The sequence below is a fragment of the Ceratotherium simum genome, chromosome 6 (genome assembly GCF_057802395.1).
Source record: "Ceratotherium simum simum isolate JZ-2026a chromosome 6, ASM5780239v1, whole genome shotgun sequence".
Taxonomy (NCBI): Eukaryota; Metazoa; Chordata; class Mammalia; order Perissodactyla; family Rhinocerotidae; genus Ceratotherium; species Ceratotherium simum.
In genome coordinates, this window is record NC_141905.1 from 10,883,988 (window position 1) to 10,956,076 (window position 72,089).

Sequence of the window (72,089 nt, forward strand, 5' to 3'; positions counted from 1 at the left end):
AGGCAGTGGGAAAGGGAAGGTGAGCGCAGAACTTTCCACAAGCATGATTGGAGCCAGAACCTACAAGAGAATTACAAAAATAAAAAAGTAATCCTTCTGGCAACCTAATTAGGTGGAGGATTTCTCAGCAGTGGAATGGAGGTGGGGCATGTGCCCTGCCATTACCTCACTGCTGCCCTGCAGCCCTTTCCAGACACCTGCCAGATGCTAATTAGTCGAATCCTCTAGAGCTGGGATACAGGTTGGGGGGCAGGGAGCAGAGGTCATTTCCCCCAAGACTTTTGCAACAAATCAGAGTTCAATGTCTGGTCCTCCCAACCAAGCACAGATTTTGTTTCCTACATGCGCAAGGGGATCAATAATTGTCACAGCCACTGACTCAGTCCCTAAATCTGTCACGCCAGTTGTTATAGAGACCTCATTGACAGCTTGATATTCAACTGTATCAAGCACCTAGACATGCTGGCACTCGGCTAGGCTGTGGGGATCCGGCAGGGACAAGACGGACCAAGCCTATGCCTCGTGGTGCTGACTTTCCACTGTGGGACACTGAAGCCGCTAAAGACAAGGTGGTCTGCTCCTCATTTGTTTATTTCCAACCTGCCTTCACCCCACCCTACATGTAACCAAAGGGGCATATCCATTCGTAGACACATGTAGTCTGGGTTTCCTGAGAGTGGACCTTCCTGAAACTGAATTCTAATTTTCCAAGGTACCAAATATTCAGCTTCTCACGGCGCCGTGGTCGACCCCCTCCTGAGTGGGTGGAGGCCCAGAGCTAGCGGGCAATGCTGATCGCTTCCTCCAGATGCCAGCCCCTTCTCACCAACAGGCCTGCACACCTTCCCAGGAGGACAATCACAACCTCAACCCAGAAACACCTCGACTTTGTAAGATACTTAATCTGAAAAAAACCTACATATTAAGGCAACTAGAGAAATTTAAAAAAGAAAACAAGGAGAAGGGACTAGCTCTCATGATTAAAAAGTGTATTTTAGATTTCCATGGAAAATGGCAGCTGGTAAGAGTTCCAGATACAGCCTCACCTCCCTTTCCATGAAAATACCTATGAAGAAACAGACAAAAATTGGATAATAAGAGATTCTCATAGAGTATGTATTCTGTGTCAGGTACTGTGCTAGGTACTTCCAACAGCTCACTGAGGTCGGCTGTGTAGCTGATCCCATTTTACAGAGCAGGACACTGACTCCCTTGCGAGGCACATGACTGCCACAGATTACCGGTTAGCAAGGGGCAGGACAAGTATTTTGTCCAGTCCTTCCTCCATCCCAAGGCTGTGCCCCTTACCAAGGCCACTCAACTGATTTTCAGAATCCTGGAGGAATTTCCACAAACGTGGAGACCTAAGGGGCTGAACAAGAATCACATGCAGAGGCTGGCAGGGGTCTGAGCCCAGGACTGGTTGAGGTGGACAACAGCTTGGGAGCCTGAGGTGCTGCAGGGCCTGCGTGTCACCTTTCCACCCACAGCCCTTGTGCAGTTGGCTGTGTAGGCCATGGAATGGTCATATGTCTGAGCTGCAGTTAGTTCTTAAGGGTTTCCTAGGGAGACATCCATAACTGACCTGAACCACAGTTCTCTTTCAGCCTGAGACAGAGCAAATCTGCCAGCCCAGTTCAGGGAGACACTACCTTCCTTTCTTTAGGAGCGGCCCCTGGCTCCGAAACCCATGATTAAGCCTGCCATGTCCTGCATGGGAATTCCTCTGCATTCACCAGAGGACTGCTCTCCTTACCATTTACCCCATTTCTTCCACCCCATTCTCCTATAAGCCCTCTCTTTCCAGATCCATTCAAGGGAACAGCTTCCACCAACTGCAGACCAGAAAGTGGGGAACAATAGGTAGTAGCACCTGGTCTCCCTAATTCTTCCCTTCCCCTCCACCCCCTACCATCTGCTCTCCATGTGGTAGCTACAGTGATTCTTTTAAAATGTAAGTAGGGGCATGCTGCTATTCTATTTGAACACTTCCATGGGCTTTCCATCTCAGAGTAAAAGCCTCTCCTACCCACACTCCACTCCTGACACTGCCGGCCTCCATTTTCTTCAATACACCAGGTGAGCTCCTGCCTCAGGGCCTTTGCACTCCCAGAGCCCTCCCCCGAGGTGTTCTCCTCCAAGCATGTGCGTGCTCTGCTATGCCCACTATCACCTTGAACAAGGATTACCAAATGTTTACCAAGGTCAAGGTCATTTACCAAATCTGGGGACCTCAATTTCTGGAACATTGGTAACGCAAGAAAGAGTTTTGGCTTGAACTAGAGAAGTTGGGTCTATTTGACCTAATGAAATCTCTTGAGAAATATGTAGGGGTGATCCAACAAGTGGGAAGTGAACTGATCTTCCCTCCCTTAAATAATCTGCCAAGGAGAGGAAGGGAATCCAGAACTTTCAGGAACAAGGCACAGGTTGGAAAGGTGCCTGTTCACATATTCATTTAATAAATACCTACCGAGCACTGACCTTTAGAGACAGTGTGTTAGGAGGCGGAGATATCACCCAGGACCAGAGTCCTTCCCTCAATCAGCTCATAGTCTAGTTGAGGAGACAGATGCTAATTAAATGGCGATAGAAATAACTATAAAATCATAACTCTGATGAGTGCAGTGAAGGTGAGAAGGCCAGTTCTAGGAGATTTGTCTGTTATGGAGGTCGGGGAAGGCTTCCTGAGAAAAGAGATATTGATGTGGGATATGAAAGATGAATTGGAGAAGTGTCAAACGGGGCCACAAGATTTCTGGCTCATACTCTTGACAGATTGTAGTAAAATTCAGTCAAACAGAAAACACCAGAAGATGGGAAGACCAGGTGTGGGTTGGGTGGGGAAAATAATAAGTTTTGTTTGGGACTTTAGTTGGAGGTACATTTGAGATATTTAAGAGCCAATATTATGTAGACAATTGGATATTACTGGATATATCAAAGAGAACATACAGACAAAAATGTGGAAATCAGAGGAGTGGTCTGGCTCAAGCCACCCGGCACGCTGTGTGTGGTAACAAGCCATGGGTGCACACAAGTTCATCTGAGGAAAGGGTGTAGATGGAGAAGAAGAGGGGCCTAGGGGCAGCCTTAAGGAGCTCCAACATTCCAAGTTTAAGTAGAGGATGATGAACCTGCCAAGAAGGCAGAGAAGTTTCCAGATCATCAAGAGGAAAAGCAGGAGGGTGTGGCATGAGTGATGTTGAGGGGAAATTCTTTATACTACTGCTGCAACATTTTCGTAAGTCTTAAATTATTTCAAAATATATAGTAAAAAAATAATTTTTTTATCCAATTATGGCTGTTTAGATAGAAACACAAGTAGCTATGTGGAGTTTAAAGCAAAAAATATATGTATTTTTGATGATCAGACATCAACATTTGGCCCTCTGTCCTTCACCTCATCATCCATCAACTGTCTTCCATCTTGGAATGTGGACACAGTGCCTGGGAGCACAGCCCTCCTCTAGTTATGGTACTGAAGCCTCATGCTAAGGTTGGTGGGTCAGGACTACAGATGGGGCCTGGATCCTGGTGACACTGTGAGCCTCCATACCAGCTGTGGGCTGCTTTGCACATGTTGCTTGTTACTGCAGACAAATAAGCCAGCACTGTTGGGTCTTCTGTTACTTGCAGACAAACTCAGTCCTAAATGATGCAAGTAAAATATTTTTATTACTATATATTATAAATAATGACTTATTCGTATAGTGTCATGATTCTGAACATTTGGAAAATATTTACAAAAAATGTCACATTGTCCTCATCTTCCTTCAGGTAGTTAAATGGTATATAACTTTCTGTAATGAATTTAGAACAATGTTTCTACTATAACACTGAAGGAAAATTAAATATTATCAAAGGCCTGCATGTAAGATCCACCTTGGAGAATGATGAGTTGTGTACTTTGATCTTCATGTAAAATTAATCAATCTAATGAAATAATTTAAGATATTAAAGTTAGTTATTCAAGCACTGACAGTCATAAATACAGCAATAATATATGCTCCTCCTTCAACTAATGTCACCTAGTTAATAATATAAATTATTCTTAAACAGGCAGTTCATTTAGCAATTCATGTATTGACAGCTTCGCCTTCAAAAAATTAAAAAAAAAAATAGGGATTACAACACTAAAATGATACTATACTAAAAGAAACCCAGCTAACTGAGATAGCATTTGGAAATCACTAGAGAAATAGCCTGCTATTTGAAAATAAGACAAAACTTTGGTTGGGACATAAAATTAAACATATTACTTGGTAAATTTCTTACTCAGATAACATGTCCACATGAATTTCTGTTTCACCAATTCTGTTTTATCATGAATTATATAAGAATTTATTTTAACGTGTTTGCTTTACTTTAGAAAAAGAATTACAGTAATCTTTTCATCATGTTTGTCTCATAGGTAGAAGACTCTCAGGAGAAGCAGTTCAAGGTGCAAGAGCCCCACAGCAGACCTGAAGCCTTTCTTAAACACTCTTGGAAGACCTTGAGGGTCTCTAGCCGGTACCTTCATCTAGGCAACTCTGTCTCCGTGAGTACACCTTCCCTTTGCAATTCATGACTTGGCACTGCACCTCTTTGATAATGTGCTCTGACTTCGAGGAATCACTCTAACTTGCAAGATCTCCGCTGAGCCACTGACAAGAGCCTGAAAATTGCTTTTTAAATGATCAGATGAGGCTAGCTTTTAGATCAACAGTACAATGAGAGGAGCCGAGAAGGATCATGGTTGCTGGTAATTTTGGTATTCTTTCTAGATGCCCCAGAGTTGGGGATGGACTGATGGTCAGGGATGCTGGTTGGAAAACATTTCTTCCTGGGCTGTGAACATTTCAATACGTCTGCACCCTACATTTCTACTACATTGCGTTACTCTTTGAACATTTCCTGCCTATTTCATTTCCATGCCAAAATTTTCCCCAAATCCACCATCTCAGTGCTGAGTGGCCCAGACCCAATCCTATCTCCCCGAAGATTTTTTCCAGATGTCACCAGTCATCCCCTACAGATGTCTCTAATTTTTTGTCCATGTCCCCGTGGGCCTTGTATCGTGTGCCTGCTTTCTCACTGGACTGCTAGCTTCTAGAAGGAAGACATTGTTCTTATCCCTCTCTGAAGGCCCCCAGTGGTTGGCGCACAGTGTATGGACCTAGAAGGAGCGTCATGTGTGCTTGAACAGAAGTAAGGGACATTTGTGGTTTTATCCATCATGTGGTTGATGCTTACTCTATCCCACTGATAGGTGGAGACTGGTTTGGGTTCTTTGGAGTGATATGTGGTCCTTGTAAAATTCAAAGTGGAGAGAATCTTGGTTAACAGAAGAAATGGAGAAGAACCAACTCTAATTTTCTTTGCCAAAGGTCAGGGCACTGTTTCTTCTCTAAATTGCTCTGACTTGCTGAAATCAAAACTTCCCTTAATTTGGGACAGATAAGAGTAATTTTGGGCAGATAAGATAAGCACTTCTGGGAAGCTGTCATTGCCCCCTGGCTTGGCAGTGATGCTGCTACAAAATAATAACCCAAGACTTTTTTCTGTCTGGTTTGAATTATTAAAAAAAACAAACAAAGAGAATTACCTTACATAAAAATAATAGATCAAGATCTCCTTCTGACACTACTGAAACTGGTAGAGTGTGCAAAGGGAGCCTCGGTCATCACTTGAGACACTACCCAGCCAGCCCAGCATTTGGTAGATGTACTGATTCACCATCCCTTTGGATTCTTTTGTCATTAGTTGATTACATGATGGACATTTCAGAAAGAATGAAGTTGTGTGCCAGGATGGACCTTGTACCGGAATCAAAGAGCAAACTTGTGTGTGCCAGGTTAGCAACTCTCATGGGAGAATTTACCTTAAAAAAAAGTGAACTTGATTAGTTAATTTCTGGCAAACCATAAGAAGCTGCAGTAAATTCTTGACAGGCGCAATCTCAACTCTTTCGCCCTGTTCCCCTCACTTCGCCTCACCCGACTCCTCAGCGGGCGTGGAAGAGGCTGATCAGAGAAACAGGGAGAGGCACGTCGCATCCTGAACCCTCTTCTCTGAGCTGAGATGCCCATTACAAAGCTTGACAAGGAAAGACATCTTGAACGCCTCTTCTTGTTTGGGGCGGGGCATCAAGCCCTCGCTTCCGGGAGTCACACACGCTTGTTTCCGTGCTGTGTCCGGGTCTGTCCGGGCGGGTGGAGTCCGGCGGCGGAGGACAGGCGTCGCTCTGCACAGAGTCTAGGAGCCTCAGGCCCAGCGGGTGTGACCCGTGCAGAGGCCTTACCAGCACACGCTTGGCCGGGGTGAAGAGAGGAGCTAAAAAGACAAGAGAATGGCCACTGATGGATGTGGGGTGGAAAGTACCAGAAAATGCAGATATCTGTGAGGTCAGAATGGGTGCCTCCTCCTCAGGGGTGGGACTTGGGCTCTACCTGTGCTGTGTCCAGTGTCATAATCAGCAGGGAGCAGGTACCCTGCTGCTTTCCATCCCACTCTGCATGGGGAAGTGTGAACACTGGTACAGCAAGGTTGTCCAGGCTGTGTCAGCTGTGTGCAGTTGGTGTTTGAAAGGATGTTACATTTAGGAATGGGGCTGCCTTATGCCCTGGTGGTGAAGAAGGGCTGAACTGGGAATGAGAAGACCCAGTCCAAATGATTTGTGTGACCTTGGCTGGGTCACTTCATATTAGGAGCCCTGGCTTACGTCCGGCTGGTGACACTGGCTAGCTGCTGTCTCTACTCTCTCTAATGGGAGACAGCGGGGTATAAGATACCCAACCATATATGCTTATATTTCCAAGACTCACATTCAACTTTCATCCCCTCCCCTTCAAAAAAAAAAAAAAAAAAAAAAAAAAGGCTGGGAAAATTTTATTAATTCTTTTTTTTAATTTAATATAAAATTATAGCAAAAAAAGAGCCTGAATTTTTAAAAAAAATTTTTTGTTTATCGCAGTAACATTGGCTTATAACATTGTATAAATTTCAGGTGTACATCATTATACTTCTATTTCTGCATAGATTACATCATGTTCACCACCCAAATACTAATTACAACCCATCACCACACACATGTGCCAAATTATCCCTTTCACCCTCCTCCCTCCCCCCTTCCCCTCTGGTAAGCACCAATCCAATCTCTGTCTTTATGTGTTTGTTTATTATTGTTATTATCTACTACTTAATGAAGGAAATCATATGGTATTTGACCTTCTCCCTCTGACTTATTTCACTGTGCATAATACTCTCAATGTATATCCATGTCACAAATGGCTGGATTTCATCGTTTCTTATGGATGAGTAGTATTCCATTGTGTATATATACCACATCTTCTTTATCCATTCGTCCCTTGATGGGCGCTTAGGTTGCTTCCAAGACTTGGCTATTGTGAATAACGCTGCAATGAACACAGGGGTGCATGTATATTTACGCATTGGTGTTTTCAAGTTCTTTGGATAAATACCCAGCAGTGGAATAGCTGGATCATATGGTAGTTCTATCCTTGATTTTTTGAGGAATCTCCATACTGTTTTCCATAGTGGCTGCACCAGTTTGCACTCCCACCAGCAGTGTATGAGAGTTCCCTTCTCTCCACATCCTTTCCAACATATGTTGTTTCCTGTCTTGTTAACTATAGCCATTCTGACGGGCGTGAGGTAATATCTCATTGTAGTTTTGATTTGCATTTCCCAGATAGTTAATGATGTTCAACATCTTTTCATGTGTCTGTTGGCCATCTGTATATCTTCTTTGGAGAAATGTCTGTTCAGGTCTTTTGCCCATTTTTTAATTGGGTTGTTAGTTTTTTTGTTGTTGAGATGCATGAGTTCTTTATATATTTTGGAGATTAAGCCCTTATCAGATGCATGGTTTGCAAATATCTTCTCCCAATTGTTAGGTTGTCTTTTCGTCTTGTTGATGGTTTCCTTTGCTGTGCAGAAGATTTTTAGTTTTATGTAGTCCCATTTGTTTATTTTTTCTATTGTTTCTCTTGCCCGGTCAGACATGATGCTTGAAAAGATGTTGCTAAGACCAATGTCGAAGAGCGTACTGCCTAAGTTTTCTTCTAGAAGTTTCACAGTTTCAGGTCTTACATTCAAGTCTTTAATCCATTTGGAGTTAATTTTTGTGTATGGTGTAAGGTAAGGGTCTACTTTCATTTTTTTGCACGTGGCTATCCAGTTTTCCCAACACCATTTGTTGAAGAGACTTTCTTTTCTCCATTGTATGTTCTTGGCTCCTTTGTCAAAGATTAGCTGTCCATAGATGTGTGGGTTTATTTCTGGGCTTTCGATTCTATTCCATTGATCTGTGTGTCTGTTTTTGTGCCAGTACCGAGCTGTTTTGGTTACTATAGCTTTGTAGTATATTTTGAAATCAGGGAGTGTGATACCTCCAGCTTTGTTCTTTTTTCTCAGGATTCCTTTACTTATTCGAGGTCTTCTGTTGTTCCAAATAAATTTTAGGATTCTTTGTTCTATTTCTGTGAAAAATGTTGTTGGAACTTTGATAGGGATTGCATTGAATCTATAGATTGCTTTAGGAAGTATGGACATCTTAACTATGTTAATTCTTCCAATCCAAGAGAAATGGAATATCTTTCCATTTCTTTGTGTCTTTTTCAATTTCTTTCAGCAATGTTTTATAGTTTTCGGTGTACAGCTCTTTCACCTCTTTGGTTAAGTTTATTCCTAGGTATTTTATTCTTTTTGTTGCAATTGTAAATGGGATGGTATTCTTAATTTCTCTTTCTGCTACTTCGTTGTTGGTGTATAGAAATGCAACTGATTTGTGTATGTTGATTTTGTATCCTGCAACTTTACCATATTCGTTTATTACTTCTAAAAGTTTTCTGGTGGATTCTTTAGGGTTTTCTATATATAAAATCATGTCATCTGCAAATAGTGACAGTTTCACTTCTTCCTTTCCAATTTGGATCCCTTTTATTTCTTTCTCTTGCCTAATTGCTCTGGCTAGGACTTCCAGTACTAGGTTAAATAGGAGTGGTGACTGTGGGCATCCTTGTCTGGTTTCTGTTCCTAGAGGGATAGGTTTCAGTTTTTCACCATTGAGGATGATATTAGCTGTGGGTTTCTCATATATGGCCTTTATTATGTTGAGGTACTTTCCTTCTATACCCATTTTATTCAGAGTTTTTATCATAAATGGATGCTGTATCTTGTCAAATGCTTTCTCTGCATCTATTGAGATGATCATGTGATTTTTATTCTTCATTTTATTAATGTGATGTATTACGTTGATTGATTTGCAAATGTTGAACCATCCCTGCATACCTGGAATAAATCCCACTTGATCATGGTGTATAATCGTTTTAACATATTGTTGTATGCAGTTTGCTAGCATTTTGTTGAGGATTTTTGCATCGATGTTCATCAGTGATATTGGTCTGTAATTTTCTTTTTTTGTGTTGTCCTTGTCTGGTTTTGGTATCAGGGTAATGTCAGCTTCGTAGAATGAGTTAGGGAGCTTCCCCCCCTCCTCAATTTTTTGGAAGAGTTTGAGAAGGATGGGTATTAAGTCTTCTTTGAATGTTTGGTAAAATTCACCAGGGAAGCCATCTGGTCCTGGGGTTTTATTTTTGGGGAGGTTTTTGATTACTGTTTCGATCTCCTTACTGGTGATTGGTCTATTTAAATTCTCTACTTCTTCTTGATCCAGTTTTGGAAGGTTGTATGATTCTAAGAATTTATCCATTTCTTCCAGATTGTCGAATTGGTTGGCATATAGCTTTTCATAGTATTCTCTTATAATCTTTTGTATTTCTGAGGTGTCTGTTGTAATTTCTCCTCTTTCATTTCTGATTTTACTTATTTGTGCCTTCTCTCTTTTTTTCTTGGTGAGTCTAGCTAAAGGTTTGTTAATTTTGTTTATCTTTTCAAAGAACTAGCTCTTGGTTTTATTAATTTTTTCTATTGTTTTTTTTTGGTCTCTATTTCATTTATTTCTGCTCTGATTTTTATTATTTCCCTTCTTTTACTGATTTTGGCTTTGTTTGTTCTTCTTTTTCCAGTTCCTTTAGGTGCATTGTTAGATTGTTTATTTGAGATTTTTCTTGTTTGTTGAGATAGGCCTGTATCGCTATAAACTTCCCTCTTAGAACCACTTTTGCTGTATCCCACAAATTCTGGCATGTCGTATTTTCATTTTCCTTTGTCTCCAGGTATTTTTTGATTTCTTCTTTGATTTCTTCATTGACCCAGTCGTTGTTCAGTAGCATTTTGTTTAATCTCTGTGTATTTGTGGCTTTTCTGATTTTCTTCCTATAGTTATTTCTAGTTTCATACCATTGTGGTCAGAAAAGATGCTTGGTATTATTTCAATCTTCTTAAATTTATGGAGACTTGTTTTGTGGCCTAATATGTGATCAATCCTGGAGAATGTTCCATGTGCATTTGAAAAGAACATGTATTCTTTGGTTTTTGGATGGAATGCTCTGTATATATCTACTAGGTCCATCTGTTCTAGTGTGTCTTTTAACGACAATGTTTCCTTATTGATCTTCTGTGTGGATGATCTATCTGCTGGTGTAAGTGGAGTGTTAAAGTCCCCTACTATTATTGTGTTACTGTCTATTTCTGTTTTTATGTCTGTTAATAATTGCTTTATATATTTAAGTGCCCGTACATTGGGTGCATAGATATTTACAAGTGTTATATCCTCTTGTTGGATTGTTCCCTTGATCATTATGTAATGCCCTTCTTTGTCTCTTTTTACAATTTTTGTTTTAAAGTCTATTTTGTCTGATATGAGTACTGCTACCCCAGCTTTCTTTTCATTGCCATTTGCGTGGAATATCTTTTTCCATCCCTTCACTTTCAGTTTGTGAGTGTCTTTAGGTCTGAAGTGTGTCTCTTGTATGCAGCATATATATGGGTCTTGGTTTTTCATCCAATCAGCCACCCTATGCCTTTTAATTGGAGCATTTAGTCCATTGACGTTTAAAGTAGCTATTGATAAGTATGTGCTTACTGCCATATTTTAACGTTTTTTTTTTCTCAGTGTTTTAGTAGTCCTTCTCTGTTCCTTTCTTCTTCTATACAGAATTGATGGTCTCTTTAGTTTGACCTCTGTCTGAAAGCTCTACTATTTAACTCCCCTCCTCCCTCCTTTTATGTTTTTGATATCATATCTAACCACTTTTTTGTGCATTTGTATCCATTACCCTCTTATCATGGAAATAGATAATTTTTCCTATTTGTGGTCTTCTCTTTTCCCCTTAAATCAGTCCCTTTAACATTTCTTGTAGCACTGGTTTCTTGGTGACAAACTCCTTTAATTTTTGCATGTCTGGGAAATTTTTTTTTTTTTTGCATTTTTTTTTATTGATGTTTTAATAGTTTCTAACATTGTGAAATTTTTGGGTTGTACATTTTCGTTTGTCCATCACCATATATATGACTCCCTTCACCCCTTGTGCCCACCCTCCCCCACCCCCCCACCCCCATTGCCCCTGGTAACCACAGTCCAGTTTTCTCTGTCCATGTGTTGGTTTATATTCCACATATGAGTTAGATCATACAGTGTTTGTCTTTCTCTTTCTGGCTTATTTCACTTAACATAATACGCTCCAGGCCCATCCATGTTGTTGCAAATGGGACGATTTTGTCTTTTTTCATGGCTGAGTAGTATTCCATTGTATATATATACCACATTTTCCTAATCCAATCGTCGGTCGAGGGACACTTAGGTGGCTTCCACTTCTTGGCTATGGTGAATAATGCTGCAATGAACATAGGGGTGCATAAGCCTCTTTGGATTGTTGATTTCAGGTTCGTTGGATAGATTCCCTGTCTGGGAAATTTTTGATCTCTCCTTCCATTTTGAATGATAACCTTGCTGGGTAGAGTATTCTTGGCTGTAAGTTTTTTCCTTTTAGCACTTTAAATATATCGTGCCACTCTCTTCTAACCTTTAAGGTTTCTGCTGAGAAGTCAGCTGATAGCCTTATGGGGTTTCCTTTGTATGTAACTTGACTTTCTCGTGCGGCTTTTAGGATTCTCTCTTTATCTTTAATTCTGGACATTTTGATTATGATGTGTCTTGGTGTGGGCCTCTTTGGGTTTATCTTGTTTGGGGCTCTCTGTGATTCCTGTACCTGGATGTCTGTTTTCTACCTTAGGTTAGGGAAGTTTTTATCTATTATTTCTTGAAATAGATTCTCTGCCCCTTTGTCTCGCTCTTCTCCTTCCGGGACACCTATAACACGGATGTTAGTGCACTTGATGTTGTCCCAGAGGTCCCTTAGACTGTCCTCACTCTTTTTAATTCTTTTCTCTTTTACCTGTTCAGCTTGGGTAATTTCTTATAGTCTTTTGTCCAGCTCGCAGATCCATTTTTCTGTATCCTCTACTCTGCTTTTGAGTCCCTCTAGTGAATATTTCATTTCCAGTATTGTATTCTTCATTTCTGATTGGTTCTTTTTATATCTTCCATTTCTTTGTTGACATTCTCACTGAGTTCATCTATTCTTCTCCCCAGATCAGTGAGCATCCTTAACATTCTTTGTTTGAACTCTCTGTCGGGTAGGTCGCTCATTTCTGTTTCACTTAGTTCCTTTTCTGGGGTTTTGTCCTGTTCTCTTAGTTGGAATGTATTCCTTTGCCTCCTCATTCTGCCTCTTTCCCTGTGCTTGTGTCTACGTATTAGGTAGGTCAGCTATGTCTCCTGCTCTTGGATAAGTGACCTTATGTAAGTGATGCCTTAGGAGGCTTCCAGTGTGCTTCCCTCAGTTCTCAATGTTCCAGGGGTGACCCCTATGTGGGCTACGTGTGTCCTTCTGTTGTGGCCTGTTTGCTCTCCCTGTAGGCGCCCAGGGAGGCTGAGTTATGCTCCTGGTCAGCTGTTGTAATGCTCAGCTGTTTGTAGTTGTTGTGGGCCCTTCAGTCTCTTTATCAGGTGTGGGGAGCCCCAGCACAGTTGGCTGTAAGTTCTAATACCACATTTGTGTTGCAGTATTTCTTTTAAGTGAGTAGGCCCCCAGCATGTCAGGTTGTTAGGCTCAGGGCCTTACAATTGCTATAAGCCTCCAGGCTTTAGGTCTCTTGTCAGCTCTCTAAGGATGCAGCTGGGTGGGGCTGGCCTCAGGCATGGGAGCACCCAATTGTTTCAGGCTTTGGAAGGTGGGGCAAACCCCCTGTGTGGGTCTTTGAGAAGCACAAGTCTTCTGCAGCTGACAAGCCCTGCCGCCCACAGGTCCACACCCACAGTCAACAGAGTCCTGCCCCATGTGCACGCCCCGACCTCCCCAAGCGGACCCAGTCTCTCCACGGTGGGAGCCCCACACACTCCGCCCTCACCCCACACTCTCCACCTGCTCCTTGTGCACACCGTGCCCTGCTAAAGTCGGCTCAGTTGCCAGGCTGCAGACAATCCAGTCACCAACCTATGCAGGCCCACAAGTTGCCTGAGGGCTTGTTGTTGGGTGGGGCCAGTCTCTAGGGTGGGCTGCCTGCCCTGGCTGAGCTGGATTAAATCGGTGCTCTAGCGGGTGGGGCAGACCTGGGCTAGCAGGCCTCAGGGAGAACTCCAATGGCGTCTGTGTCAGCACGCCCACACCAGGCCACAACAATGGGCGCCGACAATGTCCCAGTCCCTGGAGAGGTCTCACCTCTCACTGAGATGCACTCAGGGCCTATTAGGTGAGTCTCTTTTCACCAAAGCACTGTGCACCTTTCTTTCTGGTGATTTTAGGATGCTTTCTGGAACGGGTGAGTTTGCATGTGTGCCCTTTAAGAGCCGGTTTTAGTTTCTTTGTGAACCAGCTTTTCTGGGGGTACTCCCCAATGTTTTAGTAGCAGGCAAAGTCAGATATTCTGCCGCTCGCCTCGATTGTGCTGGGTCCATAAAATGCCCACAGCGGGGGCGCTCCCCGGCTCGTGGCCCACTCCTCCAGGGAGGGCTGCGGACCTGAGGGCTGCCCCCCCGGCGGCCGTGAGGTGCTGCGGCTCGTGTAGGAGGTGTTTTGCCTCTCCAGAAGGGAGTTTCTGCCTCTTCTACCTCAATTAGGATTGTCCTTTGTTGCAAGAGTTCCTCTTATCCAGTTTTCAGTGCTGTCTCAGGGGTAATTTTTCCACGAGTAGTTGTAACTTGGCTGTGTTCACGGGAGGAGGTGAGTTCAGAGTCTGCCTACGCCGCCATCTTGACTTCGTCCTCCGAGCCTGAACTTTAGTAACGTAGCTGGAATAATTGGTGGCAGAGGTAGCAATAGGAGAAGAGATTTAATTTAGCTGATTTCTGTGGTTGTTGGTTGTTTGCTAGTCTCATGTGATGGAAGCGGCACATTGTTTCTAAGGGACCAAGAAGCTGCTGGAGGTTTGGTTCTCCCAGCAGCAAGCCGTTGCAAACCAAGGATCCGGGACTCTTTGCATCATCCCGAGATCTCAGTGGGACTTACATTGAAGGATGTTTTATGTTCAATTTGTGTGACAAAAACTGCCAAGCAGGGAGCTTATGGACTCAGAGTAGCAGGTTTATCTCCAAGAGACGTTTCATTTTGAAGACGTGGTACCACCTCTGCTGAAAGCATTGGTTTCCCTGTTGAAGCTTGCTGGGTTTGACTCCATTAAAATCTCTTCTTCTCCCAAGGATTTCATGAAGCGTTCTCTCTAAGGGTACACACTGGCATTTTCAGGAATAACTAGTTTCTTAATGCAATTTTCCCAAATGGAGCAGCATATTGTCTGGGCCGTATGAATTCTGACTGTTCGTTCATGTATAGTCTGGATTTCCCAGAGAGTCGGGTAATTAGTTAGCCGGGTCAAACCCTGTAAATACTGATGAGTGAGCTTGACCCAGACGTTATGGACCAATTCTACATGAAAGATGGTGTTACTGCAAAGGATGTCCCTCGTGATAGTGGAATTTGTGACCATCATGATGCCAGGTTCTGTCGTTGATGTCGCACTGTCCAATCCCTGTGGGTATTCAATGAATGGAAAGAAATCAGAGGGAACTTATTGACTATTCACGTCACTCCAGAACCAGAATCTTCTTGTGGTAGCTTTGAAATAAACTTCAGTCTGAACTCTTATAATGACCCCATCAGAAAAGTCGTGGGAATCTTTAAGCCAGGAAAGTTTGTGACCACTGTTTGTAATTCAGAGTTGTAAATGTCCCACAGTGCTTGTTTGCTCCAGAAGATTGAAAGTTTTAAAGGTCTTGATTGCCAGAGTGCTATGTTCAGTGATTATGATTTTGTTTTTACTGGTTTTGCTACGAAGCAGTAACAACAGTAGAGTTGTTTAAGAAGAATGAAGAAAAAATGCAAAAAGAGAATACACATAGAAGAAGTGGTGGCTGCTTTCTAGATGTTGATCTTGGGGTCCATGCTTTCCATAACTGTCACCTTGTAGCTGCAGAAAGCCCTTCATGTGAGGACAGTGTAATCATTTTGAATTGTATGCATTATTATATCAAGGAGTTAGATATCTTGCATGGATGTTCTCTCCTGTGTTTAGATATTCTGTGAAACTGAAGTGCATGTAGAAAAAACCCTTTTTATGAAACCTTATAACGCTTGTGAAAACAATTCAATTTGGCTTATGCATGGAGTAATATTTCTCCAGGTATGTCCAAAATTCCCCACAGACAAAGCTTTCGTCCTCGTTAGGTGTTGGCCTCAGACTAACCATCTGGGACTGTTCTATTAAATTGCTGCCAGAATTTTACATCCAGTTACTGCTACTTTCTAGAACATATTCTCTACTAATGTTATTGAAACCAATTTCTACTTCATATGGATGTTTTTTGCAATAGCAATTAAAGTTTTTCCTCTATAAATCAAGTCATTTTAAGAAAGTGATCGCAGTTATTCATTTTGTGTATTACTATTTTCACATTATTTGTCCCTGCATTTGTAGTCCTTTAATTGATTTTTTTCCTTACCATGGTGTACCCCCCCTGCACTCCTCCCCCTCAATAAAGCAATAGACTGCTATACTGTGGGTTTATATTCATCTTATACCCCAGAGGGGAAAAGCAGGGTGAATCCTGGGCTTAATTTTCTTTTAAGGTCAAGGGAATTTGGCCTCCTTTTTATGGCATGGGATCTTTTGGAAGATAGTGACAAGATTAAACTTCTCTAGTGTTGATTATCAAGGAAGACCCATAGAGTGTTGCAGATTGAGATTAGGGTGTGCTGGCAGAACTGTATGGAGACCATATGCCATTCTGTGCTTCCTAGTAACTGAGATTAGCTTCCCATGAGTACCATGCCTTTACTGACTTGTGCAGTAGTAGACAAGGATTTTCATCACGATGTTTATTAGCAGGGAGATTCAGCATGAAGGTTGTACTGGATTCAGTGAGTCAGTCAGCTTGGGTCATTCACCTTGACTTTTACATTAGCAGCCATTTCCACTAATTTCCAATAATGATATCCTATAAACTTTGGTGCAAAGCAGAATTAATGTCTTTTCCATTTGTGACTTAAAGTTGTGTGATTGTGACCCATGTGATCGTGTTCTGACTTTATCTGTTCCTCTCACTGTGGTGTTCCCTTCACCACGGCTCCTAGGATCGAGTGAATGACTGCTCAGAGTGAGAACTGTCCAGGTTATTCAGACATACACAGTGAAGCAGAATGCTATCCATAAAACGTATACAAAATTCCCAAATAGTCAATGGGAAATGCCTAGAAATATAGGCTTTCAAGAGTTAGCATCTTTCAGCTATATTTGCAAATACTGTGGGATTTAAGCAGCTGAGAGAACAGCAAAGTTGACTGAATATTGTATTTCTTCTTGTCCTCAGAATATTTTTTGATTCTTTATGGATTGATGTGGTGATGTTTTGTTCCTTCTCTGTTTATTTATAAACTATTTTTTAGTGTTTCTAAATTTAAAACCCACTTTGTTTGGAATCAGTGGTTGGAACACTGCTTTGATTTTTATTTTAAGGATGTTCCCCACCTCCCCCAAAGCCCCAGTGCATAGTTGTGTATCCTAGTTGTGTCTTTCTGGCTTTTCTATGTGGGAGGCCTCCTTAGCATGGCTTGACGAGTGGTGCACAGGTCCATGCCCAGATCTCCGGGCCGCCGAAGCGGAGCACACAAACTTAACTGCTGTGCACCAGGCCGGCCCCTAAGCATGTTGTTGATTGTAAATTTCGCTCAAGAAGCTTTCGATCAACTTGATAAGTTTTGTTCTGTAATTAGCACAGCACCTAATGTTCAGTGCTCTGTTTTGAGGGCCAACGCTCAAAGTGGGTTTTGTTCTTGAACAACATCTCGGATTTGATGACATTTGTTGGCTTGAAGTCTGATTTTTTTCTTAATAAATTAAAAAATTTTATCTAATGTTGAAAAACTGCACAAAATTCTATGCAACAAAGTCTAGGAAAATGAAAACTGTAGATTGAATAGTAGGCTAAATTCATCTACTATGATAGAGGAGGGAAAATTTCAGTGCCGTAATTTCTCCTTTCATGGTGTTGGACTTAAGTCAGTTGAAATGTATTTTGGTGCCACAATTTAAGTACCAATAAAAGTTTGCTCAATTAAAAACAATAATCAAGAGCCAGTTTTCTCTACAATGGGAAGAGGCGTCTTATCTGCGGGTTGTGCCCAGTGTGGGAGGTGCTGGACTCCTGTACATCCATTGCCGCCAATCACTCATTAGCCATGAACACTGTCCACCCAGCTTCTGAGATAACGCTTATTCCACTCAGAGGAAGAAGCGATCTGATGTGAGAGACACTAGTGGTGGCGGAGGACAGGGAAGAGCCTGCAGAAATCCAGAGGGTGGGCATGGGCACTGAAATCCTTGAGACAGAGGATGCAGAGGTGCTAAAGGCAACTCTCCCTTCATCGATGTCATATGTTCGTACCTGTCCTGTGAGCAAGGTTCCAGGCTGGGCACCATGAGACATGCCTGCCTTCTAGCACCCGCCCTTCCAGCAGGGAAGCTGAAGGGCACTTATGCCAAATTTGTATTTGCAACAGGGAAATGTTCCATGTGCCCGTGAATGGCATTGGCTGTCGTTTACCTTTGGAAAGAGTCTGTGTTGAGGAGGCCTACCTTTCTACTGTGAAAGGAATTAAGAAGCAGAGAGGGACACAGGTTCCACTCCACCCCAAGTGGTCTCCTCCAGGCTCAGGGCTGCTGACACCCGGGTGACAAGAGTGGATTGCCCCAGGAGCTCTCCAATGGGCGGACAGCGGCACTGACAGGACTGGCGGGAGTCAGGCCCCAGACCGCACGCCTGCAAAGTGCGACACCAGGAGTGGGGTTGGAGTTATAGTCTTTTCTGAGCATCCTCTCTCTAGACCAGAGAAAAATCCTTGTAAAATAGATCAAAGGCCAGATGATCTCAACAAAGTCTCTAAAATAATAAGTATTTTTCACATACCTTAGCTTAGCCTCCTTATTGTATTGTATCATACAAACAGGAACTTTATTTTATATTTCTCTTTATTTCTAATCTCTAATAGCACCTAGTATAATATTCTGCACAGTAATTCTGACTAATGGATTTATCTTTATTTTTGGTGGAAATTATTGGCTCATGTGAGCATCTGTTTAGGTTTTGAAAAAGGCATTACATTAGATCTTTTATATATATTTGATATATATTTTATGTAACATGTGTCAGTAATGAAGCCCAATATAAAGATGAACATCCATGAACTTATAACACAGCTTGAAAAGCCATCTTTGTGTTCTTCCGAGGTCCCATCCCTTCCTTCCGTGAAATCCCAAATTTTGTGTATGTTATACCTATAATTGTATCTCCAAACAAGATATTGCTTAGAGTCTGCAGATATCGGCTTTGTTTAGGAGTGTCTGGTAAAGTGGTTACAAATAATGGCTTTGGAATCAAACTGATTGTGTTGAAATCTCACGTGAACCATTTGCAAGCTCTGTGGCCTTGAACACATTACTTACCTTCTCTGAACATCAGTTTCTTCATCTCCAAATGGGAATAATCCTTCCCATCTCATCTCCCTCCTAAAGTTACCTGGGGATAAGCGGAATAAGAACTGTTAAGGAACTTGTACATTCCTGGTCCATGATGGACACTCATGAGTGTTACCCCTACCCCTCCTTCTGCCCCCGACATCCCTGGGAACTTCTGTGAAGCACACTCACCCTTCACCCTTCACCACTGGCACCTACTCCAAGACACCAGGCTTTAAAACAACAGAAAACGAGAAACCCAAAGAATGAGCAAGAGCCCCAGACTGTATTTACAGCCCTTAATCTGTCCACACAGGGAAGACAAATGAGCTGGGCAACGGACAGTGGGTGCCATTACCAGATCATTAATTAGCAACTTGCTCAGCCTTGGCAGGAAATCATTCATCATTTTCAGATGAGTAGAGACCTGCAGACCCTTCTGACTATCTTCCCTCATTCTGCACCAGTGAGGCGGATGCGACTGTTCTTGCCAGAGCTTTCCCTCCCACGGTGCCTTATCGAGATAAGTGACTGAGGCACTGTTGCCATGTGATCTGCTGAATGCAAGAGCCCTGAACTCAGAAGGGCGCCAGGGCTGAGGGCTTCTAGGGCTGAAGAGCCAGGCCGGAAAGCCCAAAAGATAAGTGAAGACTTCTGGAACAAGATGAGAAGATAAATAAACTATTTACTTTGAGCATGGACATGATGTTCCAGAAAAATCCACTTCGGCTGCCAAAGTAACCCTTTTGGAGTTCAGAAAGAAGCTCACCAAGGGTCCCACATGTGAGCTCAGTGCTCAGGGCTTGTATGATGCTTCACAGCAATCCAGTAAAGTGCGATTACTGAGATGCTTGCACAGAGGAGGAACCAGAAGCCAGGAAATCAATAGTTATTGTCCAAATTAAAATATCTAGTAAGAGGCTGGTTTGGATTCCAAACCAACATCTGTCTGTTTCCAAAGCTCAAGCCTGCTCTATGACACCATCCTTTGTCCCTCAGTGGGGTGACAAGTCACCATGAACAGGATAGCCACTGGCTGACAGTGTCTTAAACACTGATTGCCCACTGCCTTTAAACACCCACAGGGACTTTGTGCTGAATAGATGATGCATCTTTGGATTTTTGACTTGTCCCTAATCTTTAGAAGCCTCTCAGTTTGTAACAATTTCAGATTGGCTAAGGTTTATGGACAACGACACATTTGTTGTTAGAGGTGAGAGGGAAGTCCACATTTTCCTCTGTGCCAAAAAGGCAGAGAGACTGTCTCAACCAATTCATCAAGGCAGGAGACTTTCAGGAAAAGGACGTGGCTGAGAGTTCTACCAGGAGAGGGAAAGAGGCTTAGCATAAAGGACCAGGGAAAGGTGTCTACATGGAATCTCCAATCTAAGTTGATAAGTACAGGCCATCAGATGTCAAGAAAATGAGCAGAAAACATTGCTTTGAGCCCTCAAGACTTGGCTGAAAGTAGAGGAGACTCCATAACCTGGAGTGGGGTGGTCAGGTCATTGGGTTTCTGTCCTTCCAAGAGCAGTCCCTGCAAACTGCAGCACCTGCCCGGCTCGGTGGTGATGGGAGGAGCAGCATGGTTATCGAGGCTACAGTTGAGTTGTTTCCCCAACAGCAGACCTAGGGTTGGAGGGGGCTGTTGGTTTCGCCAATCTGTTGTGTGTGAGGGGGCACATGAACGATATTTAGGAAATATCTTAAGTAGTCTTAAATTTAAAACTAAAATTATTGTCACAAAATCATATGTAATTCTTATTCTCTGATAGAATTCAGAACACGTTTATTTATATCTGTGGAGAGTAGATATTTAGATTAGGGAAATTGAGGGTTAAGCATGAAACTACAATTTTATTTCTTGTTTCATTTATACCCCACTCTCTCCATCCCTGCTTTAATTCCTCCCCAAGTTATTTAAAAGAAAATCCAGATATTATACCAGTTCACTAATAAATGCTTAACTATGTATTTCTAAGAGAATGGGCTATTTTAAAAAACATAACCATTTACCATTATCACCCTAGAAATATGAAAAATAATTCCTTAATATCATCTAATATCCAGTCAGTGCTTAAATTTCCCTGATTCTTTTCACAGTTAAAAAAAAGGAAATAAAACAATGTGCACTATATCTCAACCGAAAGTTCCCTCTCCTTCTTTTTCCCCCTTGTTATTTATTTGTTGAAGAAACAGTCATTTGTCCTTTCGAATTTTCCACATTCTGCATTTGCTGACTCTGTGGTGCTGTTTCTCTATCTTGTTTTAAGTTGATAATTAGATCTAGAGGCTTGATGAGATTTGGATTTTTTGCAAAACAATTTCCCAGTTGGTGCTCTGTCTTTCCTGTTGCATCCACCAAGAGCACTGGAAGGCTGCCACCTTTCCTTTGGGATGTGAAGATTCATCAATGGGCTCAGGTGATGTTAGCCTGATCCATCCAGTAATAAATTTCTCATCAACATTCTACCGAATGGATTTGGCAGCTATTGATGATCATTGCCAGGTTTATTGTTTTGTTAGGTTTGCAAAATGGTGATACTCTAGCACAATAATTCCTTCTGCATTTATTAGCTGGAATTATTTTGTAAATAAGAACTTTTGGTCATCAGCTGGTTGGTTTCCTCAAAAGATAGTTTGTACAGGGAAGTCCAGATAAATGCTTGATTCTTTCCACTCATTTACTGATTTTCAGAATAATGATTTGGTGTTCCAGCAATTTCCAATGTGACTAGTGCTGTATTTTTTGCTATCACTGTGGACTCAGGAATTTTAACTTCCTTGATATAGTTCAACTCTTTGCAAGCATTATTCTTTCTGATGCTTAAATTGTCCCATCCTTGGCCAATAAGAATTCTTTCAAATTGGCCCCTGGGTCCTTTTGAAATTTCCTTGGTAGTCTTAGTTAGTGTCTTTGTTTTCTTGTATGATAAAATAGTGTAGAATCATCTCATATATTTTCTGCTGAGACCTGGATACTATAGTCTGCATGCTAGGGGTGATCATCACTACTTGGTTTTCATTGCTTCTAGGTATTTTCAGTGGAAATACCTACTTCCACAGAGCTAGAAAATACTTATTTATTTATTTTTTGCTGAGAAAGATTAGCCCTGAGCTAACATCTGTTGCCAATCTTCTTCTTTTTTTTTTTTTTTTGCTTGCAGAAGATTAGCCCTGAGCTAATGTCTGTGCCAGTCTTCCTCTACTTTATATGTGGGTCACCACCACAGCATGGCTGTTGAGCAGTGTAGGTCTGTGCCTGGGATCCAAACCCATGAACTCGGGCTGCCAAAGTGGAGTGTGCCGAACTCAACCATTAGGCCATGGGGTGTCCCAGTACATATTTATTTTTATTTGAAAAAGAAAAATACCTTGTGAGTTCATACTAGTATTTCTAAATCAAATGTAAGATTATGGGGATTTTGTTTTAACTTATTTGATTTTATGTGAATTTTCTTTACTCTTATCCTAAAAGTTCTTGATTCCTAATAACACTGTGGGGTGTCTGTGTGTGTGTAGTTTTAAAATAACAGTATCAACAGCACCACTTACTACTAATAAAAATAAGACTACTGAATCCTTTAAAAATTTTCTTTGTATTCTTTTTGTCTTTAAGATAAATCCAATAGGGATGAACAGTTTCATTACTGTATTTTGAATTTACTTAAAATAATTCTTCCCTATGTGGTAAAACACCAACTTGATATGTAAATAGTTTTAATTCTTTCATTTTGTTTTGATTTATAAAAACATTTCTATTTTGATTTAGTTTTGTAACTATGCAATGTGTCAACAAGATTCCAAAGGCAAAACTATGAAACAAGGGACGTTCAGAGAAGTCTAGCTTCTGGGCTTGTTTTCTTTTTCTGTCACAGGTAAACATTTAAAAAATTTTAAGTTTTGTTTTCTTCATTTCATTTATTAAATAAAACAGCACACACATATTCATACTGTCTCCTTCCTTAGATAAAAGGTAGCATCATATTCAGCACCTTGCCTTTTGTTTTTTAATGTAACAATATCTAAAGATCTTCCTCACTCCTTTTTAAAGCTGTGTAGTCCTCATTGTGCAGATGTACCATAGTTTATTTAACTTGTCCCCAGCTTTTGGGCACTGGGGCTATTTCAGTCTTTTACTATTACAAATAGTGTTGTAATACATAGCTTTGTGCATGTGTCATTTTGCATTTTTTTGGTAACAAGTTGAATGAGCTTAGAAGTCATCTTTGCTACAATATTCTGAGAGTTGGGTAATTAGAGTTATTCATTTAGTATATAGCTGTTTCTTGATGCTTATGATGTGCCAAAGACTGTGCTAGTTTTGAAGAAAGAGGGCTGGACAGAGTGATGAGCAAAATGGGCATGCTTGCCCTCATGGAGCTTATGACTTAGTAGGGAAGGCTAGTGACTAATGATGGAAATAAACATAACTAAAATGTGTGGTAAATGTGAAGAAATAGAAGGAGCAATCTAAAGGGAACCTAGATTAGAGTGAGTGGCAGGGAAAGCCTCCATGAGGAAATGACCAGTAGGTGGATGAGTGAAGGAGGAGTCAGACACAGACCAGGTAAAGATGTGGAGGAAAAACATGGCGGGCAGAGCAAACACGGTGGGAAAAAGGGCTGAGGCAGGAGAAACGATCACATTTCAAGCAGTAAAAGGATTGTGAGCAAGAAGGAGCGTGACAGGAGATACGATGGGAAGTGTGTATGAGGGGCAGGTGATAGTGGTCTGGTGGGACTGTGGACTCTATCCTATGTTAAAGAGGATGCCACTAAAGAGTTTAGGCAAATAATATGATCCAATTTATTCTTTAATATGTCATTCCAACTTCTGTGTCCAGAAGGGATTGGGGAGGGATAAGAGCAGAAGCACAAAGACCATTGGGGGAATGATCGCTTGCAGGTGTCCAGGAAATTCCTGACAATGGCTCACCCTATGGGGGTGGGGTGGAGGTGGAGAGGAGGGAATGAGTTGAGCCATTTTAGAGGTAGAATAGATCAGAATTATTGAATGGAAGGATTGGACTGGATGAGAACAAAGAAGGAGGTGTCCAGAATAACTCCTTGGTCTTCAGCACAAGTAATTGGCTTACAAAGATTGGTGACACTGAAAGAGGATCAGGTTGAGGGTGGGAGAGACCATCAATTTGGGACATTTTGAGATGACTATGAGAAATCCAAATGGAGACACAGGGAAGGCAGCTGGGTGCCTATATTTGAACCTCTGAAGTTATCAATCTGGAGGTTGTGGACACACAGGACAGCAGGAGACTGCCCAGGGGAAGGGAACCAATGACCAATGAGAAAAGCGGGCCCAGGACTTAATGTGAGGAACTCTAATATCAAGGGCTCGGGGGGAATGAGGTGCTGGCCAAGAAGATGGGATTATTTTTTGCAATTGCAGCAGTGAAAATTAATTTTCCTTAATAATTCACATTCACAATGTTTCAGAACAAAAGAGATCCTAGAGATATGTAGTCGGGCTCCTCCAATCCAGCCCTGTATTGATAGCCTGACTCTTGGAATAGCACTGACCTCCATACCAAAGGAGGAAATAATCAGTCTAGTTCTGCCCATGATTTGTCAGTGATTTCATCAAGATATTATTCACACTTTTTTTTCCCATCTGCAAAATTAGTGTCAGTCCTTACTAGTAGCTAATTCTCTACGGTGAGTCTAACTCAAGGTAGAAAAATTAGCTTGCAAATGCAGAAAAAAATGGAAAGAAAAGTTAACATCATAAAGTAGCTCTTAGAAGCTCTTCTCTAAGGTGAGATGGTTACCTCCTCCCTGGTCTGCCAGAAGCACTGTGGCTCCCCTGAACCTCACACAGTCTTCTCTGGCACAGCTGTCAGAGTACTTGATGGTCTTGCTGGTCTGAGACTTGATACTAATGACTATAGGAGGCGGATGCAGCTGGACACGGCCATTGTTAATGCTGTTTGCCCCATTTTCTTCTTTTCCCTCCCTCTGGGCATATGGTGGGATTGCACTTCTCATTTCCCTTGTGGTTGAGCAGGGCTGTGTGATTCCTTCTGGTGAATGAGTTATGGCTGGAAATGAGGCTTTGCCTCCAGGCCAGAACTTTTAATTGCCAATGTGAGATGTCTCCAGTGCTCTTGCCCTCTGGCACAGTGACTGGAATCTTTGAAATAGTGGTTGTTCCATCAGGCTGGATGCCTGAGTGACTCTGAGGAGCAGAGTCCCCTTGCTGACCCAAAATGGGCATGCAGCATGAGCAAGATGTGAATCTTTGTTATTTCAAGCCACTGAGATTTGGGGGTTGTTTGTTACTGCAGCATAACCTAGTTTACGCTGACTGATACCCTGGCTATTCCATTGTCTGCTTTTCAGAGGCTAAATGGACAGCCTGTATGTTTAGTTCTTCAAGGGGAAGTAAATATTTCCATTTTCTCAGATTTCAGACTTTTATCCTCAAATGCCCTTCACGCACCAAGGAGGGATGGTTGGGGTACACCATGGTGTACATAATACAGAGACTAGATAGATGGGCCTTCCTGAAGCAAGTGGTCTAAGGGAGGGAGAAGGCTCAAGGAGTAAAAAACAAGCAAGAAGCAAGCAAACAACAGAAAACATTTGTCATCAGGAATGGAAGAGGAGAGGAGGAGGTGATCGGGGCTTATGGAACCACACAATAAGGGACCAACCCCCAAAATGATTGTGAAATTTTCACTAAGTCCACATAACTGTTTCTTGTTACTTCTTGTCTCTTTCCCAAGAAGGAGCTGGAAAAACAGTAACCCCATCTGCATTTGCTAAGAGAAAGAACAGGTATAGCAAAGGTTAAAGGAAGCAACATAAATTCCTGGGATTTGAGACGAGTAAGAAGAGGTCTGCAGGGGCTTTCTCGTACAGAGAGGGGCCTGGAACCTCACTACTGAGAGTGAGGAAGTAGGAGTTCAAAGTCACCACAACCCCTTCATCTCTGGCCTCCGATTTCTGAGGGAAAACCCAGAGGCAAGTTGTATAATTTGCCAAATTAGGTTCTAATGTTGGAGAGGAGTGCTCACACACGAAGTCTGAGCCAGACGACCTGAGGTCACTTGAAGAAGGATTTCTCCCACATTCTCCCACAGCCTCCCCCACCCCCCTCTCAGCCACACTGGGTGCTTTCAGGATGTTCACCAACTACTCAATCACCAGTACACAGATCCCTCGGTGTCTTACAGGGAACTCAGCGGCTAAGCACACTTATGGATTCAGTTTTGGAATGGGTGGGATTTTGCTGTATGTGACCAGATCTCTGTCAACAAATCCATCTCTCAAGAGAGTGGCAGATGTTCTTTCTTTGATATATATGGGATTATGAGAACAAAGGTTGTGAAAAAGGTAATTCTTGACTGTTTTGACTCTGGGAGACAGCTTAGCTTTTACACAGAAGCTGTTTGAGTCTGTTTAAATGTTGAGATAGCACCCATCTTTCCTGCCATACGGCTGGGTCCTCTTTGTGCCAACAACAGGACCCCGGGGAGGAGAGCTGGGCCAGGGCTCCCCAAATGCGTTTGCTGCCCTGTAGAGGCACAACAACTGATGGGTAGAGTCCCACCGTCGTTGCTCCACCTCCGCTCATGGTTTCGAGGGCATGATGGCTGCCTCATTCCTGTTAACTACCAGTGGGTCTTCCCTTATAAGTGGCCTATAACAGAAAATGAGTATAGGATTTGGGGTCAGACAGGAATGGGTCTCAGTTCTCCACTATAGATCTCTGAGATTCAGTTTCCCTGTCCTGTGTGCCTAGTGGGTGGTTGTGAGATGGAGAGAGACACGGGAGGTGAGGAAACTCTGTATACACTGGGCTCATTAGCATCCCATGTTAATTGTCACGGTTGCTACTGCTGGCTGTGGTTTAGATAGGCGAGCGGAAAGGGGAGGGAATAGCTAAGGTGGCAGAATGCACCTTGTCACAAGACCTGCTGATCTTGTATGGGCCTCCTCTCTTGCCTTTTTGCACAGATAATCCTGGCTCTCCCCATTTTCTTTGTTCTGTCCTCTATCCCCGCTCTGGACCACTCAGTTCTGGAGATAAACCAACTTCTTCCAAAATAACATTTCTCATGATAATAGTTATTAATATTAATGTTATTAATAATCAGAGTCAATCTTTTCCATTATAATTAGTTACCATTATTGTCAACGACTGTTATGTGTAATTATCATTTATATAAGATAATTCTTATGTCACTGTGCTGTGCAGGATCTGATATCCTTTCCACGGGTAGTCAGTTTAATATGTGGCTCTTACTATTAAAATCGTTCCTGAAAGAATCAGCAGGGGGAGGACACTCCTGGAAGTGGCTGGAGCGTCCTTGTGAACATGTCCACTCCAAGTATTGCATGTCCACCGTGTTTTGTGGCCTGTCCCAGCTCTGGAACACCAAGAGGAATTAGAGAGTAGCCTGCAAAGCAGAACAAGTAGACAGCTAAGTGGAGCTCTGATTACAAGCTGGGATCAATTAAGTGAGAATTCACAGATAACAGGTCACAGGTGATAGGTGGGGTGGGCTCCACTGAGGAGGTGGCATTACATCTGGGCTCCGAATGTTGGTAAGTAGATGCAGTTTGCGAAAAGACATTCCTGAGTGAGGAGACTGCTTTCACAAAGGCACGTAGTGTGTTCAGGAAATGGTGAAGGAGTAGCCGGGCACTACCGGGCTGTAGAGATCGTGGATAAGTGGGGTGGGAAATGAAATTGAGGTCAGAGAGAGTCTTGAACATCAGCTGTGGACACCAGGCTCTGCAAGACTTTGGGGGATGTGTGTGGGTTAGTATGACGTGGTTGAAGCATGACGTGGTTGAAGCATGTCATCGGACGCTCAGTAGTGGCAGATGAAGGGTACATTGGATTGTAAGAGGTTGGACTCAGGAAAACCGTTCGAGAGGCTAACCCAGACCATTGGCAGAAGAGTTAAAAGAGGGCAGGTGGAGAAATGGGGATGTAGAGATGGAACCACATGAATTGGTACTTAACTGGCTGAGGAGGAGAAAGAGAGAGAGTAGCTTGGTTTCTGGCCTATGGACCTGGGAGGAGTGTGAAGTCACTGCAGGGCGTGTGACGTGGGTGTGGGCAGTGGGTCTGGAGGAGGAAAGGGTGAGCTCAGATTGGGGCAGGTTGGGTTTGATCCATTAGCAAAACTTGCAAGATGATGTATGAAATGACAGCCTGATCATGGCTGCAGAACTGAAGGATAATCAACCATAGCCTGAAGGAAAAGGACAGAACATATGAAAAGAGAACAGAAACAGAAATAAGGAGGCATGAGACCAGGGGCAGACTAGGACTGAGCACAAATGTAAATCAAGTAAACTGCTGCAGAGATTTCCTGGTCAACATGGTGGAGGACAGACCACATCTCCCACCTCCCTATTAAAATGCCCCTGGCGGGATGCAAAATGCCTGAAAACCAGTGATGAGGAAATCTGTCTGTGTCACAGAGAGAGGGGGACTGAGAAATCCACCCCTGAAACACACGGGTTCTGTCCCCTGAGCCAGGGCATCGAAGATGGCCACAAGGAAGCAGGATAATTCTTTGCTTGCCCCAATGGCTGCCTGGCACCTGTGCTGGGACCACCTTAATCAAAGAAGCCGGGAGCCACCCCCAAACCTCACAGTGATATAAGAGGAGCGGAGGAGAGCCAGGCCATCACCCTGCCCTGTGTGCTCTGCCACCCACAGCCCTGCCTTTGTTAATCAGTCCATTCCCAGACAACAACACCCAGGCTGTGACTCAGTGGGGCAAAGGGCAATGTGAGGGGCACACTGTGTCCCCAATTTTGGAGCCCCTTCAAAAAGGCTTGATAAGTAATAATCAGGATTGAATTCCATATTTACCAGTTACAAGCTGTGTGGCCTTAGCTAAGTCGCTCACCCTCTCAGCTCAGTTTTCGCATCTGTAAAATGGAGGTGATAACAACAGCATTGTCTCCATAGAGTTGTCATGAGGATTAAATGGAATAATGCGTATGCAGTCCCTAGCATGGTGCTTTGCATGTAGTAAGCACTCCATGACCGATAGCATTATTGTCTTTATTTGTAAAAAGAGAAAGAGAGAAAGTTAGAGGAGAAAAGATGGGAGTGGTGCCTGATGCCTTGGGTAGATTTTACCCACCACAGGACCCTAAAGAGGTGGACAGACTGCATCTGCCTCTAACCAAAGAACCTGGCAGTCCATCGGGGACATCATCGCCTGACGAAGATCCATGATCCAGCTCCACCTGGGTGACTGCTCTGAAGGGAAACCTGGGTGAAGGGCTCCATTTATGAGCTCTCCAGACAGTCTTCAGAGGGGGGCTGGTGAGCTCCTCAAGGGGAAGGATGAGGCAGCGACCCAGGGCAGTTCATATCCTGTGTCTGTCGGCAGATGCCAGGCCTGGATACAGTTTTTCCTTGTAGGAGCAAATATTAAAAAGAAGTTTCCATGGAATGATTCTGCAGCTCAAGAAAAATAACATGTTATCTAGAGGACTTCGAGAAAGAGCAGATCTCTAAAATCACTTGCAGGCAAGAGAAGACTGTTTTAGAAAACATCTGTTTGGTATCCTCAAAAAGAAAAGAACACTTGAAGTCTATGGAATGAGAGCAGAAAACCACAGGGAAAACATAGGGATTATGGGGAGAACCAACATCAAGGGCTCCAAATGAGAGAGTTCAGAGTTTTGTCCACCTACTTATATCTGCCTTGGTGGAGAGAGAAGTCCTCATGAAACCAAATTCAGGGATGGATGGGCCTGCTCCTAACAAGGTCAGCCTTGTCAGGGCCCTGAGAAATACAGAAAATAAACTACTTAGCACTGAGCTGAAAACTCCTGTTACCTCCAACTCCAATTCTAAGGCGATACCCACCTCCTGCACACCACTGGAAACTCACCTGGAGCGAGGTAGTGCCTAGAAATCTCGACTTTTCTATTCTTTGGTCTTAGCTTGAGAGAGTCTAATAGGAAGCCAGTCTCGGACAGACTCTTCCCAGTGCTGTGTGCCCCTCCCCTTGTCAGGATAAGCAGGCAGAGGAAACCACCACATACCCCGTTTCATTTGGAATCAAAGCGACAGATTGACTCCCAGAAAAAGGAGAAATCATTTGAAAATCTGGATTTTATTGAGAATTCATTCTCAATAAAGGTAAGAGTACTGTGAATTTATGAAGGAGGTCAATCTGTGGCAAGAAATGGATGGATTTATGAAAAACATAATTACTAAAAATGAAAATGGCACAGGAGCAATGATGAACAGATTAGTGTTGCAGAAACTTGCATGAGCATGTGATCGGTTGGTGAGTGCCACGTGGCTATTAAAGCGTAATATGAAAGTTGTCCCACAGGAAAAGGAACATTGTAGAGGTATAAAGATGATGAACGTGAAGATGAGAAGCTGAAGTTAGATCCATGGAAATCCACGCACGTGTAATGGGGTTAACAGCAGGAGAGCCACAGATGATGTGCGGCACACACATGAAGTTGTGGAATTGTAGACACGGGTCACGTGTAAAGTTCAAAAGTGTTCACAAATAGAAAAAAACTAGAAATAAATGACGGAAAGGTGAGCAAACACACATTGGAAGCTTAAAAATACCTTTAAAAACAACTCTTTGTCACAGAGAAAATCAGAACTGCAATTACAGACTATTTAGAGAATAACAACTTATGTGTAGCTGAAACTTAAGGAACAGAAAATTATTTTACTGAAACTCTTCCAGAAACTGCTGCAAAGATAAATGAAATTGCCAAATCCCTTTAATGGATATGGCATAAGCCTGATAACATAATAAAAATAGCATTTAAAAAATAAAACTGCGGAACAATCATCAGGAAGAATGTATTCAGTGTTGTGTAGATGTCAGTTCTTCCTGCTAATATGCAAACTTAGTATAGCCTTAGTCAATATCCCAACTTTATTTTTTTTCAGAACTTAACCAAAAGATTCTAAAGCTTATCTGGAAGTGAAACTTGCAAGAAAAGCCAAGAAAATTCTGGAAAAGAAGAGAGTAATTATCTGGTAATTGTTGTATAGCTATTAAAGCATATCACAATGTTTCAGTGATCATAATAGCCTTGAGCTAACCTTAGAGGAGAGGGATCAATGGGGAGAGATGGAGCAGAAAAATACATCCAGAAACAGATGCATGTATGCAGGAAGATTCCTAAAACAGTAAAAGTGGTATTTAAATCAGAGTAGCAAGGGTTTATTACTTAGTTAAATATATTAGCACAACTAGTTACTTATTTGGCAAAATACTAACAACAAAAATTACAACAACAGTAATAAATTTAGATCCCTATCAGGTTAATTAAATATAAAATAATAAAACCATAAAAGTATCTGAAGGAAATCTAGGAGAATAATTTTGTAATCTTGGGATGGGAGAGTCTTCTTGAATCAAGATCTCAGAGTCAGAAACCATAAAGGAAAATTCAATAGAGTTCACCTAAAAATAACAACACTGAGAAGCAGCACTGTTTGGGAATGTAATGAATACAACATTTCTGAATGGAAATTTGGCAGTATGTGTCAAAATTTAGAAAGTACGTATGCTTTTTCCTGGCAATCTCTCTCCTATGAATTTACCCTAAGAAGATAATTGTACAAATGTATAGACAGGTGTATTAGTTAAGGTTCTTCAGAGAAACAGAACCAATAGGATATTGTTCTGTTTTTTGTTTATTTTCTTCTTTTTGCCATAGAAGGAGACTCTGTCTCAGACTACTTGGCAGGATGCTAGGCCTGCCTGCTAGTTTAGGTCTAAATCCCCACCCTCTGCACAGCCTGGAGGCTCCTCTGGCTGGGTTTAGAGTAAAGAGACTTTTACAGAGAACGTAGCAAGTCCATAACATAGAGTTTAGTCCTAGGGGGCCGGCCCCATGGCCTAGTGGTTAACTCCTGTGCACTCCGCTTTGGTGGCCTGGGTTCCATTCCCGGGTGTAGCCCTACACCACTCGTCGGTGGCCACGCTGTGGCAGCGATCCACATACAAAATAGAGGAAGACTGGCACATATGTTAGCTCAGGGTGAATCTTCCTCAGCAAAGAAAAGAAGAAAAAAAGAAAAAAGAGTTTAATGCCCAAAGGGAATCTGAAGTTCATGACCCTCCAAAAGTGAGTCTGAGAGTGCATCCGATTGAGAGGCTAAGAGGAAGATGCTGATATATACCCTGAGTGCAGAGAGGAGAACGTGAGAGCCTGGGGGATAAGGTAAGAGCAGGGCGGTTGAGATAAGTAGGAAGAAGTACAGGCATCAGAACAGTTTATTTCTGTGGCTTGCTTGTAGGTTCCGGCCAGGGATTGGGTGAACTTAAAGAACCAGGAATGGGAGGTTCACCATCCCTGTGTAGGACAGGGCCTTCATTGCAAAGTTTTGACATATTCTGGGATATGGGAGGCTGGATTCTGAGTGTTGCCTTTGACGTGGGAGAACGTATTCCCTTTGCTGTGCCTTCCTGCTTGCTTTGCTGCTGCCACGTGGTACCCCTTTGTTTGGCTATGGGTTTATTTATGTACCAGGGGTCCTATAAATGAGCATGGACTGCAGTGCTCCAGTTAACATTGTTGGGCATACCTGTTGTTATATATATATATATATATAAATAAATAAATATATATTTATTTATATGTATATATATATCTATCTTTCGTCTGGGAAGATCTAACTTAATTCCTTCAATGATCCTGGGTCTTCAAAGACAAACTTCGGATTGACACCCTGAATTTGAAATCTGGGTGTCTTGAACATCTTTAAAAGTGTAATCTCAAAAGCAAAGGAAAAATCTTCAGATGGGGAGGAAAAAAATACCTACAGCAGAGAGAACAAAACATACAATACATAATAATCCCAATAAATATTTTGCTGTCTGTGTGCTTGGTTGTCCACACCCACGTGTCCTGCTGCCCCTCTACTTACATGGGAAGGTAACTGCTTATCCTATTCATACTTCTGACTGCTTATACCACAGCAAATCTGCAAATGTGCCTAAGTATTTTGCTATTGGTTGACACTATAGTCTTTCCAGAATAATGTTTGATTGGCAAGAGGCTTTAAAGCAACAGAAAACCCCAGGTTTGATGGATTTACCGTCTCCTTCATTTATGTAAAATGGCTTCCAGTAAGGAGTTCTGCTACAATTGGCCACCAGTTTATTTAAGGTCCAGTGGAAGATGAAAATAAACAAGTATTAATCCTGAGAACTTTTTTGTGGAATTATGAAAACAGTCTGTTATAAAACACATCCAGATGTCAGCCAGGACTGAGTCAATTAGAATAATAGCTTCAAGTAAAATCAACCAAGGTCAGCCAGTCAGGCTGAGGGGTGAAATCTCCAGAATATTCAGTTCAAAGGGGCAAGGGAGGCTGCTGTTATGCCCCAGCTTTGAGCTTTGTCCATGAAACATAATTGTGTAAGTAATCTATAAAGAAGAGTTTATGGATCCCATGGATCAACATAACTTTTTAAAAAGATTAACTTTGTCACAGCCTAGGGCAGGTTTACAGAAGACCAAAATAGTAAAGAGTGTCATTTGAGAATGAGAAGAAACTTTAAAAACACTTCCTGTGTATTTGACAATTATTGAATTTTTATATCAGTAGAAAAAGTTTAATTTTATATAAACCTATGAAAAAAAGTTCCTATTGATAAATAGCCCAATTTTTCAAAGATACATGTGTAAGGAAATTCATTGGAGCATTTAGTATTAAAACCTGTGAAGTAATCTAAATAGTGACCTGTGGAATAGTGGTTAAAAAAATAATCGTACACTTTTATAGTGGAACAAAATGCAAATGTTGAAAAGGGCAATAAACCTATTTGTGACCTGCTAGGAAAACATGTCTAACAAATATTATATGAAAAAGCAAGTCACAGAGCATTCAATATATCATTATCCAGCCGTCTTTTTATTAATCAGTCTGTTGATGGATGTTTCTCTGATTGTCTATGAAGGGGAAGTTCTAGAAAGAAACCAATGTTTGTGATGACTACCTCTGGGAGACCAGGGGCTGAGGGCAGAGGATCTTTTCCTTTTTGTGTTATACTTTTCTATACTGTTTGAATTTTTTACTTTGAGCATGTATTGCTTTTATAAAAATTTTAAAAAGATTAGTTAAAAGGAACAGAAGAGGGAAAGAAAAAAGAATGAGGATCTGTTGGAGTGGAAAGCTAACTAATGGGACGTTGACAATCTCGTTCTTAAGAGGAAATAGGACACCTGTGAAAATATTGACACCCTCTGAAAATGTTAGAAGTTAAACAGTCACCACAAGAGAAATAGTGTTTCTTATTATGCTTTCTCCAATGAATGAGTAATTGCCTAAAAATAAAACACAGTGTTATTACATCAGTTCAGTACCTAGTGAGGGTTCTGACGGCCAATAGCATCTCATGTGCCTGATTCCGACTTCAGTTTGAAATTTACTTTTTCTTTAAAAAAAGATGATTAATCAGTTCTGCCCATGGAAGAGCTTTGAGGCATTAAGGTCCCCGTTACCTATCTAGAGGGCTTATTTGCTACAGTTGGAAACCTTTGGCTGTCGAAGATCTTGAGAGTTCCAGATGGAAGATGGCTCTGATGGCTCACTTATCCCAGAAACTACTTCTGTCCTTGCAAACCAGCTCGAGCAGTGCCCATGCCCCTACCTCTCTCCCTGATGCGTATGCTCCAGCACAGGGTGACCCACGCTGAGACATTTTCTGCCAAGCAAAGCTGGTGGTTGATTATCTGAAACAGAGGTCAGTCTACTGGTCATTGTGGGTGCACAACGCCAAATTAAGCATCTGATGAGATGTTTCATATACTGAAGCACAGCACTTCCTAGAGACAGAACTTCCTTGAATTTGAGGAAACCTAGCGGTCATAAAACTGGTGCCCAAAGCATGAGACATGATACTACAGTGCATTTTCTACTTTACTTGGCTCTTGGTGACAAACTCCTATCACAATGACTAATTTTGTGAAGGTTAAAATCTTTTCTTATTGATTTTCATATGACAACAGTCTTTGAAAACATGAATATGCAGCAAGAGAACCTTCATTTGTACAGAGGTATGGTAGAATGTGTGTGTGTGTGTGTGTGTGTGTGTGAATGTGTGAATACTCATGCCTGCATATATGTGTCTATCAATGGGGAGGAAGGACAAGAAATGAGAGGGAATGGTTTCTTTCCTTTTGGAATTTAAGAAAAATACCCAAGATAAAGAATTTCCTTTTCCTTTCTTCCTCAAACTGCTGGAAAATGAAAAAAAAAAAAAAAAAAAGAAAGAAGGAAAAAGCAAAAGACCATAAACTACAATCAAGTTCCTGTGCTAAGGGGAGGATTCAAATGTTGTCCAAATCCTATATCGCCACAAGGTTTCTACATTTTATGGAAGGTGGTACAACGTTAACTCTAAGTAGGCTGTAAAAGTTAAGGAAGCATATCATAATTTCTAGAGCAATCACTAAAAATGTAATGCAATAAGGTATTGCTAAAATGCCAATAGGTAAATTAAAATGGAATTCCAAACACTTCAAATAAACCGTGAGGAAAGTTGAGGATAATTTATTTAAACACTTTGGGGGCAAATAACAGACTTGAGATGAATGCTGAAAGAGAATTAAGCAGAAGATTAAAACAAAAACAAAAACAAAATGGAAACTTTCTATATCTCTTCTCCTAAAAAATTAAAGAATGTAGTTTGCTGATAAAAATTCTTCTGAAAGAACACTGGCTTAAGTAAGATGCCTAAATAAAATAATTAAAAAAATAAATACTTATACTTTCAAGGAAATACAACCATGAGTCTGTAACCTAGAGATTAAAGAATGAAATGGAAGGAGAATTAATAAATGGGAATGATCAATTATAGCATTTCAGGACTAATAAATTTATTAGAATTGACGTTGTCAAAAATGGAATTGGATATGGAAATAAAAAGGATAATAAGGGAATACTGTGAACAACTCTGTGTCCACAAATTTGATAACCTGGAAGAAAGGGACCAATTCTTTGAAAAACACAACCTGCCAAGACTCACACAAGAAGAAATAGATGATCTGAATAGGCCTATTTCTATTAAAGAAAATGAATAAAAAATTTACTAACCTTCCAAAACAGAAAGCACCAAGCCCAAATGGGTTCATTGGTGGTTTCTACCAAACATTTAAGGAGGAAATGGTATCATTGTCTATGGTCTTCTTCAGAAGATTGAAGCAGAGGGAATACTTCTAACTCATTCTATGAGCCCAGCGTTACCCTAATACCAAAACCAGACCGAAGACGTTGCAAGAAAAGAAATCTACAGACTAGTGTCTCTCATGAACTTAAATGCAAAAATTCTCAACAAAATACTAACAAATCAAATCCAAAAAAAATATAAAAAGAATTATACACCATGATTAAGTGGCATTTATCCCAGATATGCAAGGCTGGTTCAACATTTGAAAATCAATTAATGTAATCCATCACGTCAACAGAATAAAAAAGAAAAATCACATGATCATATTAGTAGATGCAGAAAAAGCATTTGAAAAAATCCAACACTCATTTGTGATAAAAACTCTCAGTAAACGGAATAGAGGAGAACTTCCTCAACTTGATACAGACTATCTACAAAAAACCTACAGTTAACATCATACTTCATGGTGAGAAACTCAAAGCTTTCCTATTAAGATCTGGTAGATAAGCAAGGATGTTCCCTCTCACCCCTCTTTTTCCCCATTGTTCTGAAAGTCTTTGCTTTTGCAGTAAGGCAAGAAAAGGAAATAAAAGATATGCAGATTAGGAAGGAAGATATGAAATTGTCTTTGTTTGCAGATGACATAATTATGTAGAAAATCAGAAAGAACCCACAAAAAGACTCTGAGAACTAATAAGTGATTATAGCAAGGTTGCAGGATATGACGTTAATATGTGCAAGTCAATTGTTTCCTTATATACCAATAATGAACAAGTGAAATTGAAATTAAAAACACAATACCATTTACATTAGCATCCTCCAAAATGAAATACTTTTGGTACAAATCTAAGATAATATGTACAAGATCTATATGAGGAAAACTATAAACTGATGAAGGAAATCAAAGAAGAACTAAATAAGTGGAAAGATATTCCATGTTCATGGATGGGAAGACTCACTATTGTCAAGATGTCAGTTGTTCCCAACTTGATCTATAGATTCAATGAAATCCCAATCAAAATCTCAGCAAGGCACTTTATGGGTACTGACAAACTGATTCTAAAGTTTATATGGAGAGGCAAAAGACACAAAAAAGCCAACACAATATTGAAGAACAAAGTTGGAGAACTGACACTACTGGACTCCAAGACTTACTTACTATAGAGCTATAGTAATCAAGACAGTGTGGCACTGACAAGAGAATAGACAGATCAATGGAACAGAATAGAGAGCCCAGAAATAAACCCACGTAAATATAATCAACAGATTTTTGACAAAGGAGCAAAAAGGTAATACCATGAAGCAATGTTGGTCTCTTCAAAAAATGATGCTGAGAAAACTAGATATCCATATGCAAAAACATGAACATAGACACAGACCTTACAACCTTTACATAAATTAACTCAAAATGCATCACAGACCTAAATATAAAATACGAAACTATAAAACTCCTAGAAGATAATATAGGAGAAAACCTAGGCTACCTTGGGTTTGGTGATGTCTTTTTAGATACAACACTAAAGACAGACTCCATGAATGAAATAATTTATAAGCTGGACTTCATCAAAATTAAGAACTGCTCTGCAAAAGACAATATGAAGAGAATTAGAAGCGAAGCCACAGACTGGGAGAAAATATTTGCAAAAAAGACACACCTGATAAAGGACTGTTATGCAAAATATACAAAGAACTCTTAAAACTCAACAATAAGAAAACAAACAACGTGATTAAAAAATGGGCCAAAGACTTTAACAGACACCTCACCAAAGAAGACATACAGATGGCGAATACGCACATGAAAAGATGCTCCTCATCATGTGTCATCAGGGTAATTCAAATGAAAACAACAATGAGATATCTCTACACACCTATTAAAATGGTCAAAATTGGGGCCTGCCCGGTGGCACAGTGGTTAAAATAGGCGCACTCTGCTTTGGGGGCCTGGGTTCACGGGTTTGGATCCCAGGCACAGACATACACCACTGATCAAGAGTGACCCACATATAAAGTAGAGGCAGACTGGCACAGATGTTAGCTCAGGGCCAGTCTTCCTCAAGCAAAAAAGAGGAAGATTGGCAACAGACATTAGTTCAAAGCCAGTCTTCCTCACCAAAAAAAAAAAAGTCAAAATTAAGAACACTGACAACATCAAATAGTGATAAGAATGTGGAGCAACAGGAACTCTCATTCACTAGTGGGAATGCAAAATGGAACAGCCACACTGGAAGACAGTTTGGTGGTTTCTTACAAAACTAAACATAATCTTACCATAGAGTCCAGCAATCATGCCTCTTGGTATTTATCCAAAGGAGTTAAAAACACGTCAACACGAAAACCTGCACATGGATATTTATAGTAGCTTTATTCATAATTGCTGAAACTTGGAAGAAACCAAGATGTCCTTCAGCAGGTGAATGGATAAATAAACTGTGGTACATCCAGACAATGGGATATTATTCAGCACTAAAAAGAAATGAGCTATCAAGGCATGAAAAGATATGGAAGAATGTTAAATGCATATTACTAAATGAAAGAAGCCAATCTGAAAAGGCTACATACTGTATGATTCCAACTATATGACCTTCTGGAAAAGGCAAAACTACAAAGACAATAAAAAGATAAGTGGTTGCCAGGGGTAGGAGAGGAGGAAGGGTGAACAGGTGGAACACAGAGGACTTTTAGGGCAGTGAAAATACATACCCTGTTTGGTATTATAATGATGGATGTACAGTCATGTGCCACATAATGACATTTCGGTCAATGACTGACCACATATACGACTGTGGTCTCATACCATTAGTACCATATAGCCTAGGTGTGTAGTAGGCTATACCATCTAGGTTTGTGTAAGTACACTCTATGATATTTGCACAATGACGAAATCACCTAACAATGCATTTCTCAGAACATATCCCTGTTGTAACTGACGCATGACTCTAAGTCATTACACGTTGGTTAAACCCATAGAATGTACAACACCAAGAGTGAACCCTAAGGAAAAGTATGGGCCTTGTGTAATTATGATGTGTCAATGTAGGTTCATCAATTGTAACAAATGTACCACTCTGGCTGGGGTGTTGATAATGAGGGAGGCTATGCATGTATGGGGGCAGAGGGGTATATGGGAAATCTCTGTACTTCCTTCTCAATTTTGTTCTAAACCTAAAACTGCTCTAAAAAAAGATCTTTAAACAAAAAAGAATGAAACTGAAATACAGATGAGATTTTAGAAATTACATAGAATGTAAATGATAAAGAGTAATTTGGGTAATTTGGTAAGAACAAATGACAGGCAAATGTGTTCCATCATGCAAATTAATTGATGTACTTGAAATAGAGAAAAGAATACATCAAAACAGAAAATTATATTTAGGAAGGATTTTTTAAAGGGTTTAAAAAAAACTTTCTTGGAATGACAAAATACCTATGTTATTAGATCGAGAGTGCTTATCATGTCTTAGGAAAAGTACATAAAAAGTAATCATTCACCAAGGCATATTCTATGGAAGTGACTACACTTCAAAAATGAATATAAAGCACCTAGGAAGAAGAAAATAATTTACAAGGAGAAAAAGATAATTCTTGCCTCAAACTGTCCCACCTATATTTGGGGAGGAAATACTATGGAGTGTGAGACAGAAATGTTGTGACCCATGAATTCTGTATATTCAGGTTGTTAGTCGCCTGGAAAAGATATGAAAAGAAATTTTCAAATAAACAAGGAAAAAATTAATTCTTTGTAGCATAATCCATGACTTTTCCTGTAAGAATAATATGGAAAGCTTTAAGAAATATAGATAAGTTCCCTGTCCCATAAAAGGAAAGTACATGTGGAAGGATCTTTGGACAAAGATGCTTATTACAGCATTGTTCATAAGGGCAAAACATTGGAAACAAGCTGAATACCTTTCAGTTAGGGAACAGTTAAATAAGTTCTATTCATATCATAAACTATTATGCAGCTGACCAAGGGAAAGAGAGAGAGGAAAATTAAATTAGAGGAATTTCCATCTGATATTGTTGAGTGAGAAATTAAAATGAAGAAAGCACATATAATATGATCCCATTTCAGTAATCAATTATTGAAGAGTCATAGCTATCTACCATCCACACATAAATATTAAGTGTTGTATATATGTACACATGCAAATATCCAAAGGTGAATATACATTTGTATATGATTATAAGAGCAGGCGCAATATGGAAGTAAACAGAACTGGTTGTTAGCATGGACTGTTTGTGTGTGGGGAGATGAGGTTGGAGGGTTATATGGGTGCAAGAAGGAAGGATAAGAGAAAAGGAGCAGAAAGTAAAAATGAAAAAAGACGACAAACAAAACAAATAATATGTTTTATATGTTTTAAATATATGTGTGTTTATAAAGAGATGGATATAACACTATATTTATCATTAAAACACGTAAAGTGATTCCTTTATTAATTTTAAGCATGTTAACATTTTGCGAATTTGCTTCAGAATTTTTAAGAATGATAACGTTAGAGATAAAACTCAAATGGCTTTACGCCATTCATTTCTGCTTGCTCCCTGGCAGGACCACTTTCCTGAAGTTGGCATACTTCATTAACATGTCTGTATAATTTTACTACATTTGCATATATCTATACAGAAATGGAATCATATTAAACATATATTTTTGCTACCTGGTTTTTAAACTTGGCCTTATGTTTTTGATATTCATCCATGTAGATGTGTATAACATAATTTGTATATTTTAACTATTGCATAAGTTCCCATTGTCTGAATACATTACAGCTTATATACACACATTTCCCTACTGAGTGACAGCTAAGTTGTATACACTTTTCTCTTGTTATAAACAATGGTACAAATTAATTTCTTTGTACATGTAACTATTTATGTATGTGTGAGTGCACCCATATGTGCATTAGAGAATGTCTCTAGGGTAGATATACATGGATGAATGCATATTTCCACATGCATATTGTATGCACACATATATACATACACACAGTGCATATATATATATACATATGTGTATACACCTATGAGTGTATACATATATAAATATAGTACATTCATATGTGTGTGCATCCTAAAGAAAATTTCACATGTGTACATAGCGTAATTTGAACAAGTTGAAGATGTACAGATCTTATGCCACAGCAGTTGCACTCCTGAGTATCACATACACACACACACCTAGAAGAGCAATTGCTGTGGCATAAGATATGTACACCTTTAACCTTGCTGGACGTGCTACGTGGCTCTCTTATCGATTGGACCTCTTGTACCCCCACCAGCAGTGTATAAGAGTGCCACACCCTGCAGGCCACTGGTATTTTCATACTTAAAAATTTTTTAAACCAATCCAATGGGCAATAAAACTCATAAATATCTGCTGTACATATGAAAGGATTTCTTTAATCTCTAAAAGTAGTATTTTTGAGTTGAAGAACATTACATTTTCAATTTTGATTGAAAAATTGATATCTTATAGGTCAAAAGTCGTCAAATATTGACCGTGTCATGTCATTCAGCCCATTGCCAGGTAGGACTCCCACTAACGGTGTATGGTTGTGGCCATTTGCTTTTTCACGCCTTTGCCAATTCTGAGCTCTCAGTTTTTGTTTCTATTTTCTTATTACTTTCTAATATATTAATTTCTGTCATTAACTTTATCTCCTTCCTGAATTTGAAGATATTCTTTGTGTGTTGTGGATGCTTATCCTTTGTCCTGGTATTGTCCGTATAATTTCCCAAGTTTTTACATTGTCTTTTGATTTTGATTATGATTTTGATTTTGATTTTGCAGAACTATTTATATTTTACATAGTCAAATTTGTCAATCTCTTCCTTTACTATTAGTTAATTCTGTGCATGTTTAGAATGGTTTTATATATCCCAATGGTATGAAAATATATTCTCTTCTGGTACATTTATAATTTTGTTTATGTTTAAATATTTGTGCCACAACTGCAAATGAGTTTGATATGAGGATTAGATGTGAGACTGTGCTTCCTGCCCCCGTCCTCCCAAATCTAGCTGACTTTCACGGCACAGCATATTCAATAGCTCATGTTTCCTCTCTTACTGAAATGTCACGTTTATGAAATTCAATACTTTCATTTATTCTTGGTTGCATTTCTTGATTCTATCTTGTTCAATTTCTTTGTTTATTTCTGCATCTGAACCACTAAATTTTTCAAAAATTGAAATATAGGGGGCCGGCCTCGTGGCCTAGTGGTTAAGTGCGTGCGCTCCACTGCTGGCAGCCCGGGTTCAGATCCTGGGCGCGCACCGATGCACCGCTTGTCAGGCCATGCTGTGGCGGCGTCCCACATAAAGTGGAGGAAGATGGTCACAGACGTTAGCTCAGGGCCAGTCTTCCTCAGCAAAAAGAGGAGGATTGGCATGGATGTTAGCTCAGGGCTGATCTTCCTCACAAAAAAAGAAAAAAAATTGAAATATATGTGACATATAACATTGTATAAATTTAGGGTGTACAACATGTTCATTTGATACATTTATATGTTATAATATGATTGCCACTGTGGCAATAATTAGCTTCTCTATCACATTACATAATTATCATTTGTTTTTAGCGGCTGAACCACTGGATTTTAATTATTTTCCAGCTTTTAACATCTGGCAGGGCAAAACTCACTAACTTCCTCCCATACTCCACTATTTAGTTTTCTGATTTTTCCTGGTTATTGTTTATATTAAAAAAAATTTTTTTACTACATTTCTAAAAAGAAAAATGTTTGGATTTTTACTCCAATCGTATTAAATTAATTATTACTACATGACATATCCTAAGAGTTCCTCTCCCAGACCAGAGCACATCTCTCCATTTACTTCAGTCTTCTTTTATATCTCTAGAGAATGGGTGAGGCCTTTCTAAGCAAAACAAAACAAGACCCAGAGACTATAATGGAAAAGACTAATGGATTTGATTACATACAAATGAAAATAAAATTCACCAAGGGAAAAAGAATGGCAGAAGTTAAATTAAAAGACAAAATCAAACTGGAAAAATATTTTCCACACACGTCAGAAAAAGAACATGCCACTAATGTAAAGCCAGGGATTACAAATCCATCACCACAATACCAAAACCCAAAAGAAAAACTGGCAAAGAACAGGTGCAGGCAATCCATAGGAAAAGAAGAGACTAAAAACAGCAACAACAACAAAGCCAATAGTGTGCCATTGTTCACCTATAAGCCTGGCAAAGAGTAAATGAATATTTTGCCCTACTATAGCCTGTTGGCAAGATGAGGGGAAAGGGCCTCTCCTACTTTGACAGGAGTGTGCATCTGTGTGTCACCTTTGGAGAGCGATTTAGCAGTTTCTAACAAATGAACAAAGGACAGATTCTTGGACCTTACAATTGCCCCTCTAAGAGTTTATCCCAGAGGCACGCTCCTATGTGTGCAGAAAGGTGTGCAACAAGGGTGTGGTATTATCTGCAAAGGCAAGACAGAAAGAACTTAAACGCCAGTCTCTAGGGGTTTGGTAAAAAGCATTCTCACTCTTCCATAAAATAAAATACAATGCAGTCTTGAAAATGAATGAGTTCGTCTGCAAGTGCTAAAATGTATTGTTACAGTAACGAAAAGCTGGATGCAGAAGAGTGGGAACTGGATGCTCTCATTTGATATGAAAAGCTTATGCAGCATACACAAATGGACACAGGCTTGCATAGGCAGGGGCATTTCTGGATGCACACAAAAACTATTAATGGTGGTTACATCTTGCAAGGGTTTGGGAGTCTGGATCGTGAGGGAGATTTGCTTTTCATTTTTTACCTTTATGTAGTACTTGGATTTTTTTCTAACACATACTTGTCTACTTTTCAATAACTAAATAAAAGAGGATTAGATAAAAACCTAAGAATTAATCTGAGATATGAATCAGCAATGTTTGGCAAACAAATAGTATAGAATATCTCTCTCAGAAATCAATTGTAATTTGCAAAGTAGGCCAAGTTACCAGTTCCCAAGTTTTGTGAAAATTTGAATTTAATCCCATTATGCTTTTAAATTTTGAGAGCAAGTGGCTTGAAACCCAGATGTGAGGGGAACTGTACACCAGGGATCACTTTCAATAAAAAAAAAAAGAGATTTAAGTTGATTAACCTGGGTGAGATTAACCTTTACAGAGAAGATACTACTGACATAGTGGTGGGGAGAGGAAGCAAGGGACAATGACGGGGACAGATTTTGCTGTCACGCGGAAGAAAGTTGCTCGTCTTTTGCTGTCTCTTACTTCAACCTCGTAGGGATATGCATTTTTAAACTTTTCCCCTTTCCTTTTCTGTACCTGAGTATTACTTTTGTTTCAATCCTCTTTGGCATAAGAATTTTAATTATTCCCTTGACCTTTGGTCTGACCAAGGCTAGAGTCAATCTCTTCTTACTGGATCTTTCCAAAATCCTGGCTGTAAGGCTATCTGTGGGAGTCACACAGAAATAGGTTGTAATCTATTAACCGAACGATTGCTCATATATCCTCTGTGAGTTCTGAGAGTGCTGAGAGCTTTTTAGAATAGTCTGGAGATAATACCCTGGCCTTGTCCATGCTCGCTTTTGAAACAAAGCAGATGTGGAGTAATTAGTTGTTGGTTCCATATTTTTGGAAGACATGAGTAATTTTTTTCCTGAAAGAATGCACAAACCAGATGCATTTCACTACAGCAGGGGGAGTGTCTAATAGAGACGTGCATGGAGGTTCATGGGAATGGAGGGGAAGGAGACTGAGAAGGTCTCAAATGATGAGGATACATTCGCTAAGGGGAAAATGGTGACAGGGCAGAATTAGAGAAGGCAGATAGTTAGGAGAGACTGGAAAACAACTCTTAATTTAATAGACCTAACTAGGTTAAAAACACACGTATAAGAAGCTCCTAGGGCCTCTGCACTGTCAGGGGATCTTGATATGAGAGCGATGGGGATGTATGCCCCTCCTCTTTCCCTTGCCACATCCCTCCCTTTGGAGGCACAGAGACCTGGCCTTCAGGTAAAGCTCCTCTACTCACCAGGTGTGTGTCAATATGTAAATCACTCACCCTCTCAGAGCCTCCATTTTCTCATCAGTGAAATGTGAACATTTAGCACCAGCTTCACATCTTGTGCCTGACACATAGTAGTTGCTCAATAAATACAAGTTCTCTTTGTCTCTCATGGGTTCCTTTTGTCTATATACTACTTGTGAGTCAGCTTAGCATTCAAGGCCTTCCATGTTTTGAACCACTCATCTAACTGAACATACGTAACCTAATACCTCTGAATGTTAGACTTTGACTTTAATAATATAAACAACTCATATTACTCTAGCAAGTTGCTCCTTACACAGGCTTCTAGATCCTTCTATCATATATACCCTGTGATGCAGCTGGGCTATGATTACTATGGTACCCAATTGACAGATGCAGAAATGAGGTATAAGTGACGGGCAAGGTCACAATAGTGCTAGGCATAGCCGAGCCTCAACCAATGTCCTCTGAAGCTCTGGCCTAAGTTGGTTACAGTCCCTCGGGCAAGTCATTAAACATCAAAATCATGTGGTTCTTGCTTTTTCAGATATTCTTCCTTTTTGCATATTCATGTTCAGGATTCATCCTAAGACTTTCATATTCCAGGAATTCTTCCAACACCAGCGTGTGGTGTGTGTGTGACCCTGTGTATAATCTGAATGTTCTGGCATTTTTGTAGGAGACCCTTTGGAGGCTCTGGGATGCCTGTATAACAGTTCTTCTCATGCATGGGAAGAAAATGTGGGTCACAGCAGTGACCGTGCTTTTTGTTCTTAAGCAAGGAAGAGTGAGGGGCCGTGTGCCTCCTCGTAGAAGATGGACTTTGCCGACTGCAATGGAGTAAAGGAAAGGGATGTGTCATGTTTGTAGGTGCCCTGGGCGAAGTCTCTTTTTGCCTAGAAATTATTTATACTTCCCTTTATAATGTTTGTGGAAGAATAGAAAGAAAAACCTATTTCCTGCATGAGGTAAGAAATTTTTGATTGGGTGTCTCTATCGAACCAGCCCCAAATGACACAGGAATTGTGCTTGGATGTCACTGTCGACCCATCAGTTCTGTCCTCATAAAAGTAATAAAGGGCATCAGAACCCCTAGCCCCCTTTTGGTATGGTTGCGGCTGGGCCTTGGTAGCAGGCACCCCCACCCGCTATTTGCCCTGTAGAGAAGGCAAGCTGAGCTGGTTCTGGACCACCGAGGGTGACGTCCAGGTGTTCCTTGTTATCAATTTCATAGGAATTAAAGGCACATTAAAGCCCCTTTGTCCTGACATGTCCATCTCCTTGTGAGGAAAAGAATCAAAGTGAGGCCTGGCCCCTAGGGGAGTTTTCCACATTGGGAAGCTCCTGAACCACTGTGAGCTGCCTTCTTGGAGCCAGAAGACCTGGATATCAGCTCTGTTCCTGGCAAAGTGCTCTAACTCCCTGGTGCCAGAGCTGTGTCTGCTGACCGTGACGGTGACACATGGCTGGTAAGAACCTTCCGTCTAGGAATAGGGGGACACGGGCATAGATGGAAGGTGTGTGCCAGCTGGGATGTTAGCAGAATGTCAATCGTCCTGATGCCAGAGTAGGGAAGCTGAGAGCATGTGAGGCTGGGTTGGAGGAGGCCCGTTGCCTTGGGGGCGACATAGTAGGAGAAGTTTCACTGGGAAGAAAGGATTATTGCCCCAGAACTCATAGAAACAAAACTGCCTGTGCTAAATTTTAAGGTAGCACTTATCACAGAGTCTATAACGGATTAAAGTTTCAACACGTGGGACCCTGTGCGTCTAGGGATGATGGAGGTTACCACTCTGATTTGACAGATGAGGAAAGTTAAGCTCAAAGAGCAGGATCAGAAAGCCCAGGCCTCCTGCTCAGGTCACCACAGGGCCACTGGGCAGGGCAACCTCTGGGTCTATAGTCAGTGGCCACAGCCAAGCCCAGGGCTAAGTGGGAATCTCGGGGGTGGGTCAGGTCTGCTTGGGCTCTCCTCTCTGGAGGGGCCACCCCACAGCAGCCATGATTGTGGGGGCCCAGGAAGAGCGTGTGGCCAGAAGCACTGCAGAGAGGTCACTGAGTGAACAGCTCCCTCTGTAGGTGTCCATAAGGATAGGGAGGAGGCTGAGGTAAGGCATTTTGCAAAAGGAAAGTTAAAAACAATTTCACAGAGCTTATATGTAATTTATAGGCAGGGAAAGTGAGTTGGAGAAGTCACCAAAGAGTAGATTAATGGTTCCATTATCAAATATCTTAGGTTTAGGTTTCTGGAAATTAGTGTTCTTCTCTTTAAAAAATGACAGCTGGCCTTTTCTGTAAACACTGCTGCCTCTGGGCGTTCCTTCTGAAGTTGGAGTTATTTGGTGCACTGTGAGCCTATAAACCATATGGAGGGGCTCTGTGGTTCATCACGGAGCTTCCAGAAGCAGTCATTCGTTTTTTTCCATTGGTTGTGACATTCTATAACTAAAGGATTAGTGGACCCTTTAATGTTCTTAGTCTTCCTAAAACCATGAAGGAATTCTTCCCAGAACCTGGAAGATGCCCCACAATGAGCTAGAAGGAAGATTTCTTTTTAGTTTTGATTTCTTTTTCTCACAAAAAGAAAGATGGGTGGCTAGAGTCATGCATCATGTAAATTGGACGCTCTGAGAGTATCTCATCCAGCATGAAGAATGAGAGGGAGGTGGGGACCCCGGCAAGCCAAGAAAGGACCATTTGTTCTTCCTGGGAGCTGCATCACCTTAAACTGCCTTCCATCAACCAACCAGTCCACCCACCAGATATGGTGGCCTGGAGTATAGCTGCTATCGCACCTCAGTTTTTAATGAAATTCTACACTTTGCAGGAGGGAGCCCTGGGTAATACTGGACTAGATTCTTGACCCCAAGAATCTTACCATCTAGGTGAGGAAATGGGTTGAAGACAGATGACATAAGTGGAAAACACAAACCACTTGGTGTTTACCCATGTGCTCTATCCGTGAGTGCAATTTGAGTGGAGAGACAGGTGACATTCCTGTGGTCTAGGGTCACCAGGGACAATTTCTTGGACAAAACTGGGCTTGAATCCAATGTTGAAGATGGTGTTAGTTTCAGCTAGACCAAGAGGAAAAATCACTTCTGTGGACAATGGTGTGTCCCACGGACCCCTTGGGGCCACTTTTGCCCCCACTTTCCAGCCCCTCCACCCCAGGGAACACCAGCACCACCGCCTGTCGCTAGCGACCGATGCCAGCACCAGGAATGCCCCCGAGTCGCCCTGCCAGAGGGGTCTCAAAGCCTGCTGAGTCAGGTCAAGAGATGGAAGTGACACCACTAAGCCAAGATTAGCGAGTCAGACGGCTCACCATGAATCCAGAGTTCTCTGCTGTAAGACGTTGCTGACTTTCTGATAAATCTCAGGATTATCGCTGGCATGCAAGGGGGAATTAATTTTCTCATTTATATTGACTAGGAGTTAGAGTATTCTAAGGTCTTTTGCCACTTCCTTATCCTATCATTTAGAATTTTACAATAAATTTTACATAGTGAAATCACTCAAACTGCTCAGGAGACTTTGCTTTCTCTGAAACCACAAACAGGGTAGAGAAAAGCATAGAGCAAGGAAACCCTTCCTCCAACCCAGAATACCAGAAGATAATTTTTTTTCTGGACAATTTTCTCAGAAAAACAAAGAAAAGCAAGCAAACCAGGGCCTGTGGGTCTGTAATCTGGCAGGAGAGAGAATGGCCGAGGTGTCTGGCATTCTGAGGTTTGTTGATGCTTCGAGTAAAGGTAGGAAGAGAGAGAGAGCTCTGAGAGCAGGCTAGGGTTTCTAAAGACCAGCAATAATAAGACTGAAGCCAGCAGAACTATAGCGGTGGGGTGAGAGGCCAGCCCAGCAGCCCTGCAATAGATAAATGTCACTTCAGCACAGACAGGAGGTCAGGTGCCATGCACATGGACCTCAATAGCTCCTTTAACTCCGAGTCGGCCTGGAGGCATGTAGCTAACCCCCTTGTCCTCCCCGCCCCTGCTGCCATGCACCGCAGATAGAGGTGTGAAGGACCCCAGCTTCTGAGAGGCTGCATCTGGGGAGGACCTGAGCCTGGCCTCAGACAGCGTGGAGAGCGGGACACGGTGGTGGGTGGGGTGGGATTTGGCAACCCACAGCACGGTCTCAGTGAGAAGCAATGTTAGCATTGGACCAGTGCCCTCCTGTGGCAGTTTTAAAATATGGTCCCCAATTCTGTGACATTTCTTCCATCTAGAGGGGGGGTCTTTGAGCCTTCTGCGTAATCTGGGTGGGTTTTGACTGTTTCCACCAATAGAAGATGGCAGAAGGGGAGCTGTGTCACTTTTGAGGCTGGGTCATAAAAGCCTTCCACCTGGTTCTCTTGGAATGCTTCCTCTTGGGACACTCCCTCTGGAGACAAAGCTGTCCTCATGTGAGAAGCCACACGGAGAGCCCACATGTGCAGGTGCTGCAGTTGACAGACCTTGCTGAGCTCAGCCTTGGTCATCTCAGTCCAGACACCAGATGTGTGAGTGGAAAAGCCTCAGCAGGGGCAAGCCCTTCCCACTGGGCCCTGTCTGAGATCCTGAGCCACAGAATCTGAGAGCATAATAAAGTAGTTGTCGTTTTATGTCACTGAGAGTGGGGACATTTGTCACATAGCAATAGATAACCCATATACAATCCAGACATTGTGGTTACTCTGTACCCGGCCATGTACCTTGTCTGCTTACAAATGATGAGCGAGACTCCTGCCATGCTCACTCACAGGTGAATGAAGAGAAAAAGAAAATGCTCTGTGCGTTCTGGGAGGAGATTCTGGGGCACAATGGAAATGAGGCATTACCCTGATAATTAGAGGAAGCCTTATCGATTAGATTAAAAAAGAAAGGAAAATTTTAAGGGGAAAAAACCCCACTTCAGTTATTTTTAGAAAAACACAGGAATCCAAGGATAAAAGGCATAAAAAATAAATCCTATGATTTATCACCCTGGCATTAAAATTAGAAAAAAAATTCTCTACAATACCTGGGCTAATTTTAGCCTTCTCTCTGCCAGAGGACACCTACATGTAAATATGAATATATTTTCACATCTGCACGAGACCGGAAAGTGTTTCCTCTACAAACCCTCCCTGAGGCCTTCACAGTTGACCGATGGATAAGTCAAGGGAAACACCCGTGAGAAGCTGTCGTGTGAAAGAATGAGCTCAGGGAGCCCAGGGCTCAGTGATGCAAGTGAATATAGTGGGAATCTTCTTGGAGTCCCTCTCACTCCCCCCAATCCAAGTTGACCTACTCCCCTTCTACTCCTCAACTGGGGAAGAGAAGAGTAACACAGAAGCGTGACCACATCACTCTGCAGTTAGAACGCCCTCTAGCTCCCTTTCCAGCCCCTGTGTTACTCCCATCCACGCTGTGTTCATCCCAGGTGGATTCTGTGGGGGAGGACTCCCCTCTCTGACCTCCTGTCCTCTCCCCGTGCAGTGCTCATTTCCTCAGGGAAACCTCTCAGTGTGTGCGGCCCATGCCAGACCCCACTCTCCCAGCAGGTGGTTGTGCATCTGAGGCCGTGGCTGTCCCCCTCACCTGCCCCTTAGCATGGGAAGGCAGCACACCCTCATGTCTGCACAGCATCCTACCTTAATATCCAGCCCTCTGCCAGGTAGGCTGTGCGTGTTCAGTCAATGTTTGTTGAAGGAATGGATGTGAGCTTACGCTTCAGTTGAAGTGGTCCACCATGCTTTCTTCTTCCCACTGACCCACAGGTGCCTCCGGGCTGGGCCTGTGTCTCGCTGGTCTTGGTGAGTTCTCTGCACATTATGGACCCCACACGGGGGGTGAGTGTGCGTTGATGTATGGAAGGAGCCAAACTTAGCGCTGGCTGGCAGAGTAGGGATGAGCAGAAGGTCACATCTTGACCTCGTCCTTCAATTAGAGGGCCACCACTTGTAGGAAGTTTTCTCTAATTTCCCAGGCAGGGACAGATCCCTTCTTGCTCCCTTGGGGCTTTGTAAGAAACCTCAGTATAACACCATATCATGTTGCATTTTAATGTTAATATACGTCTTATTTCACCTAAACTGGGAGTATTTTAAGGGATCAGATTTGTGTTTGATCTGTCACGTGAACAACAGCATGAGGTAGCCCGGAGGGATGGATAAACGCTTGTGGAATGAGGGATTAGATAAAGTAGGGCCCAGTCCTACCTGGCTGGAGGCTGCCTTACCATCTCCTGACCCTGCCTGGGCCACCTTTTCAGATGCTTGTTTGAACTCTGGGATTCAGAGCCACGCCCCTTCCCTCCTAGGTATTGCACATAAAGAAACTAATAAAATCTGGGAAAAAGAGAGGAGAAAGCCATCCAGATGAGCATGTGGGGTTGGCAGGTTTCAGGGGACACTGTCTGATGTTCCACCCGCCTTTCAAAGGGAGGGAGCAGGTGTGTCAGCAGAGCCTAAACTTAACCTCCAGAGGAGCCCACCGCTCCACTCCCACCAGCACAGATGTCCCACTGCCTTGTGGCTCCCCATCAGTGTGCATGGAGATAGTGGGGGGCAGATGGCAATGAGGGTGCAGTGGCTTCCCTGGGGAGATAGACATCAGCTGGGACAGCGCTGCTCCATGGTGCAGCCTGCAGGCTAAATCCCGAGGGACACAGGCACATAAAGAGGGTTACTCGCTCTCAGGGGGTTTGCAATTTAGAGGGAATGGTAGACAATGGAAGGATCCCTTGTGTTCTAGAAGGCTGCCAAAATCGTTATGAATACTGTGATGGAGGCAGGGTCAAAGGTCCAGGAGCACAGAAGGGAGGAATCTCTTACCACTGACTAAAGGAGGTGGGGGAGCTTCACGGAGGAGATGGCACACGAGTTGACCTTGGAGGATGATGTGACTTTAAGACCCCAGATGGAAGGAGAGAGAGAGAAGAGACAATGACCTAAGTGATGGCAGAAGAGCCAGGGGCTGCTTGTGTGTTGGGAGCAGGGGGTCATGTGGAGATGGTAGGAGCTGACTCTGGGGCTGTGGCAGATTGTTTACGGCCTTCTCTGCTGGCCTACGGAGTCTGGACTTTCCCTTGTGAGTAAAACAGGAGGAACTGAAGATGTTCTATCTGCTGCCAGCTCTGCCTGCTGCATTGGAGACAGGAGACACCATGATGAATTGATGTGTGAGGGTGATCCTGGGGCAGGACCCTCCAGGAGAGGTGGGCTGCAGAGCGCTGTGGAGCAGAGAGAAGGTTCCCAGCTAACTCCAGGTGTGAGTGACGTGGGGAGCGAGAGGACCATGCCAGGAGGATGCCGTGGTAGGAGCTCACCTCCTCCCCTCGTCAAATGACAGATGGAATTTCCACACTTTCATCTCACTCCAGAAGTCTGAATCTTTCAGGATTAGAACCAATATTTTTGTGTTTTTTTTGCATCTGCCTTTGTGCCTTTTGTACAGATGTGAAAACATCAATTCAACTGGTGCTCCGGAAAGTTTTGTCCAAAGGGAAAGTAAGTCCTAGGACGTGCAAAATGGATGAATTTGGTCTAAAATCACTGGTTGCTGCCCTGAGAGTTCTATAAATGCTATAAGAAGGCAGTTTAGAATAATGATGAAAGCCTGGGCTCTGGAGGGAGGCTGCCTGGGTTCAAACCCCAGCTCTGCCACTTAGCAGCTGTGTAACCTTGGGAAATTACTTAACCTCTCTGTGATTCGGTTCTCTCATCTGTAACAAGTGACATAACAGTTTTGAGCTCCTAGTGTTGTTTCAACGATGAGAACTGGACCCAATTAGCACTACTTTTTACTTTTTACTTTTTACTTTTATTGCTGTTGATGCAGAATTCAAGTGATTTGGTATTGATAAAAGCAGAGAAACAAAACTTAGGGGAGGTTGAGAGGAAAATAATTTATGATAAATCCAGGCAAAAAGCCTGTATATAAAATTATACATGAAAAAAAATGCCTGGCTAGTAAAACCAGAGCCCTGTTTCTGGCAGAAGCATTATTTTCCATTGTAAATACTGTGGTTATTAAGTCCTTGTGTGATTTTTGGCATCTTTTCCTTTTTTTGGAGGATATTTTCAATAGTTTTGTTTCTGTCTGAGTACCCTTCCATGACTTCATAATGCTATTTGGGGGAAGTTATAGGAGCTGAGAGGCCTTAATAGAGAATATTAAATGCATAATCTCAGAGTGTTTTGACAATGTGGTCACTGGGTGTTCTCTCAGAATGCTGTTTCTCGTATGTGTTTGCCACATATACAAGTTGTAACATTTTCTGAGAAATGTGTTATAATTTAGAATGCTATAAGGAAAGAGTCACAGACTTACATTCTCCTACAAATATATTGATATTATAGTCTAGTTTGTATTTTCTCTTGTAATTTTATTTGCTAACTCTGTCTTTCAGGACAAAGAAGTTTTAGCACACAACAAGAATATCTTACATCTTTGGAACTGCTTGGAGTAACAGCGACATAAGCACCGAGCATTATTTCTATGGTTTTATTTGAAAGGCCGTTCTCTAAGATCACTCTGGGTATGCTCTCATCTCATCATGGAAGAACTAAGGTTAACATGTGAGACTGAAAATTCACTTCATTATAAAATTTGCCTATGTTTACTTGCTTTCAATAAAAAACTCAAATTAAACGGATACATGATTCCAGATCTCTAGACAATTGACATGTACGCAAAAGTGAATCTTTGTAACTGAATTAAATTGCTTCACTCAAGTGTGTGGAACTGTGTAGACACACCCTTTGATTCACATCCAACCCATTAGCAATTTGAAAGGGCAACAGAGGCAACGATTCTTCTCAAACAGGCACTATCCTGAAAGTTTTGTTCCAAATGCCGTTGTATATTTATTTTTCATCAATCTGTTCTGGTTCATTTGCTTCAAAAGAAACATTTTAATTTGTTTTAGTTTTCTTTTGATGGCTTTCTACCTGCCAAAAACAATCCTCGAGTACATTTTCCTGTGGTTAGCTTTTCGACATACATAGGAATAGTTTTAAATTATTGGGCAACATGCATCTCATCCTGCCAGCTTAGAGAGAGGCAGCTCAGGGGACAGTGGGGCTTTGAGCCACCCCAGACCTTGCTTGGGATGTAGTCCAGGAGGTTATGGGAAGAAACTTGTTTTGAAGCTGATTTAACATCTCATGGGTTCCCTATTATTATGTAGAGCTTATAAAGAGCTGAGACCCGTGTGGGTCTCAGAGCAGTGCTGTGGTCAAACGAACACAGTCCAGCTACCAAAGATTATTTCAAAATAATTCAAGTTCTTTACTTATATTTCTAAGTATAAGAAGCAGAAGCAGAAGAAGACGAAGACGGACAAGAAGGAGAAGAAGAAGGAGAAGACAACGACGACGATGATGATGAAGAAGAGGACGAGTAGGAAAGAGGAGGAGAAGGAGAAAGAGGGGCCACAGAGCTGGAAACATTGCTTTAAACCCCCTTTAGTTTCTCAGGTTGCCTCAGGTTGGTTAGCAGTTTGAAAGCCTCTCTTTAACCCCATCCCACTCCAGACCCCTCCAACACGTCCTTTGCTTCCTTGAGTCTTTTTTTTTTTTTTTTAAATTTTTTGTTTATTGCAGTAACATTGGTTTATAAGAAATGGATAAATTCTTAGAATCATACAACCTTCCAAAACTGGATCAAGAAGAAGTAGAGAATTTGAATAGACCAATCACCAGTAAGGAGATCGAAACAGTAATCACAAACCTCCCCAAAAATAAAAGTCCAGGACCTTGAGTCTTAATTTATGATTCCAGATTTGAAGTTAATAAAGTCGCAAAAAATCTGCCCGGCAAAAAAGAACCTTCTTGGAGGGGAAGGCAGAGGGAGAGCGTTGCAGAGCAGAGTGGGAAGAGGCGGACTGCTCCTTGACGAGCAGGTGGAGGGAAGCCTGGGATGGATGAGGTTAATCTGAGGGAGCATTCTGCTTTAGACACCTTTGAAACTCGAGATTTCACTTTTCCTCTTTTAGTAACGTTGGCTTATTAATAACTGCAGAGAGCCCTTTCCAGCACATTGGAAGGGGCCTGGGCTGTTTCCACGGGAATGCTTTCTTAGTAACTGGAAATGAACATATCCCAGCAACACTCTTCAGGAAAATTCACTGCTGTCTATCACACGGGGAAGCTTCCCCTCCATAATATTCATAGATGAACCTTACAGGCAATGTAAAAGGAATTTCCCTGTAGCTTTCTAATCATATAGCTATAGGTTGCTTGTCATGCTGGGGGGGCTCACCTACTTTGCCAGGAAGGAAAAGAAAGGAGAGATAGTAACCGTGATATTGGTAAAAAAATGAAACAAACAAAATTCTGGGGGTCTAGAAAGCAGCAAGGAAGGAGAACGGCACAGAGCCTGTATCACAACCCTGTGTTCATTCGGGGGTCTTGACCCCTTTTCAGTTCCCAAAGTGTTCGCTTCTCTGAGTTAAGCGTATCTGGGTCAGTGCGTGGCATCAGGACTTCCCATCCACGCAGACATTCTGCATGCCGGGGAAGGGTCCTTGGAAACCAGTCTGGAGAACAGGAGCACTTGACCCATAAATCCACACGTTGGTTTCCTCACTCTTTCCACTGAGCGCGTGTGAGATGCTCAAAGCGCGTGTGCACAGATCCCTGGCTCTGGTTACCTTTGGCAAGAGCCTCCTCACCCAGGGCTTGGCTGACCTGTACCAAGCATGGGTGTTCTCCTCCAGGTTCTATTTCATTTAATATAGTCCCGACAGCCAAGTAGCCTTGATGTCCGTGTTTGTCAGATGAGGAAACGGAGGCACAGAGAGATTTACATACTCTACCCAAGGTGACACAGTTTGGAACTGGATCCAAATCCAGGAGTCTGGCGCCCGTGTCTGGACTCCGACCACTCGTCTGTATGAGGGGGCCAGTCCCATGCTGAGCTGCACAAGGACGGCACTGCAGCCTGCAGTCTCCGGATCAACCAACACGATTGGCCAGCACCACAGATGTCACCACAGTGTTGTCACTAAGAGGCAGCTTGAATGTGGCACATCAATTGCATCTTCTTAGACCTCTTTTGTCATCTCTATACTTTCATGTACCCATTCCAATTTAAGTAAAAATCTGGAAGCTCTTGATTATTCCAAGGAGAGAAAGCACTAAGCAAACAGCAGCTTTGGTCTTGAAGCAGGGCCTGAGAGCTGCAATGTGTCCCCCAGGCCAGCTTTGCCACTAGGACTTTGGGACCAAGCAGTAGGCAGGCCCAGGGACTGCAGATGGGGGTCCATTGTAGTGAATACTGTGGTTTGGTGGCATTTTCTAGTAAAACAACTAACTGCAAAAGAGTTACAATGGATGATTTAAAAATTCACAGATATATGACTTCACCATCTCGCCGGAAATATTCTTGCCACAAGGACACTAAGTCAATTCTATAAACTGTGGCAAATATTACCCACCTTGCAAATTCTTTTCTCTTCTTTTTTAGGATTAGAATTGGTGTGTGTAAAATACTTAGTGCAGGACCTGGCAGAGAGTAGATACTCAAAAAATAAGAGCTAAATTATATAAAAGTATATAAGTTATCCAGCATACATCCCCGCCCCCACCCCACCATCGTAAGCACCCTGTTGAAAAGTTGGTAATTCCTCACTTGAAATAGAGTGTAAAGAATTTTGATTAACATGAACCATCATAAACCTTAAAACTCTAGAATTTAAGTAAAGGGTTGGTTTTCTCATGTGTCTTCACACAACTATCACCCTTCACAGTTTCCAAATCAAAGAAGGAAAACAAGGGATCTTCTTGCTTGAGTCCACAAGACTTTCCCCAGGTGCGAGGTCACTTACTAGCTGGTTTTAGACCTCTTAGCTTCTAGATATTTTGCTGCTCTACTATGTGCCTTCACCCAACTCTTGCTATTTGTCCAGACACTGGAAGCTCAGCCATATCCCAAACTTGGTCCCGCTGGGAAAAGGAACTGTTGTTGTTGTTTTCCCAGAATTGCTTCCATCCCTTCAAATCCTCCCAAAGGATTAAGCATTTACTCACTGAGTAATAGAATGTTCTTTCACGTCGTCCTCAATTAAACCCTGGCCAGCTATTCCTTAGAAGTGACGAATTTAATCATCTAAGGGCAAACGCATCAGAAATAGAATTTCTGGAAATAGCCATTTAAAATTCTTATTTCAAATGCAAACCACTGTTTGGAATGTGGTGTCAAATTGTTGCAATCAGATTGGATCCCTCGTAGTATTGCCTGAGATAATATTTTTCCTAGTATTTGCCTAAGAATGGAAGCCTTTCCAATTAGTCACAGGAGTCAGCCTTTCTCCCCCATACTTTACAACAGGGAGGGAGGGAGGAAGGAAGGAAGTGGAGGAAGGGAAGTGAAGGAAAAGGAAAGAAGGAAGAAAGAAGGAAGGAAGAAAGGTATGAAGGAAGGAAAAAAGGAGCTCTGTGGAAAAAACCAGTGATGAGATTTCTATTTTTGTCAGTATGACTGATTAGAGATCTGGAAAAACCATAACAGAACAGAACATCTAAAAATGCTGTGTAAAATGTTAAAAAAATTTAAAAAATTAAATTGATTACATTAATTTTTAAATGCATGGTTAAGCATATATGAAAACAAAGAACATCCTTAGAGGCTAGAAATGATGAGGACATCCAAAGCGGGAAAGGTGAGCAAACTTCATCCAGTTTTTGCCCTGGGACTGTGGTGGGGGCAGGCAGTTAACCCCTGTAAAGGGTAGGACCTGGAGCTTGGCTTTTTATAGGCTTTACAACAGGACAAAAGAAAAAGCCTGGGGTCTAGTCAAGGTTCTAAAGCATTTAGAGAGCCCCGTATAAAGTTGGGGTTCAGAAATAAGACAACATCAAAGAATAAACTGTGGAAATGTGCATCTCTGGAGCAGCACTCTTTAGTAGAACTTTCTGTGTTGGTGCAAACACTCTGTATCTTTAGCTACTTGTGGGTATTGAACACTTGTATGTTACTAGCGTGACTGAAGAACCAAGCTATACATTTTATTTAGTTTTTATTAGTTTAAATTTAAATAGCCACAAATTTAAATAGCTAGTGGCTACCATATTGGACAATCCAGCTCTGGAGTCTAGAGAGGGATGTGCAAACCACAACCTACAGGCCAAATCCAGCCTGCCATCTGGTTTTCTAAAGTTTTATTGGAACACAGTGTAGGAGAAGAAAAAATCATTTCCTCTACCCTTTTATATTCAGTGGCTGGGTCTTGTGAATTAAACTGACAAAAGACAGATTAACAGGAAAAAAGGGTTTCTAACACATGCATGTAAGAAGAAGTGAAAACCCAAAAAGGTGATTAGAACTAGGGGCTTATATACAATTTTAACAAGGAGCAATAAATTGTGGAGAAGTGACAAGACAAACAAAAAGGCGTTTGGGTTTCTAGGGGTGGCAAATTGAGGGAAGGTAAATGTATGGGGAAATTAATGGAGGACAAGGGTTATTTTACTAAGGTTTCTTTATGCAGACTCAAGTTGGTATCATCCCAAGTGATGAGTCCTCAACTCTTCCTGGTACAGGAAAGGGGACAGGGGACATCTTCACAAAGGGAAATTTATGGCCTGCTTTTAGGCAGAAAGAGGAAGCTCGGAGAGCTCCCCCTGCATTTGCTGTTTCTCAGTTTCCTTCAGCTCAAAATAGTCCTTATGCTAAAGTGGCATAATCTGGGTTGGCATACTGTGATCCCCTTCAATAACCACACCTGTTTGTTAATGTATTGTCTATGGCTGCTTTTGCAAAATAAGGGCAGGGTTGAGTGGCTGCAACACAGACCATATGGACCACAGAGCAGAAAATATTTACTACCTGGCCCTCTATAGAAATAGGTTACTGTCCTCTTGTCTTGAATAATAGAGTTGGGACAGATACTTGCCTGACTTGGTCTTGGTTCTGAGTGGAGGGAGGGATAAAGGAAAAAAAAATTAATCCTTAGATTCAGAAAGCTCAAGAAAGTTGAGGAGGTATAAAAAAATCCTCATTGAGAAACATCATAGGAAAAGTCCAGACCTTCAGAGACAAAGAAAAGATCTTAAATTCTGAGAGAGAGTGAACAAAATATTGCCACCATATTTCATCAAATTTAAAAGGAACAATTCCTTCAACAATTTAAGGTTTTCACATTCACAACCTGTGGATGAGAAAACATTGTGTCATAGTTTAATTGGTAGTATTTTTTATTTCTCAATAGTAATTAGAAATGTGGGCTATCCCACAATTGGTTATATATTGGCTTTGATGAAATATGGTACCTACAATGGAATGGCAACCACACTGAGAGCTGATTTCTCAACTGCAACAACTGACAGTGGTAACAGAACTTTTTTACGATCCACGTACTGTCCTAAGTGATTTTTAAATTGTCAACTCATTTAATCTTCATGAAGTCTTATGAAGTAAGCTTTATTACTCTTAAGCCCACTCTATAGAAAAAGGGACCTAAACAGAGTCAAGATTCAGACTCATATAGAAAGCTTTAGACTCAGTGGTCTTAACAGTTATATGGTAACATCTCAGTGAAAAAGAGGAGACAGTAAAATCAAAGGACTGAGATGAAATTGTTTACCCAGTGGAGTTATTTTTCAAGAACGGAGGCAAAACCAATGGAACACCACTAAAGAAACTTCCATAAGATACACTTCAGGAAGAAAGAAAATGATCTCATCAGTGATAAATAAATGACAAGCAATATGGGCCGGCCCCGTGGCTTAGCGGTTGGGTGCGCGCACTCCACTACTGGCAGCCTGGGTTAGGATCCCGGGTGCGCACAGATGCACCGCTTCTTCGGCCATGCTGAGGCTGCGTCCCACATACAGCAACTAGAAGGATGTGCAACTATGACATACAACTATCTACTGGGGCTTCGAGGAAAAAAAAAAAAGGAGGAGGATTGGCAATAGATGTTAGCTCAGAGCCGGTCTTCCTCAGCAAAAAGAGGAGGATTAGCATGGATGTTAGCTCAGGGCTGATCTTCCTCACAAAAAAATAAATAAATAAATAAGTAAATAAATGACAAGCAATAGGATATATTGGAGTATATGAGGAAGCCATTTGGTGTAAAACTAATTCGACCTGAACTTGTTTTTACAAAAGAGCCTGATGTGGCCATTGAACATGCATTGTATATCTGCTTTGAGTATTTACTATGTCCCAAAGACAAGATAAGGATGTAACTTACCCCCCATTGACATCTCCTTAAGGATAAGCATCTCTCTCTAAACTAAGGGTTGATTGCTGACCTACTGTGCTCACCTTGTGACCACCCACCTTGTGACCACTGACCTGCTGTGTTCACCGAATTGCTGTGCTGGCAAAGCAATCTTGTAACTATTGTAAGAGGGACATTCCAATCATGTATGTGATACATGCTCTTTGATGGTATATAACCACTCTGTACACCCCCACCTCTTTGGAGTGCTCCATTGCTTTGCGAAAGGACTCTCCCAGGCTATGTGGTCCTCAGTGTTGGCTTATTATAAACTCACCCCAATTTTGATTTATAGATTGTTTATAGGTTATTTGTGTCAACATCAGGGAGGTCTGTGATGCAAGAAGAAATGGAGAACATTGAAAATAGTAAAAATGAGAGAAAATGTAAACAAACATAAGCTCTATTAATAATGACCAATTTGTAGTGTTTAAAAGAGAATAAATTAAAACTAAAATGTTGTCAAACAAGAGCAAATAAGCTGGGAATGGAGTGAGCAGATTTAAAACATTCTAAGGTCCTGGGAGAAGGATAAAGGTGCTGATATACTTTAAAATGTTTTCAGTTAAAGGTATTTGTAAAAATTTAAAGAACAACCATTTAGAAGTGTAGAAATGAAGTACAGAATTTCCAAATCAGTACATGGAAAAATGAAAAGAGAAATTAAAAACAAAACCCAAAACCTCTGCTAGTGAAAAGGAGGAAAAAAAAAATTAAAGAAAAAACCTCTAGAAAAACAAAGACAAATAAAAATCACAAAAATAATATGGTAGACATAAGTAAATATATTTATAATCACAATAAATGTAAATGGTGTATTTTCTTTATTTTAAAACAAAATGCATATTAGACTGGATAAAACAAAGTCTAGCCATAAAATGTTTATAAGAGATCCACCTAAAATGTAAGCACGCTGAAAGTTTGAAAAACAAGAATGGAAAAATTTACAAAGCATATACTAAATAAAAGAAAGCAGGTATAGCTGCAGTAGTATCAGAGGAAAGATTTTAAGGAAAAATACATTACTAGAGAAAAAAGAGGATGACTACACATTGATAAAATATTCCATTTTCCAGGAAGATTTAATAATTTTAAACCTGAGTTCATCTAATAAATAATTATTATACAGACCATATTCTGAGTCCAAAGTGTAATTAAATCAGAAATCAAAGCCCAAAAGATGTTAATAAAATAATTATCTATTTGGTAGTTTAAAAGCACACTTCTAAATACCCTGTGGGATAAATAAGAAATCATAACATAAATTCTTTAGGATGGAAAAAGAAATACGGTACTATGTATCAAAACTTGCATGTTACAGCTAAACTAATATTTAGAGGGAAATTTATAGCTTTAAATATTTATGTTAAAATGAAAAGAACAGGGTAAAGAACAGACTTTCTAGCCAACAGAAGAAAAATACTAAAGATAAGAGTAGGAATTAGTGGAGTAAGAAAAAAAGATATAATAGATCAGATAAATATTAAATTTGTTTGTTTGGAAAGTCTAAAAAAATGACAAAGCTCTGTTAAGATAGAATAAGAAAAGAAAGAAGGCATTACAAAAAATCAATACCAGGAGTAAAAGAGGACATAATCACAAACAGAGCTGAGATGTAAAAGATAGTAAAATTCAAATAGCCAAAGCAACTTTGAGAAAGAAGAACAAAGCTGGAGGCATCATGCTCCCTGATTTCAAACTATATTACCAAGCTATAGTAATCAAAATAGTATGGCATGGGCATAAGACACATGGATCAATGGAAGAGAACAGAATGCTTAGAAATAAACCCATGCATATATGATTGATTGATGACAAAGGAGGCAATAATACACAATGGGTAAAGGACAGTGTCTTCAATAAATGGTGTTAGGAAAACTGGACAGCCACATGCAAAAGAATGAAACTAGACCACCATCTTACACCATACACAAAAATTAACTCTAAGTGGACCAAAGATCTGAATGTAAGATCTGAAACCATAAAACTCCTAGAAGAAAACATAGGCAGTAAGTTCCTTGACATCAGTTTTGGTGATGATTTTTTGGATCTGACTCCAAAAACAAAGGGAACAAAAGCAAAAATAAACAAGTGTGACTACAACAAACTAAAAAACTTCTGCACAGCAAAGGAAACCATCAACAAAATGAAAAGACAACCTACTGAATGGGAGAAAATATTCACAAATCATATATCTGATAAGGGGTTAATATCCAAAATATATAAATTACTCATACAACTCGATAACAAAAAAACAAACAATCTGATTAAAAAATGGGCAGGATCTGAAGAAACATTTTTTTTCCAAAAATACATAAATGTCCGACAGGTACAGGAAAAGATGTTCAACATCACTAATCATCAGGGAAATGCAAATCAAAACCACAATGAGATATCATCTCACACCTATTAGAATGGCTATTACCAAAAGACAAGAAATAACAAGTGTTGGTGAGTGTGTGGAGAGAAGGGATCCCTTGTTTACTGTTGGTGGGAATGTAAATTGATGCAGCCACTATGGAAAACCATATAGAGTTTCCTCAAAAAATTAAAAATAGAGCTACCATATCATCCAGCAATTCCATTTCTGGGGATTTATCCAAAGAAAACAAAAACACTAATGTGAAAAGATATATGCACTCCCATGTTCACTGCAGCATTACTTACAATAGTCAAGATATGGAAACAACCTAAGCGTCCCTTGATGGATGAATGGAAAAAGAAAATGTGGTATATATACATACATACATACAATGGAATACTATTCAGCCATAAATAAGAATGGAATCTTGCCGTTTGTGACAACATGGACGGACTTTGAGGGTATTACACTAAGTGAAATAAGTCAGACAGTGAAAAACAAATATGGTGTGATTTCACCTATATGTGGAATCTAAAAAACAAAACAAACAAACAAATGAACAAAAAACAAGCTCAAAGACACAGAGAACAGATTGGGGGTTGCCAGAGGGGAGGGCACATGGGGAGTGGGCGAAATTGGTAAAAGGAGTCAAAATGTACAAACTTCGAATTATAATATAAATAAATCCTGGAGGTGTAATGTACAGCATGTTTGACAATAGTTAATAATACTGTCTTGCGTGTTTGAAAGTTGCTAAGAGAGTAAATCTTAAAAGTTCTCATCACAAGAAAAAAAAAGAAAAAAATTTTGTCATTATGTGTGGTGACAGATAATAACTAGACTTATTGTGGTGATCATTTTGCAATGTATACAAATATTTAATTGTTATGTTGTACACCTGATACTAATATAATGTTATATGTCAATAATACCTTAATAAAAAAAGAAAGAACTGAATTCCTTCCCCCAAAATAAAAGATACTAAAATAGAATATAATGAACAACTTTATGATAATATACCTGAAATCAGGCAAAGTGGAAATAGTTACAAAAAAATATAAATTATCAAAAATGACGATAGAAGTAGTAAATTTGAATCAACCTATGTTTGTGAAAAACATGAATCCTTAGTTGAAAGAAAATCTATCTTTAAAGAAGATACCAGGCCCAGTTAATTTTATAAGCATACTCTAGGAACTGAAAATTTTAATTTTACATAAGGACTTTGAGAGCTTCACAATAAAACTAGAAAACTAATTAAGAGATATAAAAATTGGAGTGGAAGAATTATAAATATGATTATTTGCAGATATACTATTGTCTGTTAATATACAGTAAAATTATTAGAATTATTAAGAGAGTTTAGCAAGGATATTAGACATAAAATCTTTATACAAAAGTCATTTGTATTTCTATACACCGAAAATAACATTAGAAATTATTATTAAAATAACAAATTTGAAATTTACCAGCATCGTGGTTAATAGCCTGAACTTAGGTTCAAATTCCCTGTCCATCATCTCTGATTATGTGACCTTGGTCAAGTTATTTAACCTCTCAGTGCCCTAGTCTCTATCTGTAAAATGGGATAATGGAATAATAATTATACCTACCTGGTATGTTTGTTAGAGGAGTAAACCAGTTAATACATACAAATTGCTGAGAACAGTATGTGGCTCATAGTAATTGGTAAGTAACATTAATGTGAAAGGCAGAATTCAAAAACTTTTAGAAGAACGTATATACAAGAACATCCTTTTGACTTCCAGGGTTGGAAAAGTTTCTCAAACAAGACACAAAAAAGCACACATCAGAAGTAAATTAATAAATTCAACCACATTAAAACTAAGAACTTATGTTCATCAAAAAGTACCATGTAGAATGTGGTTAGACATGCCACAACCAGAGAAAAGAGACTCCCAAGAGATATAACCACAAAGGATTAGTATTTAGTATGTGTAAATAAACCTACAAACCAAGAAGAAGACAAAGAACCCCGTAGAAAAACTGAAGATATATGTTGTACAAGAAGAAATATCAAAACTCATCGAACATATGGAAAATGCTCAACCTCATTAGCTATCAGGGAAATGCAAATTAAAACCATAACATAAAATTTTAAATCTCCCAACTTGGCAAAAATGGAAAGTATGATCATACCAGCTGTTAGTATAATAGGAATTCTTAAACATTGCTGGTGGGGGTACAATATAATCATTTTGGAAAAAAAATGTGGCATAACCTATTAAAGCTGAAGATGTGATTAATCATCTGATAATTTATCTCCTGAGTATAAACCTTATAGAATTGTTTGCTGTTAACTTTCCAATCATATCTTAAAAATTAATAATATAAATATTATTTTATAAGATATAAATGATATTTTATAATATATATGTATTTGGCTGGCCATATGTCCATCTATCTATCTATGGATAGACAAATACTAATTCTTCTTTTATTTAACCTATATTTACATTAATACTGGTAACTTATTTTTTCCTAGGAAAACTTCTGGATTTTATTCAAGTTTTCTCATTTACTACCAGATAATTCAACAAAATATTCTCTTACAATTGCTTTAATGTCCTTTGTGTTTAGAATAAATTTTCCTTTCTTATTTCCAATTTGGGTAATTTTTTTCTCATTTTGTTATTGATTAATTGATTCATTCAATAAATACACAGTGAATGCTTAGCATACAGGTATTGTAGATGTTGGGAATTGTGTGGAATTTATTTTCTAGTGGGGGGAGAGAGACAATAACCAGGTGAATGTAAAGACTATAAGTTCATGTCCTGATAAGTATTAGTAACAAAACTAAACAGGGTAAGAGCATAGAGATTGATGTGCAGGGCAAGCTATTTTTTTTTTATTGAGGTATAATTGACATATAACATTATACTAGTTTCAGGTGTACAACATAATGATTCAATATTTGTATATATTGCAAAATGATCACCATAGTAAATCTAGTTAATATCTGTCACCACACATAGTTAAAAAATTTTTTTTCTTGTGATGAGGACTTTTAAAGTTTACTTTCTTAGCAACTTTCAAATATGCAATAGAGTATTATTAACTATAGTCACGATGCTGTACATTACATCTCCATGATTTATTTATAACTGGAAGTTTGTATCTTTTGACACCTTTCACCCATTTCACCCACCTCCCACCCCCCACCCTGCCTCTGGCAGCCACCAATCTGTTCTCTGTGTCTATGAGCCTGGATTTTTTTTAGATTCCACATATAAGTGAAATCATATAGTAGTTGCCTTTCTCTGTCTGACTTATTTCACTTAGCATAATGCCCTTAAAATGCATCCATGTTGTTGCAAATGGCAAAATTTCATTTTTTATGGCTGAATATTATTCCACTGTATATATATACCATATTTTCTTTATCCATTCATTTATGCACTCATCCATCCGTGGACACTTAGGTTGTTACTATATCTTGCCTATTATAAATAATGCTGCAGTGAACACGAGAATGCATGTATCTTTTCAAGTTAGTGTTTTCATTTTCTTTGGATAAATACCCAGAAGTGGAATTGCTGGATGATATAGTAGCTCTATTTTTAATAATTTGAGGAAACTCCATAGTGTTTTCCACAGTGGCTGTATCAATCTACATTCCCACCAACAATGCACAAGGGCTCCTTTTCTCCACATCCTTATCAACGCTCGTTATTTCTTGTCTTTTTGATAATAGCCATTCTAACAGGTGTGATGCCATATCTCATGGTGGTTTTGATTTGCATTTCCCTGATGATTAGTGATGTTCAGCACCTTTTCATGTACCTGTTGGCCATCTGTATGTCTTCTTAGAAAAATGTATCTTCAGATCCTCTGCCCATTTTTTAATCAGATTGTTTTTTTTGTTATTGAGTTGTATGAGTTCTTTATATATTTTGGACATTAACCCCTTATCAGATATATGATTTGCAAACATTTTCTCCCATTCAGTAGGTTGTCTTTTCATTTTTTTGATGGTTTCCTCTGCTGTGCAGGAGGGGAAGCTATTTTTGATAATGAGGGCATCTATAAGGAAGTATCCTATTCTTCTGTATATAGCAATTTTTGCTGAATACTTAATGATATATTATTTGACACATAAAGGATTATAACAGTCAAATGTTTTTTCTGGATTATATACTTTATTATTACAATGTGATTTTAATATAATTTAAATATTCCTTTAAATTTTAAATTCAGCTAGTTTTGTGATATTAATATGGAAACCCCTGCTTTGTTTTCATTTCTGCCCACATGTGTCTGGTACATGTCTGCCCGGTCTCTCTTCCTTCTTTCTGAGTTGCTTTGCTGAGAATGTCCTCATTTATGTAGCACATAGTAATTTTTTACCCCAATAGAATGTGTCTCATTTACCTATATTATTATAACAGATACACTTGCTCTTACTTCCATCCTCTCATTCTCTATTTTGTGTTTCTTTGAACGGTTATTTGTGTTTTCTATATTTCACCAGATGGTCTATGTTTTCTTTGGTTTTTCTTTTCTCTCTTGGTAATCTGGGAGGCGCATGATCTCTTTTTCGTTCTACATGAGGTAACATTTAGGACTGAAGGGCTACAGTGTGTGTGGGAGAGACTGCAGAGCCTCCTGCTCAAAGCTCACTTTCTGAAGGCTGGAGCTTCACAGGCTGGTTGGAGAGGAGAGGGCAACAGGCTGTTGGGTGACCGGTATCGAGGCTGCCGGGAACACATGAATTCACTGTCCCGCCATGGACTTCCAGCCAATCCAGCCGCAGCCTGATTGGTCTGCCTGATCAGGAAAGGTGTTTCCGTCTGATTCCACCTGAAATATCCAGAGCACAAGAGTCTCCCTTAACAGAGGTGGGTGCCTCCCTGGTGAGGGATGCTTTGGATTAAGGAGACAGCTGTGTCCATGGAGCTGCCCTGAAACCATTGCTCCAGCCTCGGCTAGTGAGACCACGATGCTGAACCATGAGCTCCAGATGTTAAGGACCATTCCTGTACTTTCACATATCCCTATGCCTGCATGGCATGGTACTGTGATAGCTCAACATGTGCAGAAGAGTCAGGAGAGGCCTGGAAAATGGGCACTGCCGAGTCACCTGCTCTCTTATGTGCGGACCGCAGGGTTTCCAGGATCAAAGGCAGCGAGACAGACTGTGCATGACTGTGCTCCTGTTACTGGACACACAGCCTGTGGCAGGAGGACTTGTTACCTGGGCAGAGGCTTGGGGGCCAGGGACACATAGGCCAGGCCCTGGGAGTGGTGATGAGGGTGGGGAGGCTGGGGAAGTAGGGAAGGCTGATCTGCTCCCCACTTTGGAAACGCACTGATGAGGGCCCCAATTGGAGGCAGATCTGTTATGAAGGTTTCCTAATCCAAGAAGAAAAATGTTGAACTGAATGAAGGCAGCGGAAATGGGTAAAAAGAAAGGAGAAGTTTTAAGAAATCTACAAGTGACAAACCTGAAAGGATCTGGAAACTGATTGAAGGGTGGGTTGAGGGAGGAAATGCTCATGAAATATGGGGTGATGAGGGTGCCATTTAGGTCAAAGGGAAGCTCAAGGGGGGATCAGGACGGGGGGACTGCGAGGGAAGAACCCGGAGTCAGGGGGCCACCCCACTGGAATTAGGTGCCGAGGGCCATGGCACAAAATGGGCAGGGCAGAAGCTGTGGCACTGTGGCCAAGCCTTTCTCCATGGGGTCAGGGTCTGTCCTTCTCTGTTAGCTCTTCTATGAGTTCTTCTGTGAACTATTCTGTGAGCTCTCCTGTGGGCTCTCCTGTGAGCCTTCTGTGGGCTCTTCTGTGAACCTTCTGTGGGCTCTTCTGTGGGCTCTTCTGTGGCCATGTTGTGAGAACAGGGGGAGAGCTCCACAGCTTCCCAGACCCACCCTTCTGGGAACTGGCTGTGCTGTGGCTGCCAAAGGGAGGAGGTGCCAGAGGCTGCTTCCAGGAGACACTGCCAAGGAAAACAAACAAAAAAGAATGAATGAGTGAGAGAAAAAAAGAATGAATGGAGGAAGGAAGAGGGGAAGGTAGGGAAAAAGGAAGAAAGGAAGGAATGAATGGAGGAAAGAAGGAAGGAAATGAATGGGTTGTTTCCTATGTGCTGGGAGTCATGGTTATAGCCATGTTACACATATTATCCTATTTACTCCTCATGATAATCCTACTCTGTTACCCTCATTTTAAAGAAGAAGAAACAGATGTGTCACCAGGGTAAGTGATGGTGGAGCCAGGAATCAAACCCTGGCAGTTGAATTCTAGTCCCTCAGATCTGCCTATAAATGGATAACTGAATGAAGGCAGCGGGGGTGGGAAATAAGATATATAATACAAGTAACTTATTGACTGCACATATGATAATAAGAAGATTGTGATGTGAAGATCTATCGTGGATTCATCTCTGTTGTTAAAAGTCGGGACACTGGCTACTCTTGGCAATGCAGGGACTGGGAGGGCCACGGGAGGCCTCTCTGGTACTAGTCATTCTGTTTCTTGAGCTGGATCCTGGTTACCTAAGACACAGGGAAGGCTAAATTATTTAAATTTGAAGTCTTACTGACAGGCATGGCATCTTTGGGCAATTGAGACTGTGGCTGATGCAATTAGTAGAATAATAGAATGTGTCACTGAGTTAATGGATGTAGTGTGCTTGGGATATGAGCATAGTTTTAAAGCCAGGCACAGATCTATTGCCATGGGTGAGGGAATCTGTTAGAACTCTCCAATCTCCATGGGGTTACAGATGCTCGAATGATGAAGCAGGGCAGGTTGTTGCTTTGGTTCTCTGGGACACAGCTGCCAAGAGCCAGCCTCCCTCATCCAGCTGGCTTCATGCAGGTTGGGATTGGAGGTTCATCCATGCACAAGAACTTCTGGACACAGATGCCTTGGCTTCAGTCTTTGGTTCAAGCAAAAGGCTTTTTTGTAGGCCTTTGTCTTCTTGCCCTGCTTTGAGTAAGTTCAGCTCAAACTCTGAGTTGCTTTTGGCTCTGGCCAAATTCTGTTGTTTGGAGATTTGTTTTGTTTCTTTTTGATGCTCTGCAAATCAACAGTTGCAAAAAGGAGAGAACATGTGGTGAAGACAATGAAAAACAGATCCCTGCCTGCCAAATAAGGAGGTGAAAAGACAAAACCTTCGAGTTACATAAGTAGCACAGTTCAGGGCGAGACACTCCACAGAGAATGTGCCCTGGCCTGGTGGTGGAATTCCTCATGAGCGAGCGCCTCTCTTTATGTCTGGGTTCAATAAAGATAACTCACTTCATCTAGTGTAATCTTCAAGCATTCTATGGCTTCTTTCCCAAGATCTTTCACCTACTTTTTAAATGTAACCAAGTGTGGATTTAGGGCCGGGCTGAAGAAATAATGAAAAGTGGGTGATATTGGGCTCCACGTTCCAAAAGCCATCTGTATCTCACCATTGCAAGGTGGGCTTCTAAAATCCTTTTTAGTCCTAAAAAACCTCGTCAAATCTCATGAACAAAAGGAGATGTGAAGCCCCACCTCCTACAGAATCTGCTCCACCCGGTGGATTTTTATCGGCGTTCTTGTGATTTGAAAGCATTGCCAATCTGTAAGGCTGAGTGGTGTTTACAAAAAGAGGAGGGAGTTCTCCAATTTGTCACTCAGGCTTATAGTCATCAATGAAAAATTTGAGTGAGAACCCCTTTGACGCTAGAACAAAGGACAGAAACATGTATTTCTGACTTCTTGAAATCTGGCTGATGTTTATAGAGGAACAAGTGTGAATACCAAGACATGATTTATCCTCATGAGATGTGTGACACACTTTCACGGTTAATACAGCACCCAAAAAAGAAAACAAAATCCCCCAGCCTGGGTGGGTGGAAACAAGAGAATTTTCCTTCATGATATCTTTAATTATTTTAAATTATGTATCCATATGTATATGTATTAGCTCATTTATTTTTTCCTCGAGAAGATTGTTAGCTTCCTGAGGATGAGGCCTCTTTTTCCTTTATTTGCCCGCCTCATTTCTATTTCTTAGCCCTAATACAATGCCTGGAAGATTGTAGATTTATAATTCATATGGGCATTTATTTATTTAACCAAGATTTATTGAGTGCCTACTATGTCCTGGGCACTGTTCTGAAGGATATCACAGTGAACAGAAGAGAAAAATTCCTGTCCTCCCAAAGCTTATATTTGAAAAGGATGAGAAAGACATTCCTCTCCGCCCAAAGAAAGGAAGAAAGAAGAACATGAAAAATAATAAGGTGGGGAAGAAGGTTGTGGATTATGTGAGTATATGTACTTGAGGGAGAGAATGTGAGGAGGTGTTGCGGAATTTATATGGAGCAGTCCAGGAAAGCCTTCATTGAGAAGGTGCCATTCATGTAACGTGATCAAGGAGGTATGGATTTATGGGAGAAAAGTATTCTAACCGCAGGAAACCACAAATGCAAAGGACCTGTAGTGGACACATACCCCAAATTCAAAGACCAGCGCAGAGGTCCATGTGCTAGAGCAGAGGGAGAAACGGGTGAGGTAGGTAGCAGGAGATGAGGTCAGAGAAGAAATGGGGACCACATCGTGGAGGGTATTGTGGCCATTTGACATCACTGGCTTTTATTCTGAATCAAATGGAGAGCCATGGGAAGGTGTTGAGCTGAAGGTGTTGAACTTGATCTGACTTGAGTTCTGTAGGCCCACTCTGTCTGATACACTGAAAATATATTAAAAGACAGCACAAGCGGAAGCAGATAGACCAGTAAAAGGCTATTAGGATGGTCCAGGAGAGAGATGATGGGGCCTTGGACCTGAGGGTATTGGTGGAGATGATGAGACATGGTAGGATTCTGGATATATTTTGACATAAATCCAACAGGCTTTCTGAGGGATCAGATGTTGTTTGAGAGAAACAGAGGAGTGAAGGATGGCTCCAAGACTTTTGATCTAAGCAACTGGAAAAATGGAGTGACCATTTATGGAAATGGGGAGCCTGTGTGAGAAGCTGGTTATGAGGGAGGGGGGTGATACTGGATTCTAAGCATGCTAAGCTTTAAATTTACTGGATCTTGCCAAATTTCTCTCCAACATGGTTGTCTAAATTACAATTCCACCAACACGATACGAATGTTTCCCATTTCTCTACTTTCTCTCCAAGGATTGCTAGACTAATGGGTGTAAAGGGATATTGTGTAGTCATTTCGAGTTGTGTTTCCCTGATTATCAGTGAGTTTGAAGCCAATTCATACATTTGTCGACCTCTTGGATTTCCTCTTCTTTGCACTGCCTATTCATATCCTTTGCCCATATTTTCTATCGGATTGTTTGACTTTTTGTTTGTAGGAGCCGTTTATACACTCTGTATATTGCTTGTTATATCTGTGGCAAATGTCTTCTCTCAGTCTTGGGCTGATTTTAAATGTTAGTTATGCTAGTGCTAGAGATTTGTAAACT

The 72,089-nt window shown here is 40.9% G+C and overlaps 1 long non-coding RNA gene and 1 pseudogene across 1 annotated transcript; both read left to right on the forward strand.

Moving 5' to 3' along the window:
* The first annotated feature begins 13,383 nt into the window (after positions 1-13,383).
* LOC147916766 (uncharacterized) lies at positions 13,384-53,752 on the forward strand. The gene is made up of 3 exons (XR_015552555.1): positions 13,384-13,662; positions 41,559-41,609; positions 53,475-53,752. It is a non-coding gene; the product is annotated as an uncharacterized LOC147916766 (long non-coding RNA).
* On the forward strand, positions 13,661-15,258 carry LOC101399825 (S-adenosylmethionine decarboxylase proenzyme pseudogene; annotated as a pseudogene).
* Positions 53,753-72,089: the final 18,337 nt, after the last annotated feature.